We start from the raw sequence: 72,089 nt of genomic DNA, 5'->3' as shown, positions 1-72,089 counted from the left end.
TCGGAATCAGTGAAACCAACCAATAGAGGAGATGCTTGTGCACTATAATGGATCCCAAACTGAATTGTACCTCGAACATAACGAAGTATTCTTTTAGCTACTTTGCAATGAATTTCATCTAGGTTTTGCAAAAATCGAGCAATATGGCCAAAAACAAAGAAATGGGTCCGTGCTACTTGGAATGCAGCAGGCACTCTTACTGGTGATCCTACAGATCGGTGACATACACATTCTCAGTTCGATAGAGGGGTGTTAAGCCATAGATCAAGTGTCGGTAATCCGAGGAGAGAATGAACCGTCGGATCACTTCATGTATAGAACATATTGTGACCGTTGGATTCTAAGTTACAAAATCATATAGTAAAGAAACACACTTTACCTAACTCTACACTAGACCAAGTTATACTTAACTATTTCCTATCTATCAAAATATCCTAACAATATTTTTATTATTGTGCCCCCTAGAAGCTGAGTATTGTTATTGTTGTGCCCTTACATAATTATTGTTATGTCGGCTTTGATTATATTATGAACCCTTAGACTCCTATATATAGAAAGGAGGTCTTTTCAGTTGTATCATCCAATAATTGTTCATTCGTGTAATGTAAAGGAGGTTTTCCCATCAAAGAGGCTGATTTCTAAGTCATTGATCTATCATTTCTATCTTTTTGAGAGATGGTTTTATAACATTTGGTATTAGAGCATTGGATTCTAGGGTTTCCCTCCTCCAAATAGGTCATCGTGGAATTTTCACTATACAGTTTTCTCTATGAATTTTCAGAAGCTAAAAAAAAAAAAAATTGGGACAAACTCGTTTTGAACATCGGGTCCAAATTTCAGACCTTGTCTGGCTATATTTTTGGAGATATTCTTTGAGGAAGTTAGGGTTTTCTCAAGCTCTAGAATTCCATCTTGAATAGGTCATCGTTGACATTTCGATATAATTTTTTTTATAGAAGGTTCAAACACTAAAATTAAAACCCATTTGAGCAGAAATCTTGGTGAATCTCGGGCCTGAGTTTTAGATCTTGTTTCGCTATATTTTGGGAGATACGGTCCAAGACATTTACAGTTTTTTTAGTCTCCCAAATTACATTCCAAACAGGTGAACTTGGGAAAATCATCATAAATTTCCCTCTAAGCATCATATTTACATTTCATAAGAAGCTACAGAAAGAGGATGGACTCTAAATTTCTGTGTACGTTTTCGAGATCTGGTGGTCGAAACATTGACACATGGCAGGTCATACAAGTTCTCTCTACTGAACTAGTCTATAATCACATCATCATAGGAGATTTGGTATAACGTTTTATTGAACAATCCAATATAGATCATACTGGTGGTGTTAGAAAGAGGACTCAGAGGTCTACCAAAGGCCAAAATTTTAGAACTTTAAGATCTGAAATTACAGAGTTACAGTCGTTTAAATATCGAGCTCCTAAGCACAACAAAAATAATGACTGGAATCAAGAAAATAGACACACCTAGTAAGAAAAATTGGATGGATGATCTAAGGAATGCGATCAAAGCTAAGATAAATAGGTTTATATGTGCCATGGAAACATATTTGAAGAAAGGCATGGAAGATTTGAAGGAAGGCACGGAATATTTGAAGAATGGCATGGAAGATTTGAAGAAATACATCGAAGGTTTGAAGGAAGGTGGGACAAAGATGCTACAAGAAAGGAATCCTAATGATAAAAAGGTAATAGAGGAAACTCATGATGAGGAACATAAAATGCTAATCATGATTTCATAGAATCTAACATTGGATTGAGGACCCACAATATTCCAAAGATAGATATGAGGATGTTTGATGGCAAGGATCCCATAACATGGATACTACAGATGGAGAAATATTTTGATCTACATGATGTGTAATTTTTACAAAAGGTACGTATTGCATCTTTATATTTAGAACTGAATCAATTTTTATGGTATAAAGGGATTTGTTCTCGTAAACCACTTGTGACTTGGTCAATTTTCATGAAGAAAATGATAGCACATTATGAGGATACAAAGAGCAACACCTTCTTTGGCCAATTGATAAATCTCAAACAAAAGGGTTCAATCGCAGAGCACATTGAGGACTTCCAAAAATTGAATATAAGGGTAACTGATATTCCAGAGAATCAAAGGATTGATGTCTTCATAGGGAGTTTAGAGGATAAAATTCAACATGAAGTTTGTCTTTCGGAACCCGATTCATTGGAGTAGAAATTCAGGCTAGAAAGAAAAATTGAAAGAAAAATTATGGAAACAAGAAATCCTACCACTCACAATTATAAATATGGAAGTGTTGTTGCTCCTAGCCTTCCACAACCTACAAGGTTGACACCACAAAAATTGGAAGAAAAAGGAAAAAACGACCTTTGTTACAGTTGTGATAGCAAATACACTAAAGGTGATAAGTGTGCTGAAAAGAAATTGTTTTACGTTCATTGTGAAGAGGAGGAAGAAAAGGATCAAGAAACATCAAAAGAAGAGGATATACACTAGGAACCAACCATAGAGAAAGAAGAAATTACTCCGATCATATCTTGTAATGCATTGGAAGGAATTACCGCTCCTCAAACTCTTAAAATAGAAGGACATATAAAGAAGAAAAAGGATAACCTCACTTTTGTGCAAAATTTAATGAAACAATAAGTAGATAAACATTGCAGTGAAAGAAGTTTAGGCGACTATGTATTTTTACAAATACAACCATACAAACAAATTTCCCTCAAGCAAGCTAAGAAGGATAATAAACTATGACCAAAGTACTATGGTCCTTACAAGATGTTGCAAAAGATTGGTACTATGGCATACAAATTGGAGCTTCCTGCATCTTCCCAAGTGCCCCCAATTTTCCATGTTTCATGCTTAAATAAGGTTATATGTGACAAGCTCCTAGTTCAAACAATATTGTTGAAACTTGATGAGGAAGGAAAAATCATATTGAAACCTGAAGTAGTCATGGAAACAAGAACCTGACAGCTACGAAATCGATTAATTTCATAGTATCTCATCAAGTGGAAGAACTTACCTACTGAAGATTCCACATGGGAAGATGAGAATTTTATACAAAAGCATCCAAAACTACTCAAGTGTTGAGGACACCACATTTTGAAGGAGAGGGGCATGTTAGGTCCCTATGCTACTAGTGTAACCCCTTATTGTTATTAGTGCAACCCCCTTATTATATTTTGTTGCCCATGTAGTCCCCATATTGTTATTATTGCGCCCCCTAGAAGCCCACTATTTTTATTGTTGTGCCCTTACATTATTATTTTTATGCCGACTTTGATTATATTATGAGCCCTTAGACTCTTATATATAACAAAGAGGTCTTGTGTATCATCCAAGAATTTTTCATTTGTGTAATGTAAAGGAGGTTTCCCCCTCAAAAAGGCTGATTTCTAAGTCATTGATCTATATTTTCTATCTTTTTAAGAGCTGGTTTCATAACATATACAGTTTTAAATTTAATTCTAAAACACTAAATATTATTAATTTGGATCTGAAGGTTTTCAAAATTGTTAGCATAATTTGTAAATTTGTGGAGTTAAACTACACATATTTTTTGAAATGTTTGAAATTTCAAGTGGACACTCCACCCATAATCAAGGACATAGAAAAATTGCAATTAAAGTGAAAGAGTGCTAGACCAAGAATTTATAAACAAATTTGGAATGAGTGGGTTGAGGTCAAACTAGATTTATTGGAGGAGATAACCATTATTAGTTCTAAATTTAGAGGTGATTGATCCAAAACATAATAAATTATCATTTTTAGTCCACAATTTGATTTCATGGAGTAAAATATAGGTTAAATGAGATAAAATTAACTAGATTAAGAGAGATTAAAAAATTGTGACATAGGTTAAAAAATTAAAATAATTTGACTTAAAAGTTAAATAAATTATTTACCAATATATTTGGTTGGAGACAAATCTTTGGGGATAAATAAGGATAAGAAGTAGTTAAACAAAGTACTCAATATGGGGCTATAAATAGGGGATAAATAAAAGACGGGGTTAGGGTGGTAGACTGCAAACTTATTTTTGCACCACATCACCATTACCCTCTATTAAATACCATTCCAAACATTTTTTACTTACACATTTTTATACAAATGTCATGTGTGAAAACATCTTATTTCCCTACATTTTTCACATATCTTACCTTTTTATATGGCCCTTTCTACATGCTTATTCCTACACCCTTATACACATTCATTTGTGAGTGTGCAAAATAATTGCATAACCAAACCTTCCACACATCCATTTGTTATGGACAATCCCATCTTCCACACAATTTCGAGGGCTTCACTCAATGAACCTATAACATATCACATGTGTGCATGGCATACAAAACAATACCCTTAATTTGACTACATATTGGAAAATACCTCTAACAATCACATTATTTAACCCCTAACAATACGAACTCAATACACCTTCCCAATAAACTATACATTCACTAGATATTGTAGTTATCCATTTCTTCATTAACATTTTTTACAACCCTTTATATTTTTTCATTAACTTTGAGCTCCATTTTTTATACATAACAATATAAAAACCCTTTACCCCCCTTTATATGCTTAATATATTATGCAATTTTTTCCTCAATATATATCCTGCAATATGAATGCATGTGGTATGGTATTTCTCCCTGAGTAAAAGCCCCCGTGCACATAGTTCAAGCTTCCATATATATATTTCTCTACACAAACAACCTTCTAGACATATCAAGTATCCACATAAGACATGCCATAAAATTTATCTCTCCACTCTTATTCCACACTTAGTGGAAACCAATAATTTGTTCATTTCAATGCTAATTGAAAACTCATTTATGAAAGTCTGATCCTTAAGGTAAAAATAGGTTCTTGATATCATACTATGTAAATTACCTACTAGTAAACCTCTTAAATACCTTCCACAAGTTATTAAATTCCCACTATAATGTAGGTTTTAACCCGTACAAAAATTACTTGCATACGAATTCTAAAACACAGAAAATAAACAATGGGAGAGCATAACACATAAAACACATATACAAAGAGATTTTCCCCTCGATCACAAACTAGGACTACCAGCTTGATTTTTCATTATGTTCCTTTCAACGTTACAATACATATTTATACATGCCGAAGCATCCAATACCATGTACTGAAAACCATTGCATTGAAAATCATGGACCGAAAACCATTGCGTTCAAAACCATGTGTGAAAAATCATGCACAAAACCATAGGGAGGTTTGCCCAACATAATATAGGGTCCAAAAACAAAATTTTCCAGGGCACTGCCCCGGACACCATAGAGTGGGGTTACCTGCACCCCTCAAAACCCCTATGACCCCCCCGCTATGCAATCAGCACAATAAAGGGGGTGCTCTGCCCCCCTTCTAACGCCCCAGTTAACTATGTGGGCTAGTCGTGGAAAGAATATAACACAACCCAACATTCTCCCGCTTGTTGTTTCCTTTCCAAAGGGGGCCACAAGAGAGCTTAGTCATTTATCTAGCCCTGCAATGCTGATTGTTTCTCTACATCAAGAGAACTTCTCAGAGCTCACAGATTTTGTCAATGCATCTGTAGTAATCTTCAAAGTGTCCACCTTTACCAACAACACCTTTTTTTATTCTATCATATCCCTCACAAAGTGGTACTGAACATCAATGTGCTTTGTCTTTGAATGATATGTAGGGTTCTTTGCCATGAAATTGTACTTTGGTTGTCGTAGTCTATCCTTATAGCTCCCTATACTAACCCAATAGTTGAATACATACATCAGGCTACCGACTACACTTGCATATGGAACACGAGACATGTCCTCTTCCTCTTCTTGTGTCTTGGGACACTGTTCAACAGATAACTTTACACCTACAGGAATAGGAACCTTCACCGGTTTACTATCCTGCATATTAAACCTCTACAATATTGTCTTGACATACTTCCTCTGGTTTAACCAAAGCTTCCTCTTTGTTCGATCTCTTTTAATTTCCATGCCCAAAATATAGTTTGCAGCACCAAGATCTTTCATGTCGAATTTGGAGGACAAATGGGTCTTCAAATCTTGGATAATTTCTTTGTCATTTCCAACCAGTAACATATCATCCACATACAAGACCAGATAAATAACACAGTCACCAATTAATTTAAAATACACATAGTGATATGCTTTGCTTATGGTGAAGCCAAGTCCCCATATAAATGTATCAAATTTCTGATACCACATCCTTCGTGACTATTTGAACCCATATAGATACTTCTTTAACTTGCATACCATTTCTTTCTTACCCTTCACTACAAAACTTTAGGTTGCTTCATGTAGATCTCCTCTTCCACATCATCATGAAGAAATGATGTCTTCACATCCATCTGTTCTACCTCAAAATCAAAAGTAGCAACAACAGATAAAAGTAATCTAATAGAAGTTACCTTGGCAACAGGAGAAAAAATATCACCAAAATCAATTCCCGACACCTGGGAATAACCTTTTTCTACCAACCAAGGTTTGTATTTCTCCACCTTTCCTTTTGCATTTGTCTTCTTCTTGAACACCCATTTCTTGCCCATGGGTTTCCTTCCAGTCGACAACTCCACTAGATCCCAAGCCTCATTTTTGTGTAAAGATGCCATTTCATCAACCATGGCCTCTTTCAAGAGTTTTCCATCCTCTGAATCCACTGCTTCCTTCATAGTTCTAGGATCATCATCAATAATAGATAAAGTAGAATTTGAACAAAAGTAGATGGACTATACCTTTCTGGCTGCCTTCTTTCTCAAACTAATCTTCTCACACTCGGAGTTTGTGGCTCTTCATCTTCTGATTCCTCCTCTATTGTAGAGTCCGATTCTTCCTCCTTTAGCTCAAGCTCTATCTTCTCAGGTTGCTTTGGTTGGACTTCATGTTTAATAACATCTTTCACCTCTCTGAACACCACATCTCAGCTGTACACAACCTTCTTTATTACTGGGTGCCAAAGCTTATAACCCTTTAAACCATCCTTATACCTAATAAAGATGCACTTTTAAGATTTATTATCTAACTTGGTTCTTTTCTCCTTTGGAACATGTACATATGCATCACATCCAAATACTCTCAGATGTGAAAGAGAAGGTTTCTTACCAGTCCATACCTCTTGTGGAGTCTTATCTTCCAATGCTGATGAAGGTGATCTGTTGACTAGGTAACATGAAGTCTCCACTGCCTCTGCCCAGAATTCTTCTCCTAACCCAACACCACTAAGCATGCTTCTTGCCCTTTCCATCAACATCTTGTTCATTCTTTCTGCAACTCCATTTTGCTGAGGTGTATATGGAGTAGTCTTCTGTTGTGCTATAGCACACTTCTTTCATAATTCTTCAAATTACTTACTGTAAACTCTCCACCATTATCTATCCTCAATACCTTGATCTTCTTCTCTGTCTGGTTTTCCACCAGAGCCTTAAATTTTTAAACCTATCAAAGACTTCAGATTTCTTCTTAAGGAAATATATCCATGTATTCCTTGAGAATTCATTTATAAATGATACATAGTACATAGACTTACCAAGTGATGGAACCTTCACAGGTCCAAACACATCACTATGCACAAGATCTAATATCTGTTTCGCCCTGTTACCACCAGAGGGGAAACTCACCTGATTATGCTTCCCATATACACAATTTTCACAGAAATCAAAATCCAGAGAGCTATTACTCATACCTTCTACCATACCATTACCATGAAGTATTCAAAGGCCATTCTCTCCAATATATCAAAGCCTTTGATGCCACAACATGGTCTTCTCTCCAGAGACCTCTAGATTTTCTGCTCCACTTTCAGGAACCACAAAACTACTGCACCCATCAATAACAATGCTACCTTACAGCTTGTACAGAGTTCCAATCCGAAATCCCCACATCAATACCAGTGTTCCTTGAACCATTTGTAGGTATCCTTCTCAAACACTGTTTTTACACCTGCATCATCTAGCTTGCTTACGGAAATCAAATTTCTGGTCAATGCAAGAATATGCAGAACACACAGAAGTGTTCTGACCCTTCCACCTTGCAACTTCAACTTCACTTTTCCAAGACCAACAATTCTAGCCTTCCTATCATCCCTTAAGAAGACATCAGCACCATTTATTTCTTATACTCGCAGAACCACTCTCTATGGGGAGTGAAGTGAAAGGATGCACCTGAGTCAATCATCCATGCCTCATGATCTGCATGTGTACTTGAAGAAGCCAAGTACACATCCCCACCTTAATCTGAGGTATTTTTCGCCTCTGCAGAAGGAGCATCATCAAATCCCTTTCCTTTGTCAGGAGCTTTAGATTTATAGTCCCTTTTGTAGTGCCCTTTGTTTCTGCATTTCTAGCAAACCACCTTTACAGGTTTTCCTAGAGATTTAGATCTCCCTCTAGATTTAGATCTCACACTCGATGACTTATTTTTGTTTCTGTTCTGGGACTGTCCTCGTACAGACAAGGCATCACCATTTTGGCTCTCCATATTTTTCCTTCTCATCTCCTCCATCAGCAAGGATGAGACTATTTCATCAAATTGCAAGGCAGTCACATTGCTAACTATTGCAATAAGTAGACTATCCCACAAATCTAGTAGAAAACACAACAAACTGATGCACTCATCTTCATCTGAAATTTTAATATCAATAGATAATAACTTACTTACCACAGTATTAAATGCATTCAGATGTTCTGTCACCAAGTCTCCATCTTTCATCCTCAGGTTATAAAACTTTTTCCGTAAGAACAATTTATTCACCAGAGACTTAGATTCGTACAAATTCCCTAAATTGTCCCACAAATCCTTCGTCGTAGCTTCCCCTCATACATTCAACAATACTGAATCTAAGACACACAATCGTATTGTGCTCTTTGCCTTCTGATCCAACTTCTTCCATTCTTCATTGGACACTCTCATTGGTTTAGTACCTAGATCTACTGCAATCCACTGATCTTTATCCACCAACATATCCTCCATCTTGAGTTTCCATAACTTAAAACTCTGATCATTAAATTTCTTGATCTCTATCTTTCCACTGCTCGCACCACCAGAATCAATCTCGTAGATCTCCCACTGAACACGGTCTACCACAAGTCCAAGCGAAACCCCTTAGCAACAAAGGTGTCCCCTTGAAGCCAAAAAAACTCTGATACCAAATGTAGGTTTTAACCCTGTATAAAAATTACTTGCATACAAATTCTAAAACACAAAAAATAAACAATGCAAGAGAATAACACATAAAACACATATACATGGAGATTTTCCCTTGTATCCCAAAACCGAGACTACTAGCTTGATTTTTCATTATGTTCCTTTCAATGTTACAATACATATTTATACATGCTGAAGCATCCAATACCATGGAATTAAAACCATCGCATCCAAAAACATGGACGAAAAACCATCGCGTCCAAAACCATGTGCGAAAAATCATGCATAAAACCATAGGTAGGTCCGCCCAACATAATATATGGTCCAAAAACAAAATTTTCTGGGGTGCTGCCCCAGACCCTATAGAGTGAGGTTACTTGCACCCCTCAAACCCACTATGACCCCCCTCAGCTACGCAATTGGCGCAACGAAGTGGGGGGCTCTAACCCCCTGGTTAACTACGTGGGCTAGTCATGGAAAGAATATAACAAAACCCAACACATAATTATTTCATGGCCCTATGAAGGTGGTATCTAAAGAAGTATCATCCTATCAAATTCTACAATAAAACAAATATTTAATTGCTAAAAGTTCCACCAAATCCTCATTTATATATCACATAGTTTTAAGCATATTTAAGAAATAAGAAACATCGTGATAAAAAGGAGGAATTAACCAATTTGCGGGGATGCATCCAACTCATAACATGTTAAAATAAAAAGTTACACTAGTCAACTACATATAAATGGTATTTAAATTTGGGTCTAGAGGAGAAGAAAAATAACAATATTTGGAGTGTATGGTTGGATAATGTTTCATGCATCCGAAATGCATTTAAATTTAGGGAGATAACTAGTTATTGTGCTAGTCATTTCGATGAGAATACTAGGACCATTAAGCTCAACCTAAAGAAGAATCCAATTCAATTAAATTCTAAATTTTTTAGGAAGATATTGAAGTTGTTAGATCCCATTAAGTAGCTCAAGTTATTCGAATCCAACACTTTTCTAGATTCCCAAGGTAGTAGAATGAATACCATTCAATACTTCATGTTGTGTTTTGCACAAGAATTTTACAACCTATCTTGTATCGATATCTTTGCTTTTATTTTCAACTACTAATGTACTTGTATCGATAATTTATTCGTACATTCACTAAATTTCCTTTCAGTTAGTCAATTTTTACAAGACCCATATATTTTTTATGATGACCTAACTAGTAATGTTAATTCATTCTCGCAATCCATTATATGGAATACCCCACAAAAGTAATTTGAATACTAACATAGAAAAAATGCAATTATGGTCTCCAATATTATGAAGGAACAAGGTACCATTCAATTTTTTTCAAGTTTAGGACTTATTTTTCAAAAAAATTGACCATATAGTAATATAGTAATAGGGCAAGAGCCCAGAACAACATCCTTGGAGAAATAAAAAAAATTATTGGGAAAGGGGATACATCAAGGGATACATGAAGATAAATATATGTTTCTACCCAAGTTTTTTATTGATAGATACTTTATTTCTCAGGTTTCCAAAAAGTATCACACCTATTAATTTTATTTGAGATAAAGAAAAATAAGTAATTTATAACATTTCTATTTACCATTGTAGAGATTATTGTAAAGAATTATGCTCACCTTGTAGAATTCTATGAGCTTTCCTAATGTTTGATCCACCAAAGGATTTGACCCTAAAGGAATGTCTTCCAAATAGTGCCTAGTATTATTTAGATATGGAAATTTGTTCACTGGAATTTCGAAGAATGTGAAGAAAGTCACACTAGCCAATCCAAGGAGAAGGAAAATCCCATGCATGTTGACGATATAGTTATAGAAATAAACTCCAATACTTAAGGGATAACTAAGGAGAGAGGAATGAAGTTTACTACTACTCAACCAAGTTCATCTCCGTAGGATTTTTAGAGTTCCTCCTTGACTAAAAAAATATAGTATTAGAATTCAATGAGAGATTAATGATTAGAATTTTGATGGAAGATATGGAGAGGAAATTCCCCCCTTTAGTCACTATATAAAGGTACCACATTGTTACTTCATTTAAAAGTAAATTTTCAAGCCAAAAGAGGTCTGAACATATAGAAGGGCCCATAAAAATAAATGTGGACGATTCCACTAATCCAAATTTGTTTGTATTGTGCATGACCACTTGGAATTATGGATCTTGCATTGTCCTTGATGGCAACCTACACTTGATGATGTCAACTTGTCCACTATATCATGTTTTTGTCACATTGTCACATCATGCCATTGTAATATTATCACTGTTGATAAGAGTGAAGAATTGATGTATGTCATGGTTGGAGGATGTTTCATCAGAATTATAAAGGTATTTCAAGTGCTCTATTCATTTCAAAGGTGTCTTGATAATTGCATACAAGTTGTACAAGTTTGCACAAAGTCAATATTAGTTATAGAGGATTGTACAAGGACTGGAGTTGCTTGAAGGTGAAGAAAACTAATGAGACATATGTTTCTTATTGGAGTATATTTCCTAAGGTTTGTGAATTTTTATCGAATCCCTATCAAATCTTGACAGGTCCTCGAAGTGTTGGGAAAATTAGGGTAGAATTTGGAGAAAGTTTGAACAAAGTTTGATAATGTTTTTTAGTTGATTTTTGGGGTTGAAACAAGGGTAACACATGTTACCAATCAATGGGGAGTGTTGTAACTTATATATCCTTCAATAGACTCACGTTACCCATACCATGAATGCACTTCATGAGCAAGATTTTTTTTGTCTGTATGCACATAAAAAGGAAAACTAAAGGCAAAATCATGGTATTTTCCCAAGGTATTTCTTCGGGATGGTCAAAATTCCATCACTAATTTTTTCCTATGGTATTGAACTTGCATTGGTAATGACCCAAGGTATTTGGAGCTTGAATTCATATATAAGTAGGTTCAATTCAAAACAATTTGTGTGCATTAATATATAGTTTCTTTCATATTTGGTTCATACAGGTTGATAGAAAGGAGAGTGGAGGAGTAAAAAACTTAGAGCTTTTATGCAGGAGTAGAAAGGTATGTGCTTAGGAGCAAGTGATACTCTCATTGGAAACCTATTATCTTAGAAGAAGTCCCTCCTTGAAGTTCTTTATTGTTACAATGACAACCTTTCTGTAATTTTTCTTCAACGATGGATCTGACTGTGTGTTTTATGACAAAGATTTAAGAAGGCACTCCTAAAAATGCATATGTGTTTGCGGTAGGTTGATAATGTATGCAAGGTTGTTTCACTTGCATTTCTAATTGTCGATATATTTGGTTTTGGATTTTTTTGGAAAGACTGTCATATATGATTACTTATGAATGCTTTCTTATGATATAATATGCAAGATCTCAAGACAAATTTTACTTATCTAGACTAGACCTGTATGTATTAATTGAATCCATATATATTTCATGATCAATCCTTCTACAAAAGTCAGATTTGTTATTTGCAAGTAATCTGGGTATGACTGTGCAACAAAAATGCCTTTATCTTGATCCTCATTGATTTGGTTATCTAATTTCTCATGACAGAGACATAAAATGGCATGAGGGATACCACCTTTATACCTCTATTTTGTTGATTTCTCCTTATCACAATGATTGTCAAATTTAGTGTTCGATCCAATGAGGTTTTTGGCAGTGATGGTATATTTAGAAATATGAATTGTAAACTTTTCTTCTGATAGTACTTAGCGTGTAATATTTCTTGTGTACTCTAGATTGAAGGATTGAGAAATTTGTCTATCTTCAAAGGATTGTCTATGAAGTGCTTATTAAAGGTTATGAAAAACATTTGTTTTTGACTGTTGGTGGATTCAATGAGGTTTTATGAAAAATATTGGTTTAAAAGCTTGCTTGACAACATTTATAATGTAGTGTTTCCAATGTCTTCTAGACTAAAAGATTTAGCAATTGTTTGTTTGATTGCATAAGGATTGTATTGACTTAGTTCTATATGTAGTGCTCATGATAGGGTATGAAAATGTTTTGGTATTGACGATTCGTTGATCCTGTGATTGGGTGAAAAGCTTGATTTCCTATGTCGAAAGGAGTTGATGACAAGGAATATTCTCTACTGAAGGTAGTACATGTATTTTGAAGTGAATGATTCACAATGGTGAATATAATAGTACATATTCTAAAGTTTGTTGGTATTGTTGTTGATGTCTTTCTTACATTGTCTCTAAAATCTGTTGATGGTATCATGTAATGTTGGTGATGTCTTTCTTATATTGTTGACTGTTGTGGATGAAGTACTTTTGTCTAGTACATTTGAACAAGGTTAATGGCAAAGACACTTTTTGGTTACTTTGTGGATATCGTGAAGCTATTAGATCATTTATTTGTTGCACATGGTCCCAGTTTGAAATATTGTGAAAAATGGATCAGTTGATGTAAGAGGGGTTAGTTGCTTCCTTCCAATAACATCTTTAAAAATTAGGGAAGGTAGGATCCTTCTGCAGGCTGGCGCCTGCGCACTAGCAAAAGACTGCACAGTGTAAAATGGTAAAATATTTCTCTTTAATATTAAGATGAAAAACAATACAAACAAGACACAGTAGCAATGGTTTTCTTGCACATTGGGTTTCCACCTAAAATCATGGTTTTCATATATGGTTGGTATGCTTGATTATTTACACACTTTTATTCTTGATGTTTCTCATGGTTCATTAAATAATCTAAATGAAATAATGATTTAATGATAACTGTGAATTGAAAGAACACGTTAAAGGAAGTATAATTTTGGAAATAAATATTGATTCACCCCCTCTCAGTGTTTCTAACATGACCAAGACCCAAAAACTAGTTGAATAATTAGTTTCTAAAATTCTAATCACCTTTGAGTACTTGTCTTTGATCATGCACAATATATGCTATGATAAGACCACCACGAGGTTGTAAGTGATGAGTTATGTGTGTGAAATAAGAAGAGCAATAATAAATGGAAGTTCTAGGCGAACATGTTAGGAGTTGGACCTACATGAGTCCTAATATTACACCAAACTATAATGGATGCCCTTGCTCACTCTGTCACCGAGCGAGAGGTAGAAAAATTGAGATTGAACACAAAAGTAACTAAACATGAATAAGATTTTAGTTGTACACCCTTTCTCATGATCCCTATTTTTATCCAAGCACCCAAAATTGTAGGAATACCTATACCCACCACACCCCAAAATGTGGGAAAATAAGTATAGCTAGTAACAAGTATTAGATCCTATGTTGCATTGAACGTAAATAAGTGACCTGAAATTATTGAAGAAGCATGGGAGATTTATCTACATTTGAGAAACTTGTCTCAAAGAATTTTTTCATTCACTAAATATATAAAGAAATATCTTGAACATGAAAAACAATTTGGTGATAATTATTTTTCTACCCTTGTAAATAAAATCTATAATTCGAGCGATTTTCAAAGAACCTGGTGAGGCCTCTTTGGAGGAAAAAGGATTAAATAGTTCAAGAAACATTGTTCTACAATAATAAAAAGGTTATAATATCCTATCATAGAGTGCTCCAGTATTGATGAATTTAGGATTAATGCATTCCTCAAATCCATTAATTTTTTTTGAAGATTTATAAGGTCTAGAAATGATTAGGGATTCAATGTTGATCCTTAAAGATGTATTACAAGAAGAATTGGATATCAATAAAGTGATATTGGGTGCTAACTTTGAGAAATTATCTGATTTTCCAAAAGTTCAAATCAAGAAATGGTTGGTCATGTTTGGTAATGACAACGCAAGTGAATTGTCTACGACAGAGCCATTGCAGTTAAATGCACGAGACCTACAGGAAGAAATATTTGCATTAATAGTTAAACAAAATATAATGGTCTTGTGGATGAATTATTACATTCAAGAGTGGCTTAAAAGTCACTAAATGAAATTGTTAATCCCGAGTAACTGCCTAAGAGATCAGACTAATGAGATTTTGAAAGCCACATATATATAAGCTTCTACAACAACTATAAGGAAATCATAATTTCATTCCTTCATCATCCTTTTGCAATTTTTTGAGTGTTATTTATTTAGTTTTCAAACAATTCCCCACTTTTTTCCCAACCTTTGATCATCCATATGTATAAATTATCTCATATGTTTCTAAAGTTGATCCTTGACTATAGTTTTTTTTTGCTCTCCTATGTACCCTTATGTTAATTAGTCTATGGTAGCCTCATCCCAATCCCTTAGGGACAAACACCTTTGCATTTGCATTAAGTATCATGTTTTTTTGAAGTACTTTATGAACTTAACTTTATTCATAACTTGTTAATCATAAACTTATTTTTTCCCTCTTGTATATGATTTCTTCTAGTAAAGCATATCGTTTGGGGATATGATACTTTTAAATAAGTAGTAGCAATATTGTGAATGTTTTCTTGTGTTCCTATCAATTTAAATTCTCGCAATCATTGTACATATGTTCAAATATCATCACTATATTCCCTTATTATGTCTATAAATTTCATTTCAAATATGTCCCTTGTTATACGTGAATGGATGAATGCAATGGAGTGAATTTTGAAAAATATATTTATTTTTTCTTCATTATTTTATTTTGTTTTGAAAAAACATATTCCACTCTTAAGTGCATGTGCATAACGTTTACATTTTCATATTTCACTCACTTGAATATTTGAGTGTGTGTGAAAAGAGGAGTCTCATCTCTATAAAAATAGAGAGGGGACTTGGAAACAAGCCCAAAGAGGTTAACTCTTTTCTATTATAGGAAAATATATCAAGAAGTAGATAAAAATTAGGGAAAATTAGAGTCATTTATTAGAATAAAATTATGAAGACAAAAGAGAATTTAATAATTAAACTTTCATATTAAAGTATAGAAAGAATTGTATTTGAGAATAATTAAGAATTAAAAAAAATATAGATATTAATTATAAATTTTGAAAAATAGTATTAAGTTTTTGAATTAAATATTGGAGTATTATTTCAAAACAAATAAGTGAAGAATTAGATATTAGTAAAATATTTGGAATTAAAGATTACCACATATAAATAATGATTAAAAAAAATGTTGAGATAGAATCAAAAAGAAATTGAAATAATAAAACATCTTAATAATTAATAATTTTAATTGTGCAAATGACTGTAAAATTGAAATGTCCAAAAGAACCATAGTAAGTCATTCATCATTTCAACAATTAAACCCCTCAATCCCCCACTCCTAGGGCCTTACGTTGATTTCCCCTTCTCCTCACTTTTAATATCATTAAGCCTTTTTTTTTTTTTTTTTTTCTCAGTATTTTCATGTTAGCCTTTTTAATCTTCTTTTTCATGATTTGATGCCTCCTTACACATTTTCTTGTTGCTTGTTTTCATTCTATGCAATCTCATCTCTTGATTTCATTCAAGTATTTTGTTGTGACCCTTTTATATTCTTTAATCATCAATTCAAAATCTTATATTAAAATAATACTCCAATCTCTAATTCAAAGCTTAATATTATTTTTCTAAATATATAATTAAAATATATATATATTTTTTAATTTTTAATTATTTTCAAATACAATTTTCCATATACTTTATTATTAAAATTTAATTTTTAAATTTTCTTCTATCTCTATGATTTAACTCTAAAAGCTTATTTTAATTTCCTTTCTCTTTTCATGTCATTCTCACTTTTTTGGTTTCTCTCATATTATAATGAGAGTTTGAGTACTTCTTTTTAACCAATCATTATCTCCTTTTATCTCAAAAGATTTAATAATTTATTTATCTTGTAAGTCAAAAAAAAATATTTTCCTTTAATTACTTTACTTTATTTTACCTGGGGCTAAAATTAATATTTTTTTTTTTTTAATTTGAGTCAGCTTAAAATTTAGAGCCAATAAATATTATCTTTTACAACAAATTGATTTAATCGCTACCCAGTTAGTTAAAACTTATTTATAACTAGCACAACCATATTTATCAATGTGGTTGATATACACCGATAGACATACATGAAACATATATACAAGCACATTTTCCAATGTGGTGGACCACATTAATAATTATTATGGATATTTTTTTAAACACCAACTATTTATGATTATTAATACACACACACACACACATATATATATATTTATTAGATTACCATTATATTATGATAATAATATAATAATATAATTATTATTATATTATCATAATAATGATATAAAATTATAAAAATAATAATAACAATTATATTGTAATAATAAATATACAATAAAATATATTTATTATTATAATAATAATATAATAAATATTATAATAAGAATAACTAATATTATTATATCACTTTTTATTGACGACGACGACGACGACGACGACGACGACGACGACGACGACGACGACGACGACGACGACGACGAGCTTGGAGAGAAGCCTCCCGAGCTCACTATAATTTTGACATTGTAAAAGACTAGGAAGGTCAGTATTGTAACAAAGATTATGAAACTGAGATCTAATGTGGTTGTATGTGGGGCACTCTAAGAGGAAGTGGTTTTCATCCTTGATGTTCCTATTCTCACATAGATGGCAGATCCTTTCCATCCATGGTGTTTTAGGAACCGCCCAAAGACCTGTTTCACTATGGAGCTCATGAGAATTCATTTAATCTTTGCTATATTAATTTTCTTCTTTGAGCTAGTTAAAATAGAGAGATACTTTTGATCTTCTAGGGTGGGGTTGATGACCTTCTTATAATAACTTAATTTTCTTTTCGCTGCTAAATATTTCTCACACCACATTTTTTCTTTGAACTTAGAAGTAACAATATCTTTAATGTTATTAATGTTTTGCAATGCATCATTATCGTTGATCTCCCAATAGTTTAACGAGGCCCTTGTGTCTTTATGCCACCCCCGTTTAAGCCTTAGGTGGTTTTGGCTAGAATTTAATGCTAGCTTAGGAAGTCTATGCTCACCTATGTTATTGAGTTTGTGCTTGTACAACAGAATTCTATTCATAGCTAGGCTTTCAATAGGGGAAATACCTGCTTCTATAATGAGAATAGGATAGGGTGTATTACTTTTAATTTTCAGGTTATATGTTATAAAACGCTTCTGGATTTGCTCAATAATATAAAATAATAACAATAATAATCACAATTATATTGAATAATAATAATAATTATAATAATAATAATAATAATAATAATAACAACAACAACAACAACAACTGTGATCCAATAATAATTAGAATTGTGATAAGGGAATTATGATGTGTAATTTTTTAGAGAGAAACTATTTATCATTATTAATAACTATATAGATAATAACAACGATATTATTATGTATTTATATATTTATGATTATTATATTAATATTATTATAATAATATAAACTCTAATAATAATAATAATAATAATAATAATTATTATTATTATTATTATTATTATTATTATTAGGCTTTATTAATTCAACCATGTTTATTTTAGTATTTTTAATATTTATCTTAGGGTTTGTATACATTGGGTTTATAATATTAGTCCTTTTTGTTTAATATTATTCCCTCGGGTTCATAATCCCTTGGGATATATATATATATATATATATATATATATATATAAGCACCCACAGGGGATTTGAACCAGTGACCTATCACAAGGAGTGCCTTAACAGTGCACCCATTTACCATCAATCCAAAGCCCCATGGGCTCCTTGGGATTTAATATTAATCCCTTGGTTAATGATAATATAATAATATTATTATCATATATAATAATAATATTATATTATTATTAACCAAGGGATTAATACTAAAATCCCAAGGGATTATGAACCCGAGGGAATAATATTAAACAAAAGGGACTAATATTATAAACCCAAGGAACTAATAAACCCAACCATTTAATATTATAAACCCAAGGAATTAGTGAACCCAATGGATAAATATTAAAAACCTAAGGGATCAAGAAGCACAAGGGATTGATATTACAAACACAAGAGATTAATAAAGTTGACCATGATTGATATTATAAACCCAAGTTAATAATAAACCCAAAGGATTAATACTAAAACCCCAAGGGATTATGAACTCAAGGAAATAATATTAAACCCAAGGGACTAATATTATAAACCCAAAATTGGTAAACCCTAATATAAATATTAGAAAGACTAAAATAAACATGGTTTATTTTCATGGTGAGACAATTATTGTCACAATGTGACATTCAACCATGGCTAACCATGGATAGCTATGATAGTCAATGGTTGACCATGATTGATATTATAAACCTAAGGGAATAATAAACCCGAGAGATTAATACTAAAACTGATGTAGGAGCATCCAACTCAACAATTTCATTGTATTCTAGTTAACTTAAGGGGTCTTGTGTTTTCAAGGAAGATGGATTCCTATGTATCAAATTAATGTAATTATTAATGTTTTGAGTGATTGGAATAGGAATTAATTAGATATTGGGAGGATATTTGTAAATTCTCTCAAATGTAGGAGAACATGAGTGATGATGAGTGATTAGTGAGGATTGAGAGATTTGGAAATCAATTGTAAATCTTAGATTAGAAATTGGTTGGTTTGTGGAACCAGAGAGGATTCTTAGGGATCAATGGAGTCAAAAGTGGACTTAGAGGATATTCGGGATTTAGTTCAGCAGATTAAGGATCTGAACCAGAATTGATTAACAAAACCTTTTGTATAAATGTAAGCCTAAAAGGCATAGAGAGAGTAAGTTAGTTAGAGTGAGAATTAGACTTCAGAGATTAGATAGGATTTGAATGTAAGCCTGTGGGCAGGAAAGGAAAGGCCACTAATATATAAGATCGGGTCGAGAAGGAATTCATTGTGTAAATATTTATTTATTAATACAAAAGTGCAATTTCTGAGTTTGTGTGGTGTATATTGAGTAATTGAATTATAAACTGTGTGTGGATTAGAGTAATTCTACATAGCATAAGTGTGTAGGGAATTCAAAAAGGAATCTAAGAGAGAGGACAATGCTAAGAGGAGTACTACGATGATCAGACAGTGTTGGAGTCTGATTGAATAACCAAATCAAAGCTCAGGAGTGGTAGCGTTTAAATAATATGAAGAACAAATTTCAGGAAGGAATCAAGCAGAAGAGCAATCGAAGATCGGAATCAGTGGAAGGAGGAAGTAATGAAGCAATAGTGCACAGGAACCATTGGATCAGTCGAATCGATGAACAGGATTAATGGAAGATGAGCGACAAAGATCTTGTCGCAGGAGATTAAGTTAATAGATGGATGGATCACATCAAGGCACATGTCGACAAAAGGGTGGAAAATGTGTAGAATGATGGAGCAGTCTTCGTTGGTGTTAAGTGATATCTCACGTGCCCTAAAAGATTTAAGTGGTATTCTAAAATTTCATGCAATTACCCTTAGCGGCCAACATGTAGCATGAGAAAACTACTTTTCTCATGCGCTCTCAACCTGATATCGATCGTGCAAGAATCTGTGTGAGATTGCACAATAGTCATTCGATTCGATGGGTCACATCGATGGTAGAGATTGTCTGGGCTAGTTGGAAAGCAGACGACAAGATAGTTGTTGGATAGGATGAGACAGATCAATGGTGGAGATTTAATGCACTAGAGAAAGCATCAATATATGTGCAAAAGGTTGAAGAATGGCGAAAAGGTAAGGTTTAAGTGTTGGTTATGAAATATTGCTATTATATGAGATTTATAATAGAAATAAGGGGATTAATGTATTATGGCTTAAAGTTTGAGTTTTAACCAGAGTCTAAAGACCAGGGAATGGTTGATAAGTGTGGGAGGTGAAAGTAAAGCAAATTCAAAACTTGTGGGATAGTTAAATGAAATGCTTCCGCATAGAGTTTATTAAAGGAGCCTTAAACCTTGACTTGTGAAGCTTTTACCAAGTAAGGAATTTTGGAATTCCTCAGACATAGTGTGACATGCAATTTTACTTGCATAGTGTGGGTATGTGTGGCTTAGGTTGCATCATTTGATATCATAGGAGAACAAGGTAATTCTACATGTAAGAATTCTTTTAGAAAAATTAGAATAGAGTTATGTTTTGAAGGTGTGTATGTAGGAAAGAGGAGGTCAGAGTTTAAATCTGACAAATAGTAAGCTCACAGAGATAAAGTGTAACAAAATTTGCAGATGCAAAGGAAACAGAGAACAATCCACTCAAAGTGTAGGTGAACGGTAGCATAAGATCATGTAGAGGTCTTGAAGGTAGCGGCATAAGAAGGTGAGAAAATTGCAACAAGCTAGAGCAAGGAGTGCTCATATGGTTCTAGAGGAGAGAACTAGAGAGATGCCAAAAGACTGAGCTCAGAGGAGAGAAGCTTAGTGAGGAATCATGTAGCAAGGGGGACTTGTTACTGTAGAGGTTTTGTTGCAACTCATGGAAAGATCATAAAGGAAATTCCATAGAGGATGTGGGCAGAATTGCTAAGGGATGTAGAAAGCTGGTAAGAACTAGTATTTCATTTAGATTGAAATACAAGAGGATAGTTGTGTTCTTAAAAGGTGCAGATGAGATGAGTTGAAGCTAGAAGGAATAGAGAGAAGTGCTCAAAGAGGTTCGAGAGAATAGAGAACCAATTGCTTTCGAAAAGACCAAGTACATAGGAGAGCTTGGTGAGGTAGGTGACAATAGGGAGGACTTGTTGTTGTAGAGGCTTTAATACAGTTCATAGTAAGTGAGTGAGGAACTCATGAAGATAGAGGAGAAAATGACTACCAATAGTCATAACAGAGATAACATAGGTTCTTAGGAAGACCACAGTAGAAGAAAAGTGAAGAAGGAGGATGCCAAGGCAAATGGCCTACAGAGACAATTAAGTGAAGAAGAATATGAGAAAGAGAAGGCTGATATTGCAATTCATCTTGAGTTATTGATGGAGATGTTGCATATGAATAAGGATGACCACAAGCATGGTTGTGTCATGAGGAAGAAAGTAAAGTGGCAGAGGCTGCAAGAGAAGAGAAATCAACAGGTGAATATGCAGTTAGCAAAAGAGCTGATGAAGCTTGAACATGTAATGAATGATAAGTTGAAGTCCGAAGAACTCAAAGAAGCTAAGTCGAGAATGGAAGTTTCCATTTGTGAAGAAAAATAGGGTGAAGTTCTAGGTGAAGATGAAGACTGGAGATCTGTGGAAGATCTTATGAATTATTATGAGAATTCAAGACAACACAGAGATATGATGATTGAAGCATCAAGTGAGACCACAAGGTATTATGTTTTTAAAACTGATAATTTGTGTATGATTGTAGGTATTGCAGGAGAAAAGAAACTTTGTGAAGATGTCTTTATGATGGATGAAGATCTTGAAGTAAAAGGTGACAAAGAAAATTTCTCAGAAGAGGAAGAATTTGACTAGTTACAACATAAAGAGTCTATGGATGAGTTACTTAATGAGAGAAGATAGTCATTTCAATTTTTCATAGAGATGGAAGATTAGGATCTTATTGTGATGAAGAACAAAGGAATATTGTCTCACAGAGGTAATCTAATGAATTTTATTAATGTTATTGATGAAGAACAAATGAAGGAGAATATTAATGCAAATGATGGGGCAAGGATAGCTCTTGAAGAAGGTTTATAGAGAGACAACATGGCAAAGTGTATTGAAGAAGAAGGGGAGGCAGATTTGTCTTAAGACAAAGAAAAGAAAATCACAGAATTGAAGAAAGAAGAAGACTATGCAAAAGATTTAGCAATGGGAGAAAGGATATCTGATGATTTGTCAATAACAAAGGAATGTATGGAAAATTGTGTAAAATTTCCAAATTATACTCCAATTGAAATTATTGAGTTATATGGAAAATTAGACTTTCAAAGAAGAAAGTTGGAAAAGGAGAGGATGTATAGTCAGGATAAATTGCTAAAAAAGGAAGACAAAGAAATTGTCGTGAAAGACATTTATAAGGAAAAGAGAATGGGAATGAAAGTTCAGCAAATTGACATTACAAAAGGAGGAGTTCATTATTGTGAACTAGAGCGAGGAGATATCATTGAAACAGATGATATGAAGGAGAGTTTAAATCAACACACTGATGTGTTGACAAAGGAATTGAAGGAAAACTCAGATAAGAATACTAAGATGTTGCCAAAAAGGGAAAAGGTAATGAGGGCTTATATTTTTAATTTTGATAATTATTTTATGATTATAGGATTTGATGAAAATGAGATAGACATGTTTCAAGTTGAAGAGTCAATTTTAAAACTGAAGAAGACTAGAAGTTGCCAGAACAAACATACTGATGAGGAATATGAAAAGCATGAAGATACCGTGCTTGAAAAAGTTAAACTGATTGTCAGAATGAGTCAAGGAAGTGAAGGACAATTACTGAGGGTTGTAAAGGAAGAGAAAGGAAAAGATGCTAGAATTGATGAATAACATAGTGATGTATTTGAGATCAATAAAGTACAAGGGGAATTGGAAGGTGATTTATTTTTTGCAAGTAAATTTACAGGTATTTAACAAAGGTTGTTTGGAAAGCAACAAGAGGGTAAGGATGAAAGGAGATAGTAAGAATCCCACAACTTCAAAGAGAAGATAGTAAAAAATAGTTTCAAGATGAGTGGACAGAGTACAATGACAAATGGCAAATTAATTATTAGTCAAAAGATAAATTGGACATAGAGATTGAAAGAATAATAATATTGATGATGAAGGTGCCTTATAAGAAAGCGACTGTAATAATGGCAAGCATCGGCAAGAGAAAGACAGTAGCAGACTGTGAAAGCATAACTAGTGGGACAAAGAAACATAAAGTGTTAAGGCCTGGAGAATAGCAACAAACAACAACACCACCAAAGACAAATTATAGAACCAAGTATGGGATCCAGGAGGACAAAGGTCGAAAGCACATGATCAGGAGATCATGATTGTTTTTACCTTGGGAGTCTGATGTAGGAGCATCCAGCTCAGCAATTTCATTGTATTCTAGTTAACTTAAGGGGTCTCGTGTTTTCGAGGAAGTTGGATTCCTATATATCAAATTAGTGTAATTATTAATGTTTTGAGTGATTGGAATAGGGATTAATTAGATATTGTGCGGATATTTGTAAATGTTCTCGAATGTAGGAGAACATGAGTGATTATGAGTGATTAGTGATGATTGAGAGATTTGGAAATCAATTGTAAATCTTAGATTAGAAATTGGTTTCATGGTTTGTGGAACTAGAGAGGATTCTTAGGGATCAGTGGAGTCAAAAGTGGACTTAGAGGATATTCGAGATTTAAATCAACAGATTAAGGATCTAAACTAGAATTGGTTAACAGAAACTTTTGTATAAATGTAAGCCTAAAAGGTTTAGAGAGAGTCAGTTTGTTAGAGTGAGAATTAGATTTTTGTGATTAGATATGGTTTGATTGTAAGCCTGAGGGTAGGAAAGGAAAGGTCACTGATATAGAAGATCAGGCCGATAAGGAATTCATTACGTAGATATTTATTTATTAATATAGAAGTGCAATTTCTGAGTTTGTTTAGTGTGTACTGAGTAATTGAACTATAAACTATGTGTATATTAGAGTAATTCTGCATAACATAAGTGTGTAGGGAATTCAAAAGGAATCCGAGAGAGAGGAAAATGCTCAGAGGAGTATTGTGATGATCAGACAGTGTTGGAGTTTGATTGAATAGCCAAATAAATGCTCAAGAGTGGCAGCATTTAAATAATACGCAGAACAAAGTTTAGGAAGGAATCAAGCACAAGAGCAATCAAAGAACGGAATTAGTGAAAGGAAGAAGTAATGAAGCAATAGTGCACATGAACCATTGGATAAGTCAAATCAATGGACATGATTAATTGAAGATGAGTGGAAGAGATCTTATTGCAAGAGATTAAGTTAACAGATGGATGGATCACATCAAGGCACGTGTCGACAGAAGGGTGGAAAACATGCAAAATGATGGAGCAGTCTTCGTAGGTGGTAAGCAGTATCTCGCGCGCCCTAAAAGCTGTAAGTGGTATTCTAAAATTTCACGCGGTTACACTTAGCGGTCGACACGTAGCATGAGAAAACTACCTTTTTCACATGCTCTCGACCTGATATCAGTCATGCAAGAATCTGCGCGAGATTACACAATAGTCATTCGATTGGATGGATCACATTGATGGTGGAGATTGTCGGGGCTAGTTTCCAAGCGGACAACATGATAGTCGTTGGATCTGACGAGATAGATCAACGGTAGACATTTAATGCACTAGAGAAAGCATCGATATACATGGAAAAGGTTGAAGAATGGTAGAAAGTTAAGGTTTAAGTGTGGGTTATGAAATATTTCTATTATATGGGATTTATAATATAAATAAGGGGATTAATGTATTATGGCTTAAAGTTTTATTTTTAACCAAAGTCTAAAGACCAGGGTATGGTTGACAAGTGCCAGAGGTGAAAATAACCCAAAGTCGAAACCTATGGGATAGTTAAATGAAATGTTTCCACATAGAGTTTATTGAAGGATCCTTAAACCTTGACTTGTAAAGGTTTTACCAAGAAAGGAATTTCAGAATTCCTGGGACATAGTGTGACATGCAATTTTATTTGCATACTGTGGGTATGTGCAGCTTAGGTTGCATCAAAAACCCCAAGTGATTATGAATCCCAAGGAATAATATTAAACCCAAGGGACTAATATTATGAACCCAACGTATATAAACCCTAAGATAAATATTATAAACACTAAAATAAACATGACTGGCCATCATTGGTTTTCATATTGAGACAATCATCATCACAATTCCATGTTGGACCATGGTTGACTATGATTAACTTCATAATAAACCATGGTTGACTACGGAATAATAAACCCAAGTGATTGATATTAGAAACCCCAAGGAACATTAAACCCAAGGGATTAATACTAAAACCCAAAGGAATTATGAACCTAAGGGAATAATATTAAACTAAAGGGGCTAATATTAAAAAACCAAGGTATATAAATCCTAAGTGGGGATAATTCGTTTCATAATGTGAGATCATAAAATAATTGAACATACTTGGTTATGGTTCACCATGATTGATATTATAAACCAGGTTATTAATAAACACAAGGGATTGATGTTATGAACCCAAGGGATTACGAACCCAAGGGAATAATATTAAACCCAAGGGACTATTATTAGAAACCCAACATTTGTAAACCCAAATATAGATATTACAAACACTAAAATAAATATGGTTTATTTTCATGGTGAGACAATCTTTGTCAAAATGCGACATTAAACCATGGTTGACCATGGTTGGCTATGATTGAAAATGGTTGAAAATCATTGATATTATAAACCTAAGGGAATAATAAACCCCAAGGGATTGATATTATAAACCCAGAGGAATTATAAAACTAATGGATTAATACTAAAACCCCAAGGGATTATGAACCCAAGGGAATAATATTAAACCCATGTGACTAATATTATAAACCCGACATTGGTAAAGCCAAATATAAATACTAAAAACACTAAAATAAACATGGTTGATTTTGATGGTGAGTCAATCCTTGTCACAATTCGGTATTCAAACATGGTTGATGATGGTTTCCTATGATTGAGAATAGTTGACCATGCTTGATATTATAAAACTAAGGGAATAATAAACCCAAACCCAACATTCATAAACCCAAATATAAATATTACATATAGTAAAATAAACATGGTTTATTTTCATGGTGAGACAATCCTTGTCACAATGTGACATTCAACCATGGTTGACCATAGTTCACTATGATTGAAAATGAATGACCATTATCAATATTATAAACCTAAGGGATTGATATTAAAAAGCCAAAGAAATAATAAACCCAACAGATTAATACTAAAACCCCAATGGATTATGAACCTAAGGGAATAATAATAAACCCAAGGGACTAATATTATAAACCCAACGTATATAAACCCTAAGATAAATATTATAAACACTAAAATAAACATCATTGACCATTGTTGATTTTCATATTGAGACAATCCTTATCACAATTTCATGCTGGACCATGGTTGACTGAGGAATAATAAACCCAAGCGATTGATATTATAAACCTAAAGAACAATAAACCCAATGGATTAATACTAAAATCCCAAGGGATTATGAACCTGGGGGAATAATATTAAACAAAAGGGACTAATATTATAAACCCAAGGTATAAAAACACTAAGATAAATATTAAAAATACTAAAATAAACATTGTTGAATTAATAAACCCTAAGAATTAAAATTTTAAACTGAAGGGATTAATAAACCAAATGGATTATTAATATTATAAACGCAAGGAGCAATAAACCCAAGGGATTAATACTAAATCCACAATGGATTATGAACCTAAGGGGATAATATTAAAGCGAGGGGACTAATATTATAAAACCAAGGTATATAACCCTAAGTGGAGATACTTTTTTCATAATACGAGATTGAACCATGATTGACCACAGTTGACCATGGCTAGTTATGGTTGACCATGATTGATATTATAAACCCAGGTTAATAATAAACCCAAGAAATTGATATTATGAACCTGTGGGAAACATAAACCCTAGGGATTAATACTAAAACTCAAGGGATTATGACCCCAAGGGAATAATATTAAACCCAAGGGACTAATATTAAAAACCCAACATTGGTAAACCGAGATATAAGTATTACAAACACTAAAATAAATAAGGTTTATTTTCATGGTCAGACAATCCTTGTCACAATGCGACATTTGACCATGGTTGACCATGGTTGGCTATAATTGACAATGGTTGACCATCATTGATATTATAAACCTAAGGGAATAATAAACCCAAGGAATTGATATTATAAACCAAAAGGAACAATAAACACAAAGGATTAATACTAAAACTCCAAGGGATTGGGAACCCAAGGGAATACTATTAAACCCAAGGGCCAAATATTATAAACTCAACATTGGTAAACCCAAATATAAATACTACAAACACTAAAATAAACATGGTTTATTTTCATGGTGAGAGAATTTTTGTCACAATGCGACATTCAACAATGGTTGACAATGGTTGATCATCATTGATATTATAAACCTAAGGAAATAATAAACCCAAGGGATTGATAGTATAAACCCAAAGGAATAATAAACCCAAGGGAATAATATTAAACCCATGGGACTAATATTATAAACATAACATTGGTAGACCAAATATAAATATTACAAATGCTAAAACAAACATGGTTTATTTTCATGGTGAGACAATCCTTGTCACAATGCGACATTTAACCATGGTTGACCATTGTTGGCTATGATTGACAATGGTGGACGATGATTGATATTATAAACCGAAGGGAATAATAAACCCAATGGATTAATATGTGAAATCCAAAGGAATAATAAACCGAATGGATGAATACTAAAACCCCTAGGGATTATGAACCTAAGAAGATAATATTAAACCCAAGAGACTAATATTATAAACCCAATGTATATAAACTGTAAGATAAATATTATAAACACTAAAATAAACATGCTTGACCATTGTCGATTTTCATATTGAGACAATCCTTATCACAATTCCATGTTGGACCATGGTCGACATCATAATAAACCATGTTTGACTCGGGAATAATATACCCAAGCGATTGATATTATAAACACAAAGGGACAATAATCTCAAGGGATTAATACTAAAATCCGAAGGGATTATGAACCCAAGGGAATAATATTAAACAAAAGGGACTAATAATATAAACCCAAGGTATACAAACCCTAAAATAAATATTAAAAATACTAAAATAAACATGGTTGAACTAATAAACCCTAAGAATTAATATTTTAATCTCAAAGGATTAACAAACCAAAGAGATTATTAATACTACAAACCAAAGGAACTAATAAATCCAACGTTTAATACTAAAAACCCAACTAGTTAGTGAACCCAAGGGATAAATATTAAAAGCCTAAGGGATCAAAAAGCCCAAGAGATCGATATTACAAACACAAGAGATTAATAATATTGACCATGATTGATATTATAAACCCAACCTAATAGTAAATCCAAGAAATTATTACTGAACGGAATAATATTAAACCCAAGATACTAATATTATAAATCTAATATTGGTAATTTTCTTTTATCTCTATAATTTAACTCTAATAACTTATTTTAATTTTTTTTTTCATGTCTTTCTCACTATTTTTTATTTCTCTCCTCTTATAACAAGAATTTGAGTATTTTTTTTTAACTAATTATTATGTCTTTTCATCCCAAAATATTTATCTGAAAATTTTATTTATCTGGTAAGTCAATTTTTTTTTAATTTCCTTAATTACTTTACTTTATTTTACCTGGGGCTAAAATTAATATTTTATTTTAATTTAAGTCATCTTTAAATTTAGAGCCAATAAAGATCATCCCCCGCAAGAAACTTGATTTAATCGCAACCCGTTGAAACTTATTTATAAATATTTGGTTTGACACTCTTTCACCTTCCTTGCAAGCTTACTCGTTCATTTTCATTGCAACTTCTGAAAATTTGAAAATTCCCATAAATCTACACAACCTATTAAATCTTTTAAATTTGAAAAACATATTTGATTTTAAATACCCCAAAGTTTAAGTTCTCCACGAGGTTAATCTAGCTGTAGTTCCCAATTCAAAAGCAAAGCCATCGCAGGAGAAAAAGCTGTCAAAATCTTTACTCGCCCTTCATAAAAATGATACGTTATATTCCACCTCGTACAAACAACGTTATAGATTATACAGAAATTATTATCTAGGTCAGTTAAATCCTAAATCTTAGAACCAGATTGTGTTAATGCTCCTCCGCACTAGAATCTGTTACACCTCTGCTTTGGTGTCCTGTTTATAACAGCTTTTCCGGGATCCAATTTGTAACCTTGTAGCCAAATGCCCTTTGGCACTCGATTACTTGGCTGCATTCTGCATTCTTTTAGCATTTTATCACGGTCTGCAAGGTCCTTAGCGCAAGGTCCTTAGCCTTTTGAATTTTTAATTGACTTCAATGTCAGTGAAGCTTTTATCACATAATAATGTCAGAAGCTTCTTCTGCAGAATATTTTTGTCAATTTCACTCCTTCCTGCAATCATCTGAAACAACAAAAACTTTGGGATCAATAACTATGCCTTGCTTCTGCTATTGGATATGTCTCACATATTCTCAAAATCAGGTTGAGCTTACATATTTTCAGAATCTGTTATCGAGATAAGTTTAGCAAAAATAACACACATCTTTATTTTATTGCAGATTCTCAAAATATCTTAGAAATATGAGAAAAAAAATCAAACAATTGAACCCTGTGCTTTGCTTATTCCAAAATATTTTCAAAATGCTTAATCGACATAAGTTCAGCATTTCTAACCATTAATGAGTTAAGGAAAATTCACCCACCTCGAGATGAAGATCATAGCAAACTTTATCTTGAGACATGAAAGAAGAAGCATTAAGCACATCAAGTCCCTCCTTTTCCAGCAGGATGAGAAGCCTAGAGAAGAGGAATCCAAGTCTGCAATTGTAGATTGTTATCATTATCTGTGAACGCCCCAGCTCCGCATTTACTGTAACAGTAGGACGATCAGGAGACGCTAGGGACCCTGACGGAGGAGGAGAGTGCATAAAGTCAATCAGACCTTCAGCTTCGGTGTTACTTGCGGATTTTGAAGTCACGGGGGAAGTTTCAGAAATTGATCGTTTGGCGACGGCTAACAACTCATCACGTTCTCTGCTTAGTCTCTCGATTTCGATGCGCAAGTCAGGAATGTACTTCAGGACTTTATTAACGGTGTTTGGAATGCTTAGTTTCCTCTGCAAATGCCAGTTCCATTCAAGACAAAATTTAGCTTCGAGGAAAAAATATAAAAGAATTCTTGGCCGGTTAAATCACAGGAAAAGGACTCCATGGTCCAGTGATCCCATACACAAAATAAAACCTGTGTTTTTCTAGCAAAATCAATACAAAACCATTTACTTATGAACTCGATGGAATGCTGTTGGTGTTATAAGATTTATCAATCGTAAAAAGCGCTCTCGTTTTAGTGGTCCTTGGTCGTATCAACGACAGACCAAAGAAGCCTTGCTGTTTGAGGTGAAACAACTACAGGTGTCTAAAGTAGAACAAGGGTGAGACTACTTGCAAATCAATCCAAACACTAAAATTCTAGAGACTAGTTATTTCTTTATTAGTTTTGTTGAGCATGTTTAACTATGACCTCGCATCTCACTAAACTCACTATATTAGTTCAACTATAAGCACTACTATATTAATTTATCCATATAAAATATATTTCATTAAATTATATTCACTCATAATTTTTTTATCTATACATAAATAGAATTCATTAATTCTTTCTTTTATTATTTTTTTTCTTGCCAGTTTTTTTCAGTTTTTTTCATTGTTTGCAGGTTTAACTACAGCTTCATTTTTTTTTCATTATTTGCAGGTTTAACTACAGCTTCACAAAATCTACTTCAATTCAGTATTAACAAATCCTTGGAAAGACGCCCCTACCAGAAAAGGCCATTTCGCCCCCATATATATTTCAGGGACAAATACGGATTCATAGTTTTGAAATCCATCTCGTCCTCACACTGCGGATAATGATTTCTAACAGGTCTAATGATAAAATTTATTCCATTTTTCTACCATCAACAACAAAATCGTTGAACAATCTGGGAATGATGTAGCAGTGAGCTTTACATCATTAGATCTAATAATAAAATTTATTCCATTTTTCAAAAATCGACAGCAAAATCATTTAACAATCTGGGAAGGATATGGGGGTGAGGTTTACCTTTGGATTTACACTAGGCAGCAACGAGCGTAGCTGGCAGTAGAGTACTTTCAAAGTTCTCCTCCTGGTCCGTTCCCTCAAATTATGAAAAGCCTTCTTTTTGGAAGAATTAATGGGCACCGAATGCTCCTCGGCAGTGGGCGGCATCTCCAAATTGTTGACTGGAACAATCCCCGGGACATCTCCATGATAATATTTTTGACGCTTGAATCCAAACTGACTCGTTCTGTATTCATCAATCACTGGTTGCTGCTGCTGATCAAATTCCCAATACGCAGGCTGCGTTACCTTGATGGGAGCAGGTTGGTGATGAGGTTGCCATGGAGCATGGGGATTAACGAAAGAGCACACATCTAAATCGTTATAGCTTTCAGATTGAGCTCTCGGGAAAAAAGGGAACGTGCTCATCATGAAGGCTACGTTAATACAATTAATGCTTATACTAAAGGCAGCTCACTCCAACTCCAAGTTCTCTTTCCACAAAGAAGGTTGTTATGACTAAATGTTCTCTAATTGAGAGGGTGTCTGGGAGCGAGGCTGCCAATTCCATGCCATCAATGTACTCTTAAATCCCATTAACACTCACCATAGAGCAAATCTTATAGAACCTATCATTATGTCATGGGTGACGTCAGGATAAAACCGTACCAGGTCTCCACTTCCGTCTGGTAATGCCGTGTGTTCGTGACAGATTAACCCGGCGTATCTTTCGCTGAAAACATCGAGAGTCAGATTTGGCATACTTATATCCTATACGTCTATAATTGTATAACTTATTAAAACAGGGGCATATTCATATAGGCAAGCTGTCTGTACAGAGCATATACAGGTATATTATTACTACAGGGGCCACCCTTGAATGGCCAACCCACTTTTTTAATGAAGGCATCTTCCATGCTTCTGAATTTTTAATCCTCTCACGACGTGTCCAAAAATAAAAGAATTGTTATTTTTTTAAATGCCTCAAGCGTGCTGGTTTTTTCCATTGTTTTGGTTGAATGACCGTTCCCTGTTACGTTTCAACTCCCCTACTGATATCAATATATAGATTGTTTATTTGGTCGCGTAAGTTTTCTGACGGCCCTTAAATTTAAAAATTGAGATGTCCAATCTATTTGAATGGTATATAACCGTTAAAATAAAATAAATTTTGACATTTAGCTTTAATGTCAACATTGAATAAAATTTGATATTTAATTTTTAATGATTATCAAAATATTTAAAATAAATAATAATAATATAATAAAATAAATTACTTATAATTTAGTTTTAAATTATATAATATATATTTATTTTTAAATTTTTTATAAATTTAAATTTAATATATATTTAGTTTTGTTTATACAATTTTATATAATCATAATGATAATGCTCTATGTCATTGTGTTGATTTTGTTACATTTTTGGTATATAATAATTAGATTTGACATTTAACATTAATGTCAAAATCGAATAAAATGGTATATACTTGTTAAAATAAAATAAATTTTGACATTTAGCTTTATTGTCAACATTGAATAAGATTTGATATTTAATATTTAATGATTATATATATATTTAATTAAAAGTAAATTTAAAAAAATAAAATTAATTTAATTAATGTCAAAATGGAATAAAATTTGATATTTAATTTTTAATGATTATAAAAATATTTAAAATAAATAATAATAATATAATAAAATAAATTACTCATAATTTAGTTTTAAATTATATAATATATATTTATTTTTAAATTCTTCATAAATTTAAATATAATATATATTTAGTTTTGTTTATACAATTTTATATAATCATAATGATAGATGCTCAATGTCATTGTGTTGATTTTGTGACATTTTTGGTATATAATAATTAGATTTGACATTTAATATTAATGTCAAAATGGAATAAAATTTGACTCATAATTTTTAATAATTTCATTTACATAATTAATTAAAAAATAAAGCAATTTATGTTCATCTATATAACCCAATACAATGTTATAATTCAATGTCATTGTATTGGACATAATGATGGTGGGACACACTAGAGCATCTTTAGCAGCATTTCTTAATAGGTTCTATGTAAAAAGGGGTAACTTATGTCACTGTATTGGATATAATGTGAGGTGAGACACACTAGAGAATTTTTCATAAGGTTTATTGACATATTTTATGTAAAAAAGGAGCTTGTTGGTTATTGAATAATCTCTAAAATCAGTTATACTCCACTCACTCCTTCAAGGTAGATATTTTGTTAAATTAACTTTTTAATTTCTAGTTTTGAGAAATTAACTTTTTGATGTCTCTTTCTCTAATTTATGCAAAGATTTAGGTTGCTTGAATGATTATAAATCCTTTGTTCTCTATTGATCTCTAATCTCAACTACTCTTTCAGATTAGATATGTGTGATTCTCAAGTTTAACTTACAGACACTAAAAAGCTAATAACAGCATAGTAATCGGACTAATAAAAACTGCTGCAAAAATTTTCATAATTCTATATTTCATGCAACTTCTTTGCATATTGATATCTAATTATACTAGATTTCCTTCATATTCTTGAAATTGATATTTAACATATATGTTAAATTTTAATAACCATTACTACTTAATTCAAAATATATAATTTTTTTTACCAATACATGATAATGATTTTATGTATTATCAATTATTATTCTTATAACTAGATACCAATACTATTACACTATTTAATTAAAGACATAAATACATATTATCAAGGGAGCGGTGTTAAGGGCTCCGTAAGCAAAGGTCACAGGTTCTAGTCTCACAAATACCAAAAATCCAACATGGTTTCTGCTTGTGTGTACAGCTTAAGTGCTCTGTAAACGAAGGTCACAGGTTCTAGTCTCGCCGATACCAAAAATCCAGCATGGTTTCCACTGGTGTGGACGGCTTAGACGCCCCTGAGTGGTGGCCTCTCAACCACAAGGTAAGAGTGATTTTTCAGAATTCACCAACTTATCAACCAAAAAAAGACTTAAATACATATTATTTAAAATTATTAAAAATATATATAAATATCGTTCCAAATATTTCTTATAACTAAATACCGATGCTATTTACGCTATTTAATTAAAAACATAAATACATATTATTTAAAATTATTAAAAATATATGTAAATATCATTCAAAATATGAAAGAATTAATAAATAATTTATGTTTTACGAATGCAATATCAACAAACTAACTTTATTCCAACGTCGTATATATTGAATGATTTTCTCAAATTAAAACTGGCCCCATTGACAATGTGTTTAGTCTCATAATCCTATCATATACTGTAGTTGTTACCAGCCATAAAATAAAGGGCCGGAGTGACATAAATAAAAATTATTTTATAAATACATAAGCGTGTCATCTCTTCTCACTTGATTTTTTGTTACTTGTCCTTTGTTTGAATGCTCGGTTTCGGTCAGCCTGAACTTTTAGATTGATATCGATATATATTGTTATTGGGTTATACCAGATTTTAAATTTTGTTTTCTTTTTAATATTTATTTGCATTAGATTTCTTTTTAGTATTTACCATTTAAATTGGAAAAAATTAAAATATCTTAAGTCTATTTATAAAAATTAAAATAAAAAAGAATAATATGTAAATATTAGATATTTTTTTTAGATTAGGATTATCTATGATTTATGTCATTGTGTTGTGTCAGTAATGAGTATACTTTAATATATAATAATTAATATAAAATGAAATTTGATATTTAATTTTAATTAGTAAAAGAATAAAATTTCCTTTTCAATTTTTAATAGTATTTATATAAAATTAATTGAAAATTTAAATTAAATAAAATTTTAATAAAAATTAAAATAAAAAAATAATATATAAATATTAGATATATATTTTTAGATTAGGATTATCTATGATTTATGTCATTGTGTCGTGTCAGTAATGAGTATACTTTAATATATAATAATTAATATAAAATAAAATATAAAATAAAATTTGATATTTTATTTTAATTAGTAAAAGAACAAAATTTCACTTTCAATTCTTAATAGTATTTATATAAAATTAATTGAAAATTTAAATTAAATAAAATTTTAATAAAAATTAAAATAAAAAAATAATAATATATAAATATTAGATATATTTTTTAGATTAGAATTATCTATGATTTATGTCATTGTTCGTGTTAGTAATGAGTATAATTTAATATATAATAATTAATATAAAATAAAATTTGATATTTAATTTTAATTAGTAAAAGAATAAAATTTCACTTTTAATTTTTAATAGTATTTATATAAAATTAATTAAAGGTTTAAATTAAATAAAATTTAAAAAAATAATGGATTGTGAAAAGAAAAATTCACATATAATTTTTCTGTGAAGTTTTTAAGAAGCTAAAAGCTTAAGATATTTAGGACTAAGATGGATCTGGATCCATTTAAGTAAAGTGTATACCCTTTGAACGGCTACATCGTATGCCTCATCTAATTGTATTAGACATGTTGACACATGATTAATACAAGGACATGTGGAATGCACTAGGTTGTAATGTATAAAATATGTTGAACATATGTTTTGTCATAGGACACATACCATGGGACATGTCTTAGACAACCTTAGCTTCTTTTGACATGATTGGCATGTTCTGTGCAAAAGAGGGTTTCTTGGTTTTTAAATGATTCATGAATGAGAATATGTAGTCTATTCACTTTACCAAGAATACTACATTGCAAAAATAATGTTCTTACCTCTATTTATCTCACTTATATAAAGATATTTATTCTTTAAATGATTACAATCGTTTTGATCTCTAACTAGCTATGAGTGCATGAGTGCAACTACTCATGAAGATTAGAGGTATGATTTTTTCATTGCTATTAATATTGAATAAGGAAACCACCTTATTACATTGTAGTAATCATACTAATAAAAATCAAGACTCTACAAATACTTGATCACTAAGAGTTTTATCTTCAATAAGTTGATATGCAACTACAATAAATTTCTTATGATTCCAATTTTCAAGACTATCATGGTTTGGTGTGTGTTTTCAATCATGATTATAGTGGAATTCTTAATTTATTGAAGCTATCCTAAAATTCCAATAAACAAACTCGCTATTTCTTAGTGCAATTAATTTAAAACACTCATGCTTGACCCTCAATTTGATAATAGTGAGGCTTAGGAATCCTTTATTTATACTACATATCCATTGTCCATTATAGACCATATATCTTAACAATATAGAACCAATGCCTCTGGTTTGGTTTTTAATTTTGACAAAATTTTCCTTAGAAATTTCTAAGGAATGTTAGCATACCAAATTTGTCTTTGTCATGGTGTGGTTCAATATTTGTAGTGGGAGGTGGAATTGATTCCATGGTCCCTTATGCAAGTCCTTATATATTTTACAATCCTTCTTCCTTCCTTTCCATTTCTACTCAGAACCAACCCATGAATTGAGTGAGGTTATTCTCCTTCTAGCTATCCATTTAAATGAACTTCCCTAGCAATTTCATGTGTTGCATTATGTTGTTTTCCTAATATACCATAACCATATTGAGGGAGTCTTGGAATATATCAAATCAATCCTTTAGCAACGAAAATAATTCTTTTCATCTGTTAAGGTTCATTATTATCTCTTATATTCTCTAATCACTCATCCAGATCTTCTATTATAAGTTTGAATTCTCGTCTTGAAGTTGCATATTGGTTTCTTGCATGGCTTCTAAACTTTCTTAGTTAGATTTACCCATGTTGAAACCACATTATTTTCAAAGTTATAATATTTGTAGCATAGACAAGGATTCAATTTCCATAGTACCATATGATCCATAAACAAGTGAATCGTATCACACTTCACCAATATAGATACATTGAAAATTTGACTTTTTGATCTCTTTTTCTCGAATTGATATGGTGATATCTATTAATTGTCTTTATAATTTTGTGGTTTCAATTTGTAGGAGTACTGATATTATTCAAAATGTTTGACAATTTTATCAATAGTTTAAATCTAAAAGAGATCCATCCTTGGAAAAAATAGTCGAATAAAAGAGATGCAATACCAAAAGCAAGAGGGAAATATTGACACCAAAACACTAGGAGCCAAAGATGTCAAGAGAAAAGGGAAAAAAATAAAATAAAGAGGAATAACCAAATAATTATTAAATGATAACCTTAATAAAAAAATAAGTGAGAAATATAAATCATAGATTAATTGGTATTATAATAACGTGACGATAATATAAAATAATATAGTGATTATACAGAGATAATAAAAAGCTATATATATAACGTCTAATAATAATAATATCATTATTAAATAGTAATATAAAATAGATGAATCCTAAAATATACTAATGTCAATGTTATAATAACATCTTGATAACAACATATAATTAATTAATTAATTAATTAATTAATATAACTACTTATCAGAAGAATTTCGGCGTAAAGCACATATAGAAAGACCTTTGTCAACGCGTTTCGAACCAACTAGTGTGGTTCATCGTGAGGACAAGTTGAAGAAACAGATCCAGTCTAGCATGTTAAATAGTCTAAGCAGAGACTCCAACGGCTACAAAAGATTAACGACTAATTTTTGACTTTAGGACCTAGGTCAAATTTTCATTTATTAATTTAATATTATTATTATTATTTATTATTTTATTTATGGAACCAAGCTAAATTAGGTAAAAATAAATAAAATAAATTAATGGTTAGAAATCAAAACGATTGTAATCATTTAAAGAATAAATATCTTTATATAAGTGAGATAAATAGAGGTAAGAACATTATTTTTGCAATGTAGTATTCTTGGTAAAGTGAATAGGCTACATATCCTCATGCATGAATCATTTAAAAACCAAGAAACCCCCTTTTGCACACAACATGCCAATCATGTCAGAAGAAGCTAAGGTTGTCTAAGACATGTCCCATGGTATGTGTCCTATGACAAAATATATGTTCAACATATTTTATACATTACAACCTAGTGCATTCCACATGTCCTTGTATTAATCATGTGTCAACATGTCTAATACAATTAGATGAGGCATACGATGTAGCCGTTGAAAGGGTATACACTTCACTTAAATGGATCCAGATCCATCTTAGTCCTAAATATCTTAAGCTTTTAGCTTCTTAAAAACTTCACAAAAAAATTATATGTGAATTTTTCTTTTCACAATCCATTATTTTTTAAAATTTTATTTAATTTAAATTTTCAATTAATTTTATATAAATACTATTAAAAATTGAAAGTGAAATTTTATTCTTTTACTAATTAAAATTAAATATCAAATTTTATTTAATATTAATTATTATATATTAAAGTATACTCATTACTAACATGACACAATGACATAAATCATAGATAATCCTAATCTAAAAAATATGTCTAATATTTATATATAAAATATATCTTCCCCTCTTTTGTCTCATTTACTTTTACATTGGCATTGTCCATAATATTTTATATAAAATTATTACTTTTCAAATTAAACTTATTTATTGAGTATTACAACCATTAGCTTTCTGATAACCATCTAAGACCAACGAAACATTCATAAAAAAAATGTTTCCCTTCATTTAATGTATTCCCAATGGCAATAAAATTCTTAAGAAATGTGCAATCAAGATGAAACATGGATTTGGAAGTGATTTCAGGAGATTTGAAGGGATGCTATGATTCAAAATTTGTGATTTCTCTAGTAGAAGTGTTCTTTGTCATGGATACCATATAAATCATGACTCAATAATAATAAGATGTTTTTTAATAGTAAAGGAAGGAAGAGAGTGTCAAAATTTCCATCTCTTCTCCTAGTCTAAACCCATGTATAGTTGTTTATGCCCCACCTACACTGCAGGTTAAGATTCCATTACTAAAAATAACATTATTCCAACAAATAAGAAAGATCAAGAAATAAAATACATATTATGAAGATATGTAAAAATAAAACAATGACTCCAGGTAATGCTTATTGGGATAGAAAGTTGTGTTAGACATGTAATTTCTACCACTAGGATTGCAATCACCTACTACTAAGTTAAATGGGGGAGAGAGAGAGATCGAGGAGGGAAAGGGAGTGGGCGTTAGGGAGAGAAAGTGATATGGGGGGTGGTTGGTGGGGAAGAGAGAGAGAGGGAGGGAGGGATAGAGAGAAATATAGAGGGGGAAGAGAGAGGGGAGGAGAGAGGGATTATGTTTGTCTCTATGTGTGGGAGACATAGTGATTGAGAGTGAGAGGGAGTCTCATAGCCTATTTTTCCCACATTGAGTCATTAAGAGAGACAAGTGTCAATTGTTATATTTGTTGGCCCTAATGCACACTTTATCTTATCTGATTATCCCTTTTAACAAAATGGTCACCCCCATGATACTCACATCATTCATATGGTGACTATGATTCAATGCATAACCAAGATGAAATTTCTGAGTTTCCTTATACTATGAGAAACCATGGTTAAAGCTTCTAGATTCTATCAATCCCAAAAATATCAACTTAACCTACTACTTCATGAGTTTAAAAAGGGTCAATTACTATGAACTTTCATAAATTCTTAATCCTTCTCTGGAAGGATGCAACAAACCTATATAATTCGACCCTATGAAGAGGAGAAGATTTAGATTGAGTAATATCATGTTAGTACATGAGAGTATGAGTTAGAGAAACTAAGAGAGAGCTCAATTACACTTCTATTTGGGATAAGATTACCCCTAATCTAGGAAGTGACTTGGCTGAAGGGTGAGGAGGATTAGTGAGGCATTGAAGGTATAATGTGTATATTTCATTGGTTAACAAGAGAACCTATGAGTTTTTGTTCATATGTGTCATGTATTTGTAAGATACATGTTGATTTGATTATGGGTTTTACACGTTAATCTACCTCCATGGAGGCAAAACAGAGTTTGCTTCTTTGTGCTTATGTGTAGGGGCTTGGGTTGAAGCAATTAGGAGCAAGATATGTTGAAATAAGGAATTACTAGGAGGGGGGGTGAATCAATGATAGTGAGATTATTAAAACTTTTTACTGAATATGCTTGTAGTTTTTTCCTCTCTACTGTTTGTTACTTATGAGAGCATTCATTCATAAAGAAAGTGAGCAACAAGCTTAAGAATTCATATGTTCATTGTTAGGCCCCTATACTACTAGTGTAACCCCTTATTGTTATTAGTACAACCCACTTATTATATTGATGTACCCATGTAGTGCCCATATTGTTACTAATGTGCCCCATAGAAGCCCACTATTGTTATTATTGTGCCCTTACACTATTATTGTTATGTCGGCTCTGATTATGTTATGACCCCTTAGACTCCTATATATAGAAAGGAGGTATTTTCATTTTTATCATCAAAGAATTGTTCATTTATGTAATGTAAAGGAGGTTTCCCCCTCGAAGAGGCTGAATTCTAAGGCGTTGATCTATCTTTTCTTGAGCTGGTTTCATAACATTTGGTATCAGAGCTTTGGATTCTAGGGTTTCGCTGCTCCAAACAGGTCATCATGGCATTTTCGATATAACTTTTTTTTCTGTGACGTTTTAGAAGTCGTAAAAAAAACCCATTTGAGAAGAAATCGCGCTAAACCTTGGGTCCAAATTTCAGAGCTTTTCACGTGATATTTTTAGAGATATGATCTGAGGAAGTTGGTCTTTTTGCAGACTCCTGAATTACACTCAAAACAGGTGACCTGGGGAAAATCGTCATAACTTTCTTTCTGAGCATCGGATTGAAATTTCGTCAGAAGGTACAGAAAGAGGACAGACTGTAGCTTTATTGTGTATATTTTTTAGAGTCAAAGGTTGAAACAGTGACACGTGGCACTTCATACAAGTTCTCTCTACTGAACTAGTCTATAATCAAGTCACTGCGGGAGATTGTGCATAACTCTTTCTTGGAGAATCCAATTTCTATCAAACTGGTGGCATTGGAAAGAGGACACAGAGGGCTACTACAGGTAGCAATTTCAGAACTTAAATATCCGCAAGTACAGAGTTACAGTCGTTTCAAGTTTGAGGTCCTAAAATCAAGAAAAAGCAAGATGAGGAAGTTTGATGGCAAGGATCCAGTAAATTGGATACTTCAGATGGAGCAATATTTTGATCTACATGGTGTACCACTGTTACAAAAGGTATGTATTGCATCTTCATATTTAGAACCAGATCAATTTTTATGGTATAAAGGGATTTGTTCTCGTAAAAAACTTGTTACGTGGTCAATTCTCACGGAGGAAATGATAGCACATTATGAGGATACAAAGAGCAACACCTTCTTTAGAGCAACACCACAACAATTGGAAAGAGTAAAAGGGCTTTGTGACATATTTGGAAGTAAAATTATGGCAACAAGGGAGTCTACCCCTCACAACTATAAAGATGGACGTGTTGTTCCTCTTAGCCTTCCACAACCTACTAGGGTTACACCACAACAATTGGAAGAAAAAAGAGAAAAAGGGCTTTGTTACAATTGCGATAGCAAATGCACTAAAGGTCATAAGTGTGCTGAGAAGAAAATATTTTACATAGAGTATGAAGAGGAGGAAGAAAAGGATCAAGAAACATCAAAAGAAGAGGATATATGCCAGGACCCAACCCGAGAGAAAGAAGAAATGAATCAAAACATATCTTGTAAACTATTGGCAAGAATGACCACTCCTCAAACTCTTAATATAGAAGGAAATATCAAGAAGAAAAAGGTGCAAGAAGTGAAAGAGCACATCAAGAAAGAAGAAATGAATCCAACCATATCTTGTAATTCACTAGTCGGAATTACCACTCTTCAAACTATCAAGACAGAAGGACATATCAAGAAGAAAAATGTTCAAGAAGTGAAAGATCACATCGAGCGTCAAGAAATGAATCCGACCATATCTTGTAAAGGATTGGAAGAAATTACCACTCCTAAAACTCTAAAGATAGAAGGACATATCAAGAAGAAAGAGGTTCAAGCAGTTAAAGATCACATCGAGCATCAACAACAAGTTCTCCAACTTTTAAAGGATAGCGCCACTTCGATGCAAAATCAAATGAAACAACAGGTAGATCAACATCATAGTGAAAAATGTTTTGATGTAGGCGATTGGGTATTTTTACTGCTACATCTAAAGCAAGCTATTTATGAGAAGGAAATGTTGGCAATACTACATGCACTTAAAAAATGGCGACCTTACCGAATGGGAAGACTCTTCAAGGATGAGGATGTGGAAGCATTGTTTTGTGCTATTTCTATTATCCAACCAGATTGGATAAACGAAGCAAGGGACGAATGGAAGGAAAAAGAAGTATGGCCACTTATTCAAAAGTGGAAAAAGATCCCAATTCAAACAATATTGCCAGATATTGAAAAGGAAGGAAAAATCATATTGGAACCTGGAGTAGTCACAGAAACAAGAACCCGATAGCTACGAAATCGATCAATTTCAGAGTATCTCATCAAGTGGAAGAACTTACCCGCTGAAGATTCCACATGGGAGGACAAGAATTTTATACAGAAGCATCAAGAACTACTCAAGCGTTGAGGAAAACGCTTTTTGAAGGAGAGGGGCATGTTAGGCCCCTATACTACTAGTGTAACCCCTTATTGTTATTAGTACAACCCACTTATTATATTGATGTACCCATGTCGTGCCCATATTGTTACTAATGTGCCCCATAGAAGCCCACTATTGTTATTATTGTGCCCTTACATTATTATTGTTATGTCGGCTCTGATTATGTTATGACCCCTTAGACTCCTATATATAGAAAGGAGGTATTTTCATTTGTATCATCAAATAATTGTTCATTTATGTAATGTAAAGGAGGTTTCCCCCTTGAAGAGGCTGAATTCTAAGGCGTTGATCTATCTTTTCTATCTTTTCTTGAGCTGGTTTCATAACATTCATACAATCTATCACATAAACAACAAAAACATGTTGACACTGGTATTTTCACGTTGAACCCCAAAAGGAAAAAACCACCAATTTGTTGTTGTTTATGATGTAAACTAAGCACCTACTTAATTACATCAGTTTATTTGTGAACACCCACTCACAGGAAGCACCAAACCCCTTAGGTTAGCAAACATCTACTTGCCTAGAAGCACCAACCTCTTCTGAATGAAGGCTACAACGTTTTATATATAACAAAATAAATCACCTATAATTCATGTTTAAATTATTATATATATTTCATAAATTTAAATATAATATATATTTATTTTAATTTATACAATTTGATATATTTATGATGATAGATACTCCATGGCATTGTGTTGGTTTGGTGAAATTTTTGGTATATAGCAATTAAATTCAAAGGACATAAGATTTGACATTTAACTTTAATTTGAAAATGGAATAAAATTCGAATTTTAATTTTTAATAATTTTACATTTATAATTAATTAAAAAATAAAGCAATTTATGTTCATCTATATAACCCAATGTCATTGTATTGGATATAATGACAAGTGGGACACACTAGAGCATCTCCAGTAGCATTTCTTGATAGGTTCTATGTAAAAAGGGGTAACCTATGTCATTATATTGGATATAATGAGATGTGGGACACACTAGAGTATTTTCCATAAGGTTTATTGACTTGTTTTATGTAAAAAGAGGGCTTCTTGGTTGCTAAACAATCTCTAAACTAGGTTATAGTCTACTCACTCCATCAATGTAGATATTTTACTAAATTAACTTTTTAATCTACAGTTTTGAGAAATTAACTTTTTGATGTCTATTTCTCTAATTTATGCATATTTTACTAAATTAACTTTTTAATCTAAGTTTTGAGAAATTAAATTTTTGATGTGTATTTCTCTAATTTAGGTAGAGATTTATGTTCCTTGAATGATTATAAATCCTTTGTTTTCTATTGATTTTTAATTTCAACCACTCCTCAAAATCAGATATAATTAGTTCTCAAGTGTAACTTAAAAATACTAGGAAACTAATAACATTAGTAATTAGACTAATAGAAACCGAGACTCTACAAAAAGTTCCATAATTCTATATTTCATGCAACTTCTTTACATATTGATATATAATTACACTAAATTTCTTGAAAATTCTTAAAATTAATATTTAACGTATATGTTAACTTTTAATACCTGTTATTACTTAATTAAAAATACAACTAAGGTAATAAAATATAAATAATTCAAAATATCTAAAATATTTTTTTGAAATTATTAATACGTTGTAATGATTTTATATATTATCAATTCTTATTCTTATAACCAAATACCAATACTATTTACACTATTTAATTAAAAACTTAGATTCATATTATTTAAAGTTATTAAAAATATATGTAAATAGCGTTCAAAATTATGAAAGAATTAATAAAAATAAGATATTTATGTTTTACGAATGCAATATCAACAAACTAACTTTATTACAACGTCGTATATACTGAATGATTTTCTCAAATTAAAACTCACTCCATTGACAATGTGTTTAGTCTCATAATCCTCTCATATACTGCAGTTGTTACCAGCCATAAAATAAAGGCCCGAAGTGACATGGATAAAAATATATTTTATAAATACATCAAATGTGTTATCTCTTCTCCCTTGTTTTTTGGTAGTCGTCCTTTGTTTGAATGCTCGGTTTCGGTTTCGCTTACGGTTAGATTGATATCGATATATATTGCTTATTGGATTACACAATATTTTTCAATTTTTTTTTAAATGACTATCGAAATGGTTTTTTAATATTTATTTGTATAAGTTTTTTTTTTTTCGTTTTTTTTTTCCTTAATTTAAATTACCATTTAAATTAGGAAAATTAAAATATCACAAAATCTATCTATAAAGGATAAATAAAACAAAAAATTATATATATAATTAAAAATATATATATATAATTTAATATAATTAAAAATATATATATAATTTAATATAAAAAAAATATATTTTGAATATTTTATTAAGAATAAAAATAACTCTACATTAGTGCATATAACATTATAAATATGTTTTAGATCATGTCTATGTTATTGTGTTGGGTTATTAATGACTATATATATATAATAATTAAATTAAATTAAAATTTCATTTTCAGTTTTTAATAGTTTTTATATAAAAATAATTGAAAATTTAAATTAAACGATATTTAAAAAAAATCTATTATGAAAAGAAAAATTGACATATAATTTTTTTAAGAAATTTAGGACTAAGATGGATATGCATCCATTTAACTGTATGTATACTTTCCTAAGGACTACATCTCATGCCTCATATCATTGTATTAAACATGTTGACAGTTATTAATAGAAGAATATGTGGAATGCAATAGGTTGTAATAATGTACAAAACATTTTGAACATATGTTTTGTGAGAGGACACATATCATGGTACATATGTTGAGACAATGTTAGCCTTTTTTGACATGATTGGCATGTTGTGTGCAAAAGGGAGGTTTTTTAGTTGTTGAAAGATTCATGAATGAGGATATATATCCCATTCACTTTACCAACATGACTACATTGCAAAAATAATTTTCTTACCTCTATTTATCTCACTTATATAAATATATTTGTTCTCTAAATGATTATAATGATTTTGATCTCTAATTAGTTATGAGTGCAGGAATGCAGCTACTCATGAAGATTAGAGGTCTGACTTTTTAATTTCTATTAATATTGAATAAGTCAACCACCTTATAACATAGCAGTAATCATGCCAATAAAAATAAAGACTCTACAAATACTTGATCACTGAGAAATATATTTTTGATACCTTGATATCCAACTACAATAGATCTCTTATGATTCTTGTTTTTTAGGCTATCATGGTTTGGTGTGTGTGTTCAATCATGATTGTAGCGGATTTATTATTTTATTAAATATATCCCAAAATTCCAATATACATACTCCCTATTTCTTAGTGCAATTAATTTAAAACACTCAAAGGACTCTTTGAGGGCTATGTGTTATCAATCTTTATTTTGATAACTAGATGGAAATGATGTTTACATTGGTAGTTCTATGCCACCATATCAGAATTTAAAAACATATATACATATGTACATGTGTATTTCCCAATATTATTAAAAATTAGTGGTTATAATCTTTTTTATGAATGTAATATCAACTAGCAAGCTTTATTACAATGCTCCATACTCTTGATAGTGGCTAGGGAATAATCAACTTTATAGATAGAATCCATTACAATAACAATGGCCATAATATGATGCTCTATCATGTACCATGTTATCACCAAATGACCACAAATGCTAGAAGATATGGTTGCGTATGTTCATGAATGGCACACAAGGGATTTTTTAGCATGCAAGTGTGTTTCTATATTCTCAATTGAGTTAGTCTTATCATTGTTATTAGTACACAAAATTCCTATAATTCAATTTGAATGGAAAACATTATATTCACATTTAACCTATCCCTATATATCTCATCTACCTAGTTTAAGATAGTAATGTATTCAAACAATGGCACATGATAATCAATATTTCACCACCAATCAACATCTAGGACCATAGAGAGCTATGTAAAACCCTTACAATTGCATACAAACTCAAGAAATATTGATTTGAAATGTATGATTTAAATATGGGTCAAATTTTAGAGTATGACCTCAATTCATATTGATTCAGTAGAGTTATGTCATGAATGGGCAAGGACATATGCTAACAGAGGAGCCTATTTAGTAGCCTAGTCAACCCTGCTCCTTGACTTTTTAGATGTTTGGCCAAAACCTCAGAAAGTGATAACATGAGCATATAATGTTGGTTTGAGGTAATTCAAGTGATGTTGGATTCAAGACAACAAGAGCTGCAATGTAACATTGGTTTCGAGTGATTTTGGTCACTTCCAATTTTGAGATTTCTTGATCCCCTAGATCAGAAAGTGTGTTTAAGTACTAAGTCTTACAATTATTCAATTGTCCAAATCGATTTTCAATCACACCTCCTCATTGAGACGAATTTATCTCTCTAAAATATTAGAGGGAATGGAGTTGGATTATTTACCTTACGTTTGTAACTTGTCTTGAATGTGGTTATAACTCCAGCTATGACCTAGAGCTCTAACTTTAACTTTGGTTGTGGCTGACATTTTTGGCTGCTAGATCTAATTATATCTATGGTTCTATCTCTAGTTTATGTCTCACTTATTCATGTTGTGTAAAAGTATGTGCAATGACTATGATATTTGAGCAATATCTAGATGGAGATGCTACAATTAAAATTCATTCCCATCTTTCTTAAAATTCAAGATGATCAATCTATCTAGTCAATGAAGCTAAGTCACATTCTAGTTACTGTTTGTCAAATGAGATGCTAACAACTATTACATCAATTATAAATTCCATAAGAGGATGTGTGGATTTCCTTATTCTACTAGGAATAGTCACTTGTCGACATGTAATGAGTCCCATTCGGTCATACATTCTTTCTAACAATCCATCTCTACAAAAATTCCGTTTGAATAACTAACTTCGTGTCCAATCATAACACCTTATTATGCCTAAATAATTTGAATAATCATACACCTAAATTGTTTCAAGTGACACTCATGAATAGGATGCAACCTTAATGAAGATGGAATGCCTAAAGAATATGTGTGTATTTTCTTCTTCTATTAAGAATAATCAGTTTCCAAAATCATGGAAATAGTACCATTCCATTCATACATTCTTTTTTCTAAATCCATGTATTTAAAAATGTCACTTGAATGACACCTTGGTGGCCAATCATAACGCCTTCTTGTGCCTAAAGCATTTGAATAATCATACACCTAAATTGTTGTAAGTGACAGTCATCAATAGGATATAACCTTGATGATGATGGAATACCTTAATATTTGGACAACAAAATAACAAAGACATCTCATTGCCTTCTCTACAAATCTAAAATATATATATGAGAAGCTCATCTTCTTCTAAATAATTATAGTAAGAAACTAGAATGGGGTCACCTTGTTCATAAACATCAACACATTGTCCTCTTTGATGGTGATATAACCCACCCGTGTTCTATAACACTTTCAAAACAAAAAATTGTAATGGATATGTAATTCTTTCTTCATTCCATTTACTCTCCATTCTCCACACCCTTTTATTTCTTGTGTATTTCCTAGAGAGAATATATGGATGAATTTCCAATGATTTTATTCCTAATTTCAACTTAGTTTATGTTGGAAGAAAAAGAACTTTCCATTGATCTATGCACTACTTATCATACTACTATTTTCTATGTGCCTCTAAATTCATTCTTGGTTGGAGGAACTATTCTTATTGTTCCTCCTCTAAAATCAATCTAGCTTATGGAATGCAAATTGTTTTTCCCAAAAAGATGTTACCTCATGGCATTTCCTCCCATCTAATGAAAATAACTTTGAGTACTAGTAATTGGTAGCTTGATGGCCCTTTTTTGGGAATATAGAAAAGAAAAGTGCTTCATTCTTGTTGTAGTCCTATTGGCCTTCTTCTCCATATCGAATCTAAGGAATTTTCTACTTCTTCAAAGTGCTAGTTTAGGAAAGTATTTTAAATTTTCTTATATCTTCACTTTTGCAATTAACCACAAAAATGATGGAGTGGTGGTGTGTTGCTACCCTCATTCACTCCTTCTCTTGGTTGAATCAAATGAGTAGGGAAATTCCTCTAAGATTTTTTTCTTCTCATATGTAATCTTAGTATTTGTGACCTTTTCACCTTCAGTAGGGAAATTTGGGACTTAATGCTTGACCCTCGATTTGATAATAGTGGGAATTAGGATTCCTTTATTTCTCTTACAGATCCCTTATCCAATTTAGACCATATATCTTAACAATCTAGAGCTAGTGCCTCTGGTATGGTTTTTAAATTCACCAAAATTTCTCTTAGAAATTTATAAGGAATGTTAGCTTATCAAATTTGTCCTTGTCATGGTTTGGTTTAATAGTTGTAGTGGGAGGTGGAATTACTTCCTTGGTCTCTTATACAACTTCTTATATATTTTATAATGCTTCTTCCTTCCTTTCCAGTTCGATTCATAACTAATCCATGTATTGAGTGAAGTTATTCTCCTTCTAGCTGTCCATTTAAATGAACTTCTCTGGCTATTGCACGTGTTGCATTATGTTGTTTCCCTAATATACCATAACAATATTGAGGGAGTATTGGAATTTATCAAATCAGTCCTTTAGCAATGGAAATAAGCTATTTCAGGAGTTAAGGTTCATTTTTATCTCTTATATTCTCTAATCAAACATACAAAGCTTCTACAATAAGTTTTAATTGTCTTCTTGAAGTTGCATATTGGTGTCTTGCAGGGCTTCTAATCTTTCTTTGTTAACCTTACCCATGATGAAACCACATTATTTTGAAAGTTATAATAGTTGCAACATAGGCAAGGATTCAATTTCCATAATACCATATGATACATAAACAAGTGAATCGTATCCCGCTTCACCAATATAGATACATTGAAAATTTGACATTTTGATCTCTTCTTCTCTAATTTATATAGCGACATCCATTATTTGTTTTTAGAATTTTGTCGTTTGGATTTGCAGGAGTATTCATTTATTCAAAAATGTTTATCAATTTTATCAATGGTTTGAATCTAAAAAACAATCCATCCATGGGAAAATTAGTTGAATAAAGGAGATATAGTACTGAAAGCAAGAGGAAAATGTTGACACCAAAATACTAGGAGCCAAAGATGGCAAGACAAAAGGGAAAAGAAATAATGAGGACTAAAAAAATAATTATTAAATTATAACCTTAATAAAAAAATAAATGATAAATATAAATCATATATTAATCTGTATAATAATAAGGTATAGCTAATATAAAATAATATAGTAATCATATCGAGATAAAAAAAACATATATATAACATCTTATAATAATAATATCGTTATTAAATAGTAATATAAAATAGATGAATCCTAAAATATATCAATGACAATGTTATAATAACATCTTGATAACAACATAAATTAATTAATTATATAATTGATTAATATGACTACTATTGAATTATAATAGCAATAACAATATAATAACATTATAAACATTATTAATAAAATATAATATTCATAGTATTATAGTTACTATATGATATTATTATATAGAATTGTATCATAGTAAACCTATAATAATATTTTTTATATATTAATATATTATATATTAATATATATAATAATAATAATAATAACAATTATATATTGTTACATTAATTGTTAAATGTGTTTCTCAAGAGTGATCGCGAGAAGTGATGATTATCTTCCACACCCAAGTTTAGTTCCTACAAGCATCCTTATGAACTCATTTTCGATGGCTTCAATTCTTGTTAATTAATTTGATAACTTTAAGAAGTCCCTCAAAGGCCGAAACATGTATATCCTAATACAAAATATAAATATATTCTTCATTGGAAAAAAATAGAGGAAAAAAATATTGTTATAGTAACAATTATGATGTAGTATTATTATTATTATGAGAACTCAACGATATCATTATATAAATACCAATAGTATGAATAACATAGAAATATAAATTATTTAAATATAATAAATATCATTTTAAAGAGAAACATGACATGTGTTTTCTACTCAAATTTGAGTGAAACTATTAAAGGTGTGGCTTGCTTTCTGGTGTAACTTTCTCACATCAACCAACTTATACTAATACCGTTTCTATCACAAGAACCAAGGCTCGACAAAGAAATTGTGACTAATAACTTTGTTTTTGCTGTAACACCTTTGCATTTCAATGCCCAATACCATTAGATCTCTCAAAATTTTTATTGAAGCAAAGATTCCATCATGGAATGGTTTTTATCGTAAATTTTAATTATAGTAAATTTCTCAATGAATTGAAGATCTCCCGAATAGCTAATCAACAAAACACTACTTTGTTAAAAATGCAGTATATTGTCAACACTCAAAGTATTCTTCCAAATGGATGAGACTAATACACACTTGTAGTTCTCTACGTAATAAATTCCTATGCTAGTGACTAGATACTAATGATGTCTACACTAGTAGTTTTATTAAATAACATCACAATTAAAAATCATATGCATTACTTGTATACTATCAGGCATTATTAAGAAGAAGACGTGCTAGTGCCATTTGTGAGTACAATATCAACTAAAAAGCTTTATTAAAACACCTTAGACTCTTGATAATGGTTCAAGACTAACCATACTTCCAATTTAAACTAACTAGAATGAAAACAACCATAATCACATGCTCTTTAGTTTATTGTGGTTGTCAGCAGTGGACCATTTTTATGAAGAGGATGTTCATTAATAGCACACTAGGAATCTATTACTACACAGTTGTTTTCTTCACATCTGGTTGGAAATCCAATTATTCTTACCATTTTCATTAGTGCATAGAAAAATGCTTGGAATTCAATTTGACTAGAAAAATATACATTCATTTTTAATTTATTCCCAAATACCTCATCCATATAACTGATAAAAAATTCCCACCTATTCAAAAACACATGAAAACTAGTACTAGTCCACCAATCAATGTCTAGGATTCAATAGGGACGGATGTACAAACCATATGAATGTGAACAATATTAAGGATGATCACATTGCAACATATAACTAAAATAAAGGTAAAATTATAGAGTGCAACATCAATTAGAGTTAGCTAAATAGAGTGTGGGATTGCTAATTGTTCAATGAACATAATCCTTTTCACAAATTCATGGACGATAATAAAAATTAGGTCAAAAAAATAAAACAACAATATTAACTGTTCATCAATATTATATAATAAAATTTAGAAATCTCTCTAAAATAATGTAGAAGTCAATCAAGGGAAGCCAAAAATCCTCTTTAGTTTATATTTACATAGTCAACCATATTGTTGCTACTTTTTTGAGTGAACTACATGTATTAGCTTTGAAATTCCAGGCTAGTACAAAACTCACTCCAAAAAATTATAAAAAACCATATATGTTTTCAAATTAAATGTTGTCTAATTCATATTTGTTGGAATTTGTCAATTTACATTCGAGAATTTTATTTTGGGTGGAAGAACAAAAGTATAATTAAAATGATCCATTTCCACAATTAAGACACCAACAATAACATGTTACAAAATTCAAATTGGCATGTTTCACCCATATAATGTACACAAAAATAACATAAAATGCACCATAAACACATATATCTTACTTGGGAAATAAAAACAAGAAATCAAACATTTCAATGGTTTCTCAACTCTCATTTCACCACACCCTAGTGATAATGCCATTGGTGCACTAAGATATCTTTTTACAAGAAATCTTAATTCCTACATTAATTATCAACCCGAGGTAAGCCTTTTTATCTCAAGAGTGTCAACACAATATATGTAGTGAATTCAAAGGTTATCTAATGGTAAATCGTTGCTATCACTAATAACTATCTCTTCAACTCAATCCACACAATTCTGAAAGAAATAACTATCGAAGAGATAAATCTGAAAGAACTCTTAACACAATCAAAATTTTGTTTAACTTATTCCAAAATCAAATGAATTTGATTGCAAATGCAAATAATCATGCTCAATAATCTTCAAATAGAATTAAGACTAACTCACTCAATCAAGAAAAGAACTACAGTAACTGAACAACAATGATAATCTATAGCAAATCCAAATTGAACAACAAATCCTAATTGAGTGACAATCTCAATTGAACAAAAAATCCTAATTGAATGGCTATCTCAATTAAACGACAACTGATAATTGAATAAAAAGCAAGCATATAACAATAAATGATCTCTAAACAACAAATGAACTATATAAGAAAATTATGGAAATCGATTAATGCTATCTCTAACATCTATGAAAACATAACTCAGAATGCACAAAGATCTATTATTGAAACTAACATAACCAATCCAATCAAAGCATTACTCAGATATGTCACACGGCTAAGTATGAATCTAAATGAACAATAGTATGAATTAGAATTGTCAATCTTCACAATAAGCGAAATGATATTAACTAAACATTAACAATAAGTAAAGACTTAATAGAAAGATTATAACACAAGAATGTAGTAGAACTTCTCTTGTCGGGCTTAGAGACGCCATAAGTCTCCACTAAGAAATAGTCAGAATATAAGTATGGATCAAACTAGTTTTTCTTCATTAATATAAGTAAAAATATTACAACAACACTGAGATAAGAATATTATATGTCTTAAATAAGAATAATTACAAATTATGAAAGTCTGAACTCTATGTAGTTTTTCCTTTTGGCCTTATATATTACATTTAGAAGATAAATAGATAAAATTGAATCCTCAAGATTAGGGGATCCTCAGGATTTTGCTATACATAATTTGATCTTATCTTGAAATAGCATTAGTCTGCCCGGTCTCTCGCTACCTTTCCTACCTCATACACTGTCTTTTCCTTTTACAGCCTGGTGCTGCTCTGTCGATTGAACAACTATTGACCAATCCGTGTCTTTTTCACACAAGGATAGTAAAAAGTCAGTTTGTTGTACTAGATTTATCTAATTTGTTACCAAGTGCTTTCATACAACTTTAGATGTTATTTCCTTTGTTTCAATCCATAAAAAGAGATAATTATGTAAGGATGAATGTGAAATAAAGCGATTACCAAGGAGGAAAAATACCTTTTTCTTGACCCAACATACTCCCCAACTTACCTTGTTGCATGTCCTCATGCAATTGATGTGTAGTTGAGTTAGGGAGTAGGAAGGATATACCTCCTCCTTGTGATTTCTAAAGCAATTTTTCATCTTTAGTATAGTAAAAGCCTAGGTAACATCTTGATCCTTCAAGGTGTAGTCACAACGATACTTATCTAGAGGATACCATATGATTGGAGGCCTATATCGACATGCTATCCATTCAAGTCCCATGGTTAAAGCCATGTTACTGTACTTGTAGAAACAAGAGGAGACAACTTTAAAGTTCTAGTATCCAAATGGTTCTCGATTTCTGACAATAATGCTAGAGACCTCTCACCTTTGTTTGGATGCAAACAAGGCTTCCTCCTTAATCTCTTCAAACTACTCCTTTACAACTTGTACAATATTCGTTTGAAATGTCCCCAGTTGACCGACAACGCCATCTCGCTTCATGAATTTTTTGTGTCTGATCGAGAGATGCAGGGTTTTGGTTCGTTCCCCTCTCTCCCATAGGTCAATTCCTTATTCACACTTCCTAAAAGTATTGTGAGCCTTGGCCCACTTGAGTTGATTAGTGGAAAAATGGAGGAATGCCTGGAGTTGTACATCCCCTATAAAGGGGCGAGGGTTGCCATCTCTGTCACTTTCCAGAATGAAATTGTGCATATAAATTTCATAAAGGAGGTGTTGTACCTGCTTGTTCTATTCTCTGAATCACTTGACAAAGTCTGGGGTAGTCTTGATTTCCACAGACTTCCCATCCTTAACAACTTTGAATTTTGTTAAGAGGTATCTATCCAGGAGTAATAAGGCATAATTTGCAGCAGGGGCTCTACATGACATGGTATCTGAGTAAAGAAAACAGATAGTTTCCAACTCATCTTTAGCCTTTTGTAATTTGTCTCATGCTTTCTCAACCTTTTTCTGTTCAGCCTTGTACTGAGCAAAGCTCTCATCCTCAGTCTCAAACTTTTTCTTTAACTCTTGATGTAACTGTAGGGGAACTACCTCCTCCTTGTGTTGGGCTAACTCCTACTCAACCTTTAGTAGTTCATTTTTGCAGTCTGCTAATAAATGCCTCCCTTACTAGGGGGATATAAGTAGGTGTCTCCTCTGCTTGGGTTTCTCCATCCTAGGTCTCCATGGGATTGGTATGAATAGTAGCTTCAACTGCCACTTGAATCATGCAATGACCAATTTGAATGTTGTCTTCAGCATATGTTTGAACAACTGTATCCATGGTAGGGTAGTCTATTCGGGTCTCTTTGGAGAAAACACAAGGGGTCTTCAGTTTGCATTTCAGTGTCTTTTACAAGACATGGCTCTCTTTGAGTTTCGTTTGGACAGACCAAAAGATCCTCAGTTTGGGTTTCAGCATCCTTTCCAGAACAATGTTTTGTCTGTGTTCCTATGGTCTCCTTTTCTACTTTCAAATCCGTGGCTCTAATAGCTTCTTTTAACCACTGCCTTAGCTACCCAATTATTCACTTATGTTTCCTATACTTCTTAAGCATTTTCTGAGCTTGTCCCTATAGGACTTCTTTATTCTGGGACTTCCAACCGGTGGTGGGTTAACTGCATTGTCCTCTGGTTCCTATACAGGTGGTATTGTGTTAGCATCAAGGAGGGTCCCAACTGGAACTATATCTCCTGATATATCTTCAGCTCCTAGCTCCTCTTTATCATGGACTTCTCTTCTAGGAGATCCCAATACAATGGTGTCTCCTAAACAATTTTAATTCTCCAAGTTTTCTTTTGGGTAGGCCTCGTCTGTGGGGGACTTAGAAAAAATAGTATTACCTGGTTGATTTTCATCTCCCACGGTTTCATTTGTAGAATTTTCTTCAGCTGGGGGGTCCACTAGACCAGTGTCTGCTATCTAATTTTCTTCTCTAATGAATTCCTCTTCGTGTGCCTTCGCCTCAAGGAGTTTTTCCACAAGAGGGAGTGGTTCCCTCTATTTCTCCACAGAATCGGTGAGTGGCAGGGCTTGCTCACGACTAGGTCTATCAACAGGGGTAGACTGGTTGGGGCTACAATTTTGTTCTTCAACATTCCTAGATTGTTCTCTACCCTCACCAAATATTATGATGTTTTATAATACCCTAGCCACTTCCTCCTCATAGTCTTGCAAAGGGGAATTTTGCAGACTTGGAGTTGGTGTGCGGGATGGTCCAACCTCATCTATTTAACTTGGGATACATTGTTGGGCTCTCACTCACATAGAGCGTCTACATTTTGTTGAGTTCAGGGGCACAAAGTAATTATTTCTTTTCAGTGTCCTTCTCGGACATGGTTTTCTCAGCCCTTGTTTCTTTGTTACTGTGTTTTTTGGAGGTGGAAACAAAGTAGGATTTACAACATTGTCCCAGGTTAACTACTATTGGGCCAGTCCATTCATGATAATCAATTTAATCAATCCATGATGACTTATTAGTTTGTGTGGGTCCTTAGTTGTCCTAACTCGACGGGTGACATCATGTAATAGGGAATTCAAAGAAAACGGGAGATTAACTAAAATTTTCAGTTTTAAAATAGCTAGAAGTTTCAGTTGGTGGGGCTTTACCACATCGTGTCAACCGTCGCAAGTAATGTACCTTTGCATGATGATAACAAATTCTTGCAACGACTTCATTAATGCCGAAGGGTGAATCCCTTTTCTTGTTCGCACCAGTTGTTCTCTTGGATCCTGGAATACTTCAACCCCATTGTGTAGAAGGACATGTTTTTCTGTCCATTTTGTACCGTCTATTGGAAGTCTAATGAATTTGGCTTTGACTGCTTTGAAGACCATTATACATTTGCCTCTTATCACTGTGTTTTTGTCATGCTTAAATTCCAAAGTCAACTCCTCATGAAATCCCTGCAATCTATTCAGATATTGCAGCCATCCTGCACGCTCGAGTATTGCACGGGCTTCATCCAATACCATGAGTAGTAGAGATTCATTCCGGATAGTTCTTCCTCCCATGGCTATTATACTTGTGACTGGTTCATTTGTATGCAATTGTTTTACAATTCTAAAATTCAGAACAGTAGTAGAGAATGTTACAACAATCAACGGAGAAATGACGATGTTTTGAGAATTAATATCATATTTAGTTAAGTCATTTGTCCCATCAGCCAAACTTAACGCAAGATCATGAGTCCACATTCCAACCATAATGGTTGTCGTCCTTTCCCCAATCATAAATACTTGATAATTATTACCCATTCATAATCATCACGCAATCCTTACCCGTAAGTTAATTCAAATGATTATGTCACAATTATCCATAATTGTCACACATGTCATGCATATGCAAGTCATCCCCCCTCAGATGAGAAAAGGGCATCCACTTCCTTTAAGCATGTGAAAAGCAATCAAAAGCATTGAAAATCCATAAATTCTGGCAATCAATCCAAAAAGAAGTGTGCTAATCGATAAGGAAATTAAATCAATACACATCATCGGATGTGAAATGGTTGAAAAAATTAAAACATAGATTTTATTTCATTATGTAAAAAAAAATTCATCGTAAGAGGTATTAATAACAAAGGCATAATCGGCGGTAAGTATTAATGATTGTCGTAAAATGATTGGACAATTAGAATATAATGAACATATAACATAAGTTACCACGTAGGTCAGCTTGTAAGAGTGTTGTTCAAATGGAAAATTCCCTTTTAGAAACAAATCCATAGGTGGTAAAAACTAAATACCATTTGGCAGTGTAAGATGATACTCCATACCACAAGTAGAGCCGCTGCTACTAGTAGGCATTCATAGCCTTGATAGGGTTGCCTTTTAGCCCCACAAATGAGCCAGAATCCTCCTTTTAGTATGTAGAGACCACTATGCTGGCATGGTGACTAGATGACCATAGTACCAATCACCAAGATATAAGAAAGTTATTAGGCTGGCTCGTGATGAGACCCCCTATCCTTCTGGCAGTTTTTAGCATCAAGAAGGTCATTACCCTGGTTTGGTGGCCAAATTGGAATGTCACCTATTACATCTTTATGATGATGGTAGGCTAGCTCGATATGAGACCCCCTATCCTCTTTAAGACAACATTTGGTGCATTTTTATATCTCATTATTTCCATTTTTTTATTGTAAAAAGAGGGAGGTTCATTTTCTCCTTAAGAGTCAGGGATGGTGTAAGAAGATGCTAATGAAAGTTTATACACTTATCCCCATATCATCATGTCAATGACATTTATCTATTTGAAATTGTAAACATAATCTAGCATGGTTTGAAAATAATGAATCATTTTATGATGTGTCCAAAGAAGAGATGTTCAGCCAGTCATTATAAAGATACACCATATCAACTTTTGAATAAATATAACTATCAAAAGGCTTCATATATCATAATGGTATTGTCATTATTGTTTTTTCCTTTTATCAGGCACAAATCCATTCAAATGGTGTTTATTCACAATACAAAGGAAAAAAGAATATGGCATAATGATCGTCCATTAAAGAATTGACAATTTATCGTATTTAAAAAAGACAAAAAGTGTTGTTCCATGGATTGAACAGTAGTCATTCAATGGGTTGAACAACAAAAATTAAAAGAAAAGTAGGAAAAAGCATGCACAAGTGTTGTTCAATCGATTGAACGACAATCGTTCAATTGTTTGAACAACAAAAATCACAAATGTAAAAGTGTTGTTCAATCGATTGAACAGTAATCATTCAATCATTTGAACAACAAAAATCACAAACAAAGAGTCTTATTCAATCAATTGAACAACAATCCTTCAATCGTTTAAACAAAAAAAATCTCAATCGTAAAGGTGTTTTTCAATCATTTGAACAAAAAAATGCAAAAATAAAAGCGTTGTTCAATCGATTGAACAACAAAAGATTGCAAAAACTTAAAAGTGTTGTTTAGTCTATTGAACAACAATCCTTCAATCATTTGAACAACGAAACAAAAATTGCAAAAGTGATGTTAAATCAATTGAACAAAAATCGTTCAATTGTTCGAATAACTAAAGAAACAAAAAGCACTAAAGTGTTGTTCAATCGATTGAAAAGCAATCATTCAATCATTTGAACAGTGAAAACCAAAACGCAAAAGTGTTGTTCAATCGATTGACCAACAATTGTTCAATCATTTGAACAACAAAATCAATAAAATGAAAATGTGATGTTCAATCGATTGAACATCAATTTCAATCATTTGAACAACAAAAATAAAAATAAAAACATAAAAGTGTTGTTCAATCAATTAAACAACAATCGTTCAATTGTTTGAACAACAAAAATAAAAAAATGTAAAAGTGTTGTTCAATCGATTGAACAACAATCATTCAATCATTTGAACAGTAAAAGAAACAAAATGTAAAAGTGTTGTTCAATAGATTGAACAACAATCGTTCAATCATTGAACAACAAAAATAAAAAAATGCGAATGTGTTGTTCAGTCAATTGAACAACAATCGTTCAATCATTTGAATATCAAGAAAAAAAAGGCACGAAATTTTTCTTCAATTGAGTGAACACCAACCATTCAATCGATTGAATAACACTTATCAAGCACAGAAAACAGTAAAAATTCTCATATTTACATGGTAATTCCTATTCTTAATTGAAATCAATAAAAAAGAATATATACATTATTTACAATTTTAAAGAAATCTCAATTTTTTGAAAGAAAAGTTGTTGGGTCATCACTCGCTGCAACTAAGATTTACATGGAGGGGTCCTCACATGCATGAACATAGAAAGACTCCTTGGTGAGCGGTTTCTGATAGAGGTGCACTCGATGCCCGTTCACCTTAAAAGAATGGCCAGATCCGTCAATGGTAGTCAAGGTAAAGGTACCATTGCTATGCACTTCTTGAATCTCATATGGGCCAAGCCATCTTGTTTGCATCTTGCCCAGGAAATCCTGGAATCTGGAGTTGTAAAGGAGTTCCCAATCCCATTTTTGAAATGTTTTCTTCTTGATAAGGCTGTCATGGCATTTTTCTCTTTGTTGCTAAATAACTACAGTCCGTTGCAATGCAAGCAGTCGAGCCTTGTCTAGTTTGTTGATCTTCTAGAGTTGCTTGATCTAGGCTTCTGTTAGATACAGCCTCACTTCTTAGGCTGTTCTTAGAGTCTTTATTTCGAATTCGGTCAGAAAAATAAGTTCTTCTCCAAACAAGAGCTGGTATGGAGAGTATCCAGTAGTATTCCTCCAAGTCGTGTGATAGGCCCACGAGGCCTCTATCAGTCTAGCAGCTCATTCTCATTGGTGTGTTGAGACTATCTTAGTTAAAATCACTTCAATGACCTTATTGGTGATTTTGACCTACCCGTTCGCCTGTGGGTGATACGGGGCAGTGATCCTGTGTGTAATATGATGCTTTCTAAGAGTGGTAGTAATCTTGTGCCCTATGAATTTCCCTCCCCCATCTGTGATCACTTCTCGTAGTAAACCATACCACACAAATTACCCAAAAAGGAAGTTAATCATAGATTCCTTTGTGGCTGTTGGTAAATATATTTTTTCCACCGATTTTGTCACATAATCCATGGAAACCAGTATGTAGGCCTTTTGATTGGATGGTAGATGGAATGGGCCCACAAAGTCCAATGCCCAACGCTCGAATGGTTCTATGACTAGTTGGGGCTGCATAGGCATTTGATCAAATTGACCAGGTCAATCCATCCTTTGGCAGCTATCACAAACTTGGGCATATTTCTTAGCATCCTTAAAAGTAGTGGGCCAATAATAGCCCATATGTAATACCTAATGCCCTATCCTTCGATCTACGAAATTTCCCTAACAGGGCTCATCATGGAAAGCCCTCGAGATGTCATAAATCTCATTCTTGCAGATGCATCTACATATACACATGTCAGCCCCTGTGTGAAAGAGATATCAACCTATCCAAGAGAATCGGGCACTGCGTTGAACGATCAGTTTCCTCTCTCTCGTCATCGAATGCCTAGGTAGCTTCCTTAATACTAGATAATTTTCCACATCTGCATACCATGGCATCCTGACTGCTACAACAAGCAAATGTTCATCGAGAAATTGGTCATCTACTGTGAATGGGTTATTCACCTTCGGGATTTGAGATAGAAAATTAGAAACTGGACTTTCCTTCCCGAGACGATCCTTAATAGTAATGTTGAACTCCTGCAAAAGAAATAGCCACCTTGTTACTCGACCATTTGTGATAGGTTTATTAGCGAGATACCAAATGGCAGAGTGATCAGTGTACAAAAAGGCTTGGTATCCAGTTATATAGTGTCTAAATTTGTTTATTGCATAAATAACAGCTAAAAATTCTTTTTTCTATCATTGTATAGTTAAATTCTGTAGAAGTGAGATTTCTTCTAATATAATATATAGTATAAGATTTCGTGTCCTCCTCCTTGCCAAGGACAGTGCCTATAGCTACCTTTGATCCGTCCGTGGATATGTGGAAAGGTGGCTCCTAGTTTGGTACACGTAATACTGGTGTTGTTGATATTAGCTTCTTTAAACATGTAAAATTTGTGTCACATTTGTCAGACCAGTTCAAATCAACATTTCTAGTTAAAGCATATAGAGGTGCAACAATTTGTCAAAAATTTTGAACAAACCTACGATAATAGCCTGCATATCCTAGGAAGCTACATACCTCTATTTGAGTGCAGGGGGTAGGCAGTGAAAGAATTACCTGAATTTTTGCTAGATCTACTTTTATCCCTACTGGAGAGATATAATGTCCCAATATTACTCCCTTAGTCATCATCATGTGACACTTGACATTGCTTAAACACGGCCCGGTAGCAATGCATCATTCTAAGACTTTTTCTAATTATTTCAATGCTTGGTCGAAGTCATCCCCATATGGAGTAATGTCATGCATATACACCTCAATTCCTTCATTCATTAAATTAGCAATGATGCTGAGTATAGATCTCTAGAATGTAGCTTGAGCATTACATAAGCCAAATGGTAATACTTTGTACGTGAATGTACCCTAGGGATAAGTGAAGGTTGTTTTGTCCTAGTCTTTAGGGGTGATCTAAATCTGATTGTAGTTGCTGAAACTGTCTAAGAAGGAAAAGAATTACTTCCTTGCCAAAGTATCAAGGACCTGATCGATGAATGGGAGGGGGAAGTGATGTTTTTGTGTCACCTTATTCAACTCCCAATAGTCTACATAGATATATCACTTCTCATTCTTCCTAGGGATGACCACCAATGGAGAGTGTTGGGTATTGGAGCCCCCGTGTAACGGTTTTGGGGCTTAAAGCCTATATGTTAGGGTAATGATATTGTGAAAAGATCCACGAAATGCATGGAGCACGAAATGTAATAGGTCAAGTCAAAGGGTTGTCTGCCCAAAAATAATATAAAATAATAGGAAGTGAGTCGGCCTACCCATGGTCCACGAACTAGGGGGGTGTATAAATAGAGCGAGGCTCTAAGGGTAAAAGGTAGTTTTTAGAAGATCTAATATGTTATGCATTTTTGGAAGTAATAGTTGCTCTACGTGTGTAAGTCTGAGTCAAGGGTGTTGGTAGATAGATAGAGGCTTTGCAGTTGCGTGAGCAGAGGCCTGGTAGATTTCGCCACTGTGTGCATTGACCCTTGCAGCTGAGTGCGCAGGGTGGATCTAGTTGTATTGACAAAAGATAAATAAAGATAAGAATTGCTGAAACATTGTGTGCTTTATTGCAAATCTATCTGTTGCTTATGTTCTGAATTTATGCACTGTGTTTTTTTAATTATGATTGTGTGCACTGGGTTTTATTGTTAAATGTTTGCTTAAAGACTGTAAGAAGAAGATCAGATCTGTAATTAATTCATTAATAAGAAAGCACATTTGTGCGGATCTACGTGGAAGATCGAAGGCAGTACAGAGTGGCGTGAGGCTACAGAATGGTTTGTGACCCCTCCTGACCACATTAAGACATCCCAAGGGTGCAAAAACCTAGTTCCAACACCCTCCCCTACTACCTCAGGTGAGACTTTAGTCCGTGATCCGCGGATTGTTGCCAAAAGGGCCGGTATTGTGGGATTTGTTTGGCTAATAACTCTTCTGAACCTGGGTCAAGCCCCAACAAGCCAACAAATGGTTCCATTGTTAGGACTGGGATCTGCATAAGGGATGTCTGATGTCGAAATTCCGAAACCCTACGAAGAAGGAGAATGAAGATTGGTTGGATCAAAAGCAGTACAAGTCCATAGTGGGCCCTAGCACACCTGCGTGCAAACTAGAAGTTAAACATGACGAGCATGATCAAGTTGCCGATATTCAAAGGAGTAGGAAGCGAAGATCCAGAACAATTCTGGTTCATAGTAAGGGTAGTATGGGAAGGGCATGATGTCACAGATGATAATATTAAGAAGGCTACCTTAGTAAGTGTGCTACAGGACCGCGTGCTGACTTGGTATATCAAGCACTCTAGTGATCATCCAAATCCCAAGATAGTGGATATCTGGGATGCATTGAACAAAGAGTTTAGCTAGCCGAAATCAAAGACGCAGTCAATCACCAAGTTTAAGGAGATCGTGATGCTGCTAGGAGAAACTGATTGGGACCTGGATCAGAGACTAAAAAGTACGATCTGAGAGGCTAACATGATGCTAAGGGATGGGCGACACTGTGTGTGGTTTGTGGCATCTTTAGCACCACATCTACAAATGGTGCTATGACAGCAGAAGATCTCGACCTAGACTGACGCATTAGAGATAGTGATGAGGTTTCATGAGACCGCAATACAGGACCCTAGGTTGGGAGTTCAGCAGATCCATGCGCAAATACAAAACATGTGTTTAGAAATGCAGAGTTTGAAATAGGAGAAGGCACTCCGACCAGGAGCACAGGAGGAAGTGTGTTGCATAAAATGTAGAAACCAGGGCCACAATAAGGATCACTATCCGGTCTTTGAGAACTATTTCACAGCAGGGGGACCAATAATGTTGCGACTAGAGGCACAGGCGGGGCCAACCGTAACACCCTCACTCTGGTGTGCAATTTGTCAGGTGGGAGGAAAGCACAACACAGACAACTGTCACCTACTGCAAAAGTTTACCTAGACCCACCAGAAACTATTTTGCAATTTTTGCATATTGGTGGGCCACAAGGAATGAGACTATCGTAGTTATGAATTATTGATGGATTGATCACCTACCTACATGATGCAGACTGAGGTGCGAGGTCAGGGTTTAGCCGTGGCGATAGCTCGTGGTGGGTTCCAGGGATGAGGATGAGGACGAGGAGGAATGGGGCTAGGAAGGGGCCATGGGTAGCTAATCTTTTACAACTACGGAGGACCAGGGCACTACGTCATGATTGTACCAACCTGACTAGAATATTGTGCCCCTACTACGAGTAGTTCGATCATGAAATGATATATTGCCCCACACTCATAGCGAAGATACATGAGAAAATGGCAGCACAACCTACGACGACGCAAAATGTCCAAATGATGAGGTTTGAACAATGTAAGGAAGACCACAACGTGAACATGATGCTCAGAAGTGGCATGGCTACAGGGGAAGATAAGGGGAAATTAACCGAGGTAGGCCTAGGGGTTCGTAAAACCCCTATAAAGCAGCATGAGTTCGACTTGGAGCACGTAAAGAGGATGTTTATGGAAGCTAAGAAGAGCTTCGCGGAGGTCTCTACTTCAAGTAATGAGGATCAACCCAAGCAGCAAATGGATCCTTTAATGATAACTACCTTGTTAGAGACATTATGAAGTTGCTACATGATAATTAGGGAGTTAAGGGATTACAAGAGCTAATAACTAGGTGTGCAAGGCTAGGTGCACCTCGCGTGGTCTGAAAATTAGGAAAACATGCTTTGTGCACTAGATGGGAAATGTGATTAATGGTGGAAATCAGTGACTTTGAGATGGATCAGATCATTCTAGACTTAGGCTCGGATGCAAATGTGCTACCTAACCAGACATGGGAACGCATGGGCAGGCCCACATTATAGTGGTCTCCTATTCAATTATGGATGGAAAACCAACAAAAGATCTTGCCGATGGGGAGTTTGCAAGGAGTCACAGTGGATATAGAAGGCGCAAGCACAAAAATAGACTTTGAGGTAATAGAAATTGTGGATGACAGTAACCCTTACCCCGCATTATTAATGATAGACTAGGCCACAGATATGAATGGAGTAATCAATCTAAAGAATCAGAAGATGATATTTGAGAAGAAGACCCTACGCGTAGTCATTCCGCTATACCCAGTTGAAGTAGTGCGCTACATATAACCCGTACACAATGATGGAGGCGAGGAGGACTTGGATCATATCTACAAGACAACAGTGTGCAATCAGGATTGGGTAAATCCAACTGTAGAAGGAAGAAGATCATGGGAAAGTGCAGAAGCCTACATTTCAGATTCAGATGAAGAGGACGAACGATGGCGTAATAGGTTGAATGGAGTAACAATGTTAAACTACAATATGATCATGAGGTTGCTGTATTGTGTTAAATCTCAGGATTGAGAACTTCCAATGTATGAAGGGTTGACAGAAGTGGATGAATTCCTGACCAAGTTTGAGGGCGCGGTACTAGAACACCAACGGTTCGATGCATTAAAATGGGCGTTGCGTGTGACACCTATGCGTTGGTGGGGAACACTTGAAGGAACTTTTGAAGATTGGCATGGCTACAAGCGGATGATGCAGATAAGGTTTGGGAAGTCGAAACTATGAATAACTGAGAAATATGACAGACGTGATGACCCACGTATGCACCTCACCAGATGGACCCAGGCCTATGGAAAAGAACCCCATCCAGAGTGGGTACACTTATTTTATCATACCCTAGATGTCATCCCAAGGAATTGGTATACTAAAATAGAACTCCGACATGGTACAGGTGAATGGGATATCTTGCGTGAAGGATTTTTATTAACATTCTTGTTTGAAGACCATTGGATGGATACTCTTGACGATGCATTGCAAGTTGTGAAGGCCACCATTTTCAAAGCACCACTGGAACCAGAGGAAATAGTGCAGCCAAATTTGTCACATCAGTTGAGCTAGGCCCTATAATGATACAATGTGCAGGCAGAAGATGATGATGATGAACCCAGAAACATCGATATTCTAGAAACAGAGGGGAGTTGCGAGGTTCGTGGACCAACAATCGAGGATCCAAACATCACTGTGCCATTGAAAATGAAACAAGTAAACATTGGTACAGAGGAGGAGCCGAAGTATGCAACACTTGGGAGCTATTGGGATGATGCCACAGTGGAGAAGGTTGTCGAGTTACTTCAAGAATATCAAGATTTATTCCCGACTAAAATCATGGAGTTAGAAAGGATCCTCGGTGACCTGGGAATGATGAAGATAACCCTAAAGTCGGGTGCAAAGCCAGTCAAGCAGCAACCTTATCAGTTGAATCCAAAATAAAAAGAAAAGGTCCGCAAAGAGTTGGATAAAATGCTTGCATCAGGAATAATTGAACCAGTGGATGAATCTAACTGGGTAAGTCCTATGGTTGTACAGGAGAAAAGACAGAAGAGTGAAATTCGCATCTGTGTGGATCTCAGGAAGCTCAACGATGCATGTGTTAATGATCCATTCCTGATGCCATTTACAAACGAGGTACTGGAAAATGTGGGTGGACAGGAAGCCTACTCCTTCATAGATGGTTTCTCGGGGTACCACTAGATCAAGATTGTGTGGAGGATAAGAGTAAAACAATGTTTGCCACCAAATGGGGCTGTTTTCAGTGCTCTGTGATGCCCTTTGGATTGAAGAATGTGCCAGCGATATTCTCGCACGCTGTGATAGCTGCATTCAAGGAATTTATACATAAGTTCTTGGAAGTATATCTTGATTATTAGATCGTATTTGGGCTAGTCAAGAAACATATCGCGAGCTTATGGTTAATGCTGGATACTTGCCGAAGGCACTAGATTGTGTTAAATCTAAAGAAGTGTACTTTCCTTTTCCCCTTCAGGAACTTGCTTGGCCATGTGGTCTATAAGCAAGGCCTGATGGTGGATCCAGTGAAGATTGTTGTAATACTCAATTTGCAAGCACCACACAGTGTCAAATAATTGCGTGCCTTGATGGGACACACTGGTTATTATCAGAAGTTCATTAAGAGTTGCACACATATAGTGGCACCAATGGAACAGTTGTTGAAAAAGAACGCTACTTACTGTTGGAATGAGGAATGTAACACAATTCTGGAGAATCTCAAGGAGAAGATGGCATCAGCTCCCATTTTGGTCTTTCCGAAAGGGGACATTGAATTTTATGTGCATGTTGACGTGTCATGTATCACGTTGGGCATTGTACTCATGCAGGAAGGAGCGGAAGAAATTGATCACCCAATCTCATTCGCAAGTCGACAGTTATCCAAAGCGGAGAAGAACTACTCCAATACTGAGCGTGGGGTGTTGGCGATGGTATACACGCTCTAGAAATACCGCCACTATCTACTTGGAGGACCCTTTAAGATGTATACTAACCACTTTGCGCTAACATAACTAGTGAGTAAGCTTGTGTTGGGGGGGTGCATTTGTAGGTGGCTGCTATTATTTCAAGAATATGATTTCAAAGTCATTGTAAAGCCGGGACGTCTAAATGCATGCCTAGATCACCTGTCCCAAATTGAGAATGGCAAAGAGCCCAAAAACTTAGAGGAAGGACTACCTGATGCACAACTTTATGTAGTTCGCGTCGTAGATGGCCACTTTGAGGATATAATCCAATTCTTAACCATAGGAACTGCACTGCAGGGATATTCCTTTCAGCAAAAGAAAGAATTGGTGATACGTGTAGTAGACTTTACTGTTATTGCAAGGCATCTCTAAAAAATGGGCAACGATGAAATATTATGCAGATATGTACCTCAATATGAGCAAGGACAGATCCTTGCAGAAGCACATGGGGGGGTTGCAAGATGACATTATGCGGGATGCGCCACCACACAGAAGATTCTTCACGTTGGATTATGGTGGCCAACTCTACATCAAGACTCAAAAGCATACTGTCGGGCCTGCGAGGTATGTCAACATACTAGGAAACCATCGCAGAGGGATGAAATGCCACTTAAGCCACAGATGATGATGCAACCATCCGAAAAATGGGTGATCAACATTGTGGGGCCTATAACACCTCAAGGAGAGATAGGGGTGCACTATATCATCACCGTGACAGAATATTGACCGAATGGGCAGAAGCACAGCCGGTTAAGGACTGCACAGCCACTACAGTTGCAAAATTTTTGTTTGAGAATGTGTCAACATGGTTTGGATGTCCAAAAATTCTAAAGAGCGACCACAGAATGCACTTCCTGAATGAGACTATCAGCGCGCTCACCGAGGAGTTCCAGATATATCATCAACAAAGTATGTCGTACCATCCACAAGCAGATGGGATTGTTGAAGCTTTTAACAAAATTTTGGAGAATACATTGACAAAGGTATGTAATATGCATCGAAATGATTGGGATTTTTGCATACCTGCTATGCTATGGGCATACCGAACAACGTGCAAGAAGTTGACTAGCCATACACCTTTCTGGTTAGTCTATGGCAAGGAAGCCATCATTCCAATGGAATATATTGTACCTAGTTTGTGAATAGCAGCAATGACAGGCATGGTAGTCTGTGGGGCTTTAGAAGAGAGGATCACGCAATTGGAAGAAATTGAGGAGGAATGGTTTCTGGGAGGATTCCATCAACTGGTACAAAAGAACTGGGAAAAATCTTGGCATGATCGCCATATCAAGATGTGCACGTTCAAGGAAAATTATCTAGTATCACTATACGATAGCAAGTTCGAAAAATTCCCTGGAAAGCTCTAAATGCATTGGCCAGGACCCTATGTAGTCAAAGAAGTCACAGATGGAGGTGCGGTCCAACCTGCCAAGCTAAATGGAGAGCCTTTCCCGGGTAGAGTAAATGGCAGTCGCCTAAAGATCTACATGGATGGGCTGACCGCTTGACTACCAGCTGAAGGATAGTCTCATCGCTCTAGGTAGTTGAAAGAGAGCGCGAGACAATAAAGCAGTCTATGAGGGAGCTATGCGACAACAAGGGTGCGCGTAGCATTGGTATGTCACAAGAATCGTGGCTGTGCGAAAGGGGCTGCGCTATTGTGTGGACAAGCAGAGAGGTGACCATTGCTGACACTCTTCATGAAAAGATGTCTGAGTTATGGAAAAAGGGAGTGGGCAACGGGTAATTAAGAGACGCGGTACAAGCCAGATCCGGAACGATCTACCACAGGCATAACGTTATGGCACTCGAAAAGGAGGGAGCCACTGAATTTGACTTTCAAAATGATTATAAATCACAAGGGGGCATCCATTGAATGATCTGTGGTTTCGAGAGAAGTAAGCTATTGGGACTTTCCATCCATATGGAACTGTTCATTATTGACGCTAAAGGAGTAAGCCCGGGGGTTGTAATATGGCCAATGGAGATGTAAGATTTTCTGGATAATGTGGTATCAACGGCCGCGGGCACTGCGCAGAGTTCAGTACTAATGGTAGCAGATGTACCGAAAACTCTTAGACATAAAGCAGAACTAGTCCTGATGCCGTTGCTTAACCCCTGGGCTGGCCGACAACCCATAAAAGATAAGGGAAAGACTGTCAATATGGAGACAAATGATGGAATTACAATTAATAGTTCATCTCTGATGCACCTTGAAGATTCAGATTTTGTGGATAGCAACAATTTTCTTGCAAAATTGCAACACAAGCTGCAATAGACATTGTGTATGGTAGACCAGAAATTGGAAACTTGCTACGTTGGCACGAAGAGTTCCCATATTCAGCACCCTAGCTTGAGCTAAAATCCTATGAGGGGGTGCTCTACATTAACTGAGCAGAGCATAATGAGCATCATCGGTTGCACGAATTAGTGGAGGCAATGGAGCATGAGCTAGAAGAAGAGTTGCAGGAGACAAAGAGGGAGCAATAGAACATAGTGCATCACTCACAAGGATGGTGGACCGTGAAGCCTTGGCAGCATGTATCTCCGCACTGACAAATGACTTGGGACGAGTCACGATGATTGTGTTGGGGGCCTGTTGGGTAGCAGAGGCCCTGCATAACGGTTTTGGGGCTTAAAGCCTATAACTTATGATAATGATATTGTGAAAATCTCCGCGAAATGTGCGGAGCGCGAAATGTAATAGGTCAAGTCAAACAGTTTTCCACCCAAAAATAATATAAAATAATAGGAAGTGAGTCAGCCTACCCATGGTCTGCAGACTAGGGGGATGTATAAATAGAGCGAGGCTCTAGGGGTAGAAGGAAGTTTTAGAAGATCTGATGTGTTATAGGTTTTTGGAAGTAATAGTTGCTCTGCATTTGTAAGTCCGAGTCAAGGGTGTTGGTAGATAGATAGAGGCTCTGCAGCTGTGTGTGGAGAGGCCTGGTAGAGTCCATGGCTGTGTGCACGGACCCCTGCATCTGAGTGCGCAGGGCAGATCTGGTTGTATTTCCAAAAGATAAATAAAGATAAGAATTGCTGAAACATTGTGTGTTTTATTGCGAATCTATCTGTTGCTTATGTTCTAAATTTATGCACTATCTTTTTTCAATTATGATTATGTGTACTAGGTTTTATTGTTAAATGTTTGCTTAAAGACTGTAAGAAGAAGATCAGATCTGTAATAAATTCATTATTAAGAAAGTGCATTGGTGTGGATCTACGCAGAAGATCTACAGCGGTACAAAGTGGCACGAGGCCGCAGAACGGTTCGCGACCCCTCCAGACCACATCAAGACATCCCAAGGGTGTGGAAATCTGGTTCTAGCACCCTCCCCTACTCCCTCGGGTGAGACATCATATTGCACTCAGCGGATTTTTGCCGAAATGGCCAGTAGTGTACGACTTGTTTGTCTAATAACTCTTATGAACCCGGGTCAAGCTTAAACAAGCCAATAGAGGGACCCATTTACAATCCAAGATAGGATAAATGAAATTTACATCCAGCAGCTTATGTAACTCTTCTTTCACAATGTCCTTGAGATGTGGATTCAATCTGTGTTGAGGCTGTCGGATGGGTCAAGCATCCTTATCTGTATATATGTGGTGTGTACATAGTTGTGGGTCTATTCCTTTCATATCAGGATAATCCCAGGCAAAAGCCCCTTTATATTTCTGCAGGACCTATATGAGCTTTTGTTGCTGATTTCTATCCAGACTATCATTAATATTTAGAATTTTTACTGGTTCGATCTCAACTAGTTTTTTGTTATGAACAACAGTCATCTGAATATGATGGTCATTGGTATCCTTCAGAGGATCCTCCATGGCTTCATTATCAAGAATTGCTTTCAATATTTGACACTTTTCATTGCTCACATTAGCTAGCTGATTTATAAAATTATTGATATCGTCACCTTCAGTCTTATCTTTAAATTCCAATGCCTCTGCTACTATGAGAGGTGTACAGATGCTTTTCTCCAGGTATACTGGTGGTTGTTTACATATTTTTAAAATGGGTAGACTTGGCTTAGCAGGAGGATATAACACAAGATTTTTTACAACGTCCCCCTTTGCAATAGTCATGCCGCATTCTCGGTAGCCAATATAAGCATCAGCTGTTGTCAGCTAAGGTCAACCTAGAATCAGAGGGTACCCATCCAATCAACTCTTTAGGTTTATAACTAGAAAATCTATTGGATGCTCCCATGAATCAACATAAACT

General features: G+C 33.8%; 1 protein-coding gene across 1 annotated transcript; it reads right to left on the bottom strand.

Annotated features, from left to right (window-relative positions):
* Nucleotides 1–29,803: 29,803 nt before the first annotated feature.
* On the bottom strand, nt 29,804–32,438 carry LOC149156662 (transcription factor bHLH36-like). Its single transcript, XM_089445109.1, has 3 exons — nt 31,890–32,438; nt 30,490–30,903; nt 29,804–30,188 (listed from the first exon to the last, which is right to left on the bottom strand). Exons 1-3 carry the CDS (start codon nt 32,298–32,300, stop codon nt 30,090–30,092), a joined length of 924 nt encoding a protein of 307 aa, XP_089301235.1. The 5' UTR covers nt 32,301–32,438; the 3' UTR covers nt 29,804–30,089.
* Nucleotides 32,439–72,089: the final 39,651 nt, after the last annotated feature.

The sequence above is a fragment of the Pinus tabuliformis genome, chromosome 9, assembly GCF_031772625.1.
Source record: "Pinus tabuliformis cultivar Carrire ecotype Pingquan chromosome 9, CPIR1, whole genome shotgun sequence".
In the NCBI taxonomy this organism is placed as follows: Eukaryota; Viridiplantae; Streptophyta; class Pinopsida; order Pinales; family Pinaceae; genus Pinus; species Pinus tabuliformis.
This window is presented reverse-complemented; position numbering and strand designations above follow the sequence as displayed.

What these genes read in the sequence shown, in the direction of transcription:
- LOC149156662 (XM_089445109.1), bottom strand. Translation starts at nt 32,300, where the DNA reads ATGATGAGCACGTTCCCTTTTTTCCCGAGAGCTCAATCTGAAAGCTAT. An exon ending in TGCCTAGTGTAAATCCAAAG is followed by an intron (nt 30,904 to 31,889) that starts GTAAACCTCACC and finishes TGGCATTTGCAG; the next exon opens with AGGAAACTAAGCATTCCAAA. An exon ending in GCTATGATCTTCATCTCGAG is followed by an intron (nt 30,189 to 30,489) that starts GTGGGTGAATTT and finishes TTGTTGTTTCAG; the next exon opens with ATGATTGCAGGAAGGAGTGA.